Genomic DNA, 72,089 nt, shown 5'->3' with positions numbered 1-72,089 from the left:
ATAGTGTAAGTACTCAGATTCCCTCCACTGACCGTTCCAGGGACAAATCAAGGAAATCCACCAAGAGCATGGGCAAAGGGGCCATTGAACTTTTGTATCTGTATACCTGAGTGCTATTTAAGGAGTTAAGTGCCTGTTACATGCCAGACCAGTGCACCAACATTCAAACACAGCAGTGGCTGATAGGAAACCTCTACGTTTCCTGTGTTTTTTTTTCTTTTCCTTTCTTTTTTTCTTTCTTTCTTTCTTTTTTTTTTTTTTTTTTGATGGTGTCATGTAGCTCAGGCTAGCCTCACACCCACAGTACAGTTTAAGTTGACCTTAAATTTGGGGTCATTCTGCCTTCACCTCCCAAGTGCACTGCCATGCCTGGCTCCTTACTGTGAGTGTGAGAGTCCTTCAGGTGCCTCCACTGTCCTGGTTCTGTATTAGTCACTCCCATAGCAAGAGGTGGCAGTGGGATGAATGTGCACAACCACCAGCTAACCAGAAACGATAGAAACTTGGTAATTCCTCCAGAAGAGTCTGTGGTGCTGGACTCATTCACCTGAGCAATGATATCATTATGGTTTTGTAAATGAAGACACGTTTGTCCCAACGTACATCTTCATGTATGAATTCAAACACACCTCAGAAGCGGTGTTTCTGGAAACTCTGAGGATTTAAAATCCACTTGTACATATTAAATATTTAAAATCTAGGTGCTTTGAGAACTTAACTCACATTGCAACTAACAGTAAATCACAAAAGCGGCAGCAGAGAAGAGGCCTGTTTCATGTCGGGGGAGGAAGATGGCCACATTATAGTTGGTCAGAGTAAGTGCTTGCCAGCTGTACAGTATACTAATTATTTACTTTATTCCTGCTACAGGAAGCCTGGCCCAAGTTCAGCGCAGGCATTTGGGAGACTAATTTCAAAAGGCAGTTGGCAGGCTGGCGCTAGAATATAGTTTATTTGGTGCAGTTCTGGCCTAGCATGCATGAGGCCTTGGGTTTGATGTTTAGCATTTCAGAAGCCCGAGAATAGTAGCACATGCCTGTATCCTAGCATGCAGGAGATGGAGGTGGGAGAATCAGAATTTCACTGTCATCCCTGATTATATATAAAAAAGCTTGTTGAGACCAGCCTGGGCTACATGAAACCCTGTTGACAAAAAAATAAAAATAAAGAAGAATGTTAGTACCTGGTAAACGACAGCCTTGGTTTTCCCTTCGTAATAACAACATACAACACTGCTGATGGTAATAGAGAAGACGGGAGTCACCACTCCAGCGTTGGGGGCCCGGGGCTGAACGGCAGCAAAGGCAAAACGCAGCCAAACTGATGAAATGGCCATTAGAAATGGCTCTTCTGCCAACACCTGCTATGGCTCCAGAAGAGGGTCTGATTTGTAGAACCCATGGAGGGGGTGGACAGAGAGAGAGAGAGAGAGAGAGAGAGAGAGAGAGAGAGAGAGAGAGAGAGAGAGAGAACCACATTCAAAGGGTCTGACAGCTTTTTGGTTTGAAAGTCTGTTTGCAGACAGTCCGAGGGTTAAATTGCTTCTCCAATACAGAAGAATGCCAGGACTCAGTGAGATGGGGTAGCAGGGACTTGAAGTCCCACTGGAAACAAAGTAACGAAAAGTCGAAACTGTGGGGCGTCTTTCCTCTTGTCTGAGAGTGTGCATGTTAGCTGCAGCGGGTGGCACTGAGGGGAGACACGTTGAACAGCACGTTCTCTCACGGAAGGCAGTGAGTGAAGGATCATGTTGTGGATCGTATACTCCAGTTCAAACCCCAACTGAAAGTCATTTCCTCTGTGCTGCCAATTGCTGCTGTTTCTTACAAAACAGAGTCCTTACACATAAAACTTCCAGAAGTTACTGGATGGGGTGAAACAGTGCCCACCAGAATCTAAAAGGTAAGTGAAAAATAAAGGTGTGACATTTTAACCTCTTAAATGGTGACATTTGAATTCTAGATTAGTTTTCTTTCATGAATACTGAAAGCATTAAAATGTGTGTGTGTGTGTGTGTGTGTGTGTGTGTGTGTGTGTGTGTGTGTGTGTGTGTAGGAGAAAAATGGGGCAGGGGAGAACTGGCTGTGACTTTTATAAAGAGATCTGGTTATAAAATGAACCATGGGTTTGTAAGATAGTGTTGATTGTCCAAGCTTTGAAGTTCTGTTTGTTAGGTTAATGTCACCTAATCAAGATGCTATGAGGAAGAACATGGAAGCTAGTTTTTTCTCTTCAAGTATAACATAGGAATTGCACACAAGCAGACTGATGTTTCTCCTGACGCTGGATTAATACTTCCCAAATACAAGGCGTTGACACACAGCATCCTGCACATGGATTTTGTCAGGCACACATTCTCATCCCCGTCTTTCTCTGTGTGCTTACCTATGTGCCTCTGTGTCTCAGTGTTCTTCAAGTTCTTCCTACAGTGGATGCTGCTGTGAGCATGGGAGACAAGGACCTATGAAGCCTTTGTGCTGAGAGGAGCCATTGGCTGTAGAGACACCCGTGGAGAAGCACACATGCAAGCTGAGCTCAGAGGGAATGCTGGGAATTATTTTGAAAATACTTTCCTTGTTAGCCTAGGAGAATATCGTGTTGATTTTTCATGAGATTATCAGCCTATATTGTGTGTGAATGCATGAATGTGCATGTTTATGTGGGAAGATGTGTGTATGTGTGTGGATGTCAGAGGACTGACTCCCTTGGTGTTTTTTTTTCTCATGTACCGCCAGATTTTTCTGAGACAGGGTCTCTCGTAAACCTAGAACTCATCAACCAGGCTGGGCTGGCAAGGATCCACTTGCTGCTGCCTCCCCAGCACGGGTATCATAAGCATATGCCACCATGCCCATCTTTTGTTTGTTTGTTTGTTTGCTTGTTTGTTTGTTTGTTTGTTTTTAAGTGGGTTCTGGAAAACAAACTCAGGTTCTTGTGCTTGCAAATCAAGCCTGTTGCTACCTGGCCATCTCCTCGATGCAATCCCCCACAGCTCTTGCCTCCTCCACCTGCACACAACTTCCTATCAGTAACACCTCGTGGAGTTAGAGTAGCACAGGAGGCCCACCAAGGGGAAGCTGTTACCTAATCACACACACACACACACACACACACACACACACACACACACACACACACAAATGAGATCTGCCTGTCTCTTCCCTTAAGAGTTAAACTAGGTGGGCAGGTCAATTGCCCAGTCAAGGGCGTAGTTCCCCTTAAGCTGGACCAAAGAGATAGGAGGAAAATTTTGTCTTTTAATGAGCTATTGTGCTATTCCTTTCCAGAATTCTCATCTTCCTAGCACAGTGCCTACAAGCCACCATGATGTTGGTCTGCCTCCCTTGATAACAGTCTTAGTTTGAGTTTCTATTGCTGTGAAGAGACACCATGACCGCAGCAACTTTTAAGAAAACACTTAATTGGTGTGTCTCACTTACAGTTCAGAGGTTCAATCCATTATCATCATGGTGGGACATGGAGACATGCAGGCAGACATAGTGCTGGAGCAGAAATTGAGAGTTAATATATCTTGATTTGCAGGCAACAAGAAAGTGGTCTGTCTCACTGGGAGAAGCTTGAGCATAGGAGACCTCAAAGCCCACCCCCACAGCCACACACTTCCTCCAACAAGACCACACCTCCTAATAGTGCCACGCCCTTTGGGGGGCCATTTTCTTTCAATCCACCATAATAACTGTTTCTTCTTCTCCTTCTCCTCCCGCTCCTGCTCCTTCTCCTTCTCCTCCTTCTCCTCCTTCTCCTCCTCCTCCTCCTCCTCCTCCTTCTTTTTCTTTTCTGTCTCTTTCTCTTTGTTGCTGACCAGAGCCTAAACATGCCTTCTCTGATACTTTGGGCTTTAACACTCTTTCACTAAAGCTCTCATCCACACCATGTATCTCCTTGTCTACCGTATGTATGGCTGGCTGCCGTGAAGGCTTATCTCCAAAGGCATAACTTTTTCCCTTTCTCTGTTCTCTGAGCAGCTGCCTGCCTTGAGGTTTTGCTTTCTGAACTTCCATTTGAGTCTAGAGGCTAAAACCCCAAGAGGCCACAATTTCCCTGGTTTCATGTGTTGACTCTGCTAGGACAGTCTCAAATTTCCAGCCACAGCTCTAATGTCATACAGGTGTTATAATGATGGATCTATGCTAATGCATTCTTATGAACCAGCCTCCATGAGTTACATTAGAGATGTCTCCTCCTGTGTGTGTGTGTGTGTGTGTGTGTGTATGTGTGGTGTGCACACCCATTTTGAGTTTTTGACAAATACACACTGTCCTGTATCCAACATTACAATATCCTACAGCTTTGATGCCCTAAGATATCTCTGGCTTCCCACAGCTGCACCTCTTCTCTGAGCTCCTGGACCTGTTCCTGCCTCCATAGTTTTGCCTTTTCCCAAAATACTATACAGTTGGAATACACAGCATGCGGGCCTTTAAGCCATGCTTCCCTCACTAAGTAATGTGCATCCCATGACCCTCTCTGTCTCTCCATGCTTTGATAGCCATGTTCAATATTTTTTTTTACACATCAGATAAGTCTATCATCCAGAACACTGGAGATGCCCCCGATGGACATTTGAAGCATTCTTTCCATCTTGTTTTCATAGATGGTGAGAGTGATGTCAGTGTGCACAGTACTTACACACGTCAGAGGTCTCTCACTCAGTAGTTAATCAAGAATCCTATATCACTAACCATCAGATTGAAAAGTCACTTATGGTGGTGACTCCCCATAGACCATTTACCAAGTGAAGTCCCCATCTAAGGGTAGGAAGATTGTGGCAGACTTTATGCTGTGGATCATGCCATGACACCTATGACAGCCTTCTTGCTAAATATTCTCTCCATAGACTCAGGAAAAGAACATAATTGTGTCCCAAGGCATGCAACATTTCCAGGCGCTTTCTAGAAATGATTAAACTAGCATCTGAAAAGTCTGCAAACTCTATGCTCCCAAAAGACCTGAAAAGACCCATTTTCAAGCACTTCATTAAAACCTATTGACTTCCTTTTGTGGGGTGTTGAGAAACTAGGGGAAGGAAGACGGCACCTGGGATAGTGTGACCAGGGGCATGAGAATGGGTAGACATGGTCACGGTCAGATCTTTGAATACTTCCCTGGCTGAAATTTAAAAAGCATGGGAAGGGGCCCAAAGTAGATCCCCAAAGGTTTACAAAATAGAACCCAAAATACTGTTGAGGGGTGGGGACCAGACCATCGTCCTACCCTTGATGGCATGAGTGGAGTGTGAGAATGAGTCAGGAGGGAGTTCTAGTGCTGAGTGGGCAGAATCTGGTTGCTGGCCACTGAGGACCAAGCAAGCTGTTCTGGGTTTGTGTTCATTTATATGAGAAGACAGAAAGGTTACCAATGAAAACTGCTTCTTTTTACAGCGTCAATAAGACTGACTCCACCTGGGGGCCAGATTAGTAGGTAGAGGGATTGCCTGCACAGGCCGTGTGTCCTGTCTCCACCACCCATACACCAGGCATGGTAGTATTTCTCTGATCTCAACACACAGGACGCAGGAGGCTCATGGAGCCTAGGCTACATGAAACCCTGCCTCATGACAAAAAGACATGAAGCAAACAAAATGAAATCAGCTATTAAAAAAGAATAAAAAGAATGCAACTGCATGATATTAAGACTCTGGCTGGAAGACTGGGTGTAGTGGCATGTACCTTTAATCCCAGCACTCAGGAGGCAGAGGCAGGTGGATCTCTGTGAGTTTGAGGCCAGCCTGGTGTACAAAGTGAGCTCCAGGACAGCCAAAGCTACATAGTAAGACCCTGCCTCAAAACAAAACAAGATCCTAGCCAAATCCTGGGGTGATTGGTGGGAGCAGTTGCCATGAGTTTCTCCTAACAAACCTTAGAACTGTCCACCAGATTTGTAAAGAGATTAGAGAAGCCATGTCAGGATAGAGGGACAGAGGAGGCAGGTTTGGAAGCCCGTGTTCAGATGTCCAGCTGCAGTTACTGTCAGTGGTGCCTTGAACCCAGAAAGCACATTCCCGCAGCCGTGCTGTGTGGGGATTCCACCATCCATCCCCAACTGTGAGAATTTCTAAGCTATTTTTAAAACTCAACTTTGGTTTCTGTTAGGTGGTTTTACTAAGAGAAAAAATAATTCACACTGTGAGCACTTTGTCTATACAACATTTTTCTGGATTTACAGATATCTCTATGTTTGCTCACTATAATTTACTGGTCCTTTGACAAGGGTGTTTTTGTATTCTCTCACTAACATGGCTCCATGTGACTCCTTCTCTGCCGTTGTCTGTCTTCTGTTATATAAGATCTTGCTGCTGTCTCTACCATGATCACACTTCGAGAGTCAAAAAAAAAAAAAAAAGATGTATTTCAGGTGTCGGAGATGAAGGAGGTTGCGTGAGTTTAACCTTCCTTGGTACCCTTGTGAGCTTTCTGTGTTTAATACTTGTTTTATCTGAAGCCTGTGGAGGTTCTAAACTATTAGAAGACACACTTTCTGAGAACTACCTTTCTAGTGGCCTGAAGATATACCATTGATGTTGGGCAACAAAGTTATTCTCTGTAATCCTCTTGATGTCATAAATGAAAAAGGAGACGGAGCTAGCTCCATCTGAACTTTGGGCAAACCATTTGCTCAAAAGGATCATCAAAGGACCTGGCCCTGCCAAAATAATATTAAAAAAAAAATCCAGCAGAAAGGGAAAACATTGAGGAGCACGCACAGAAATGAAATTGGTGCAAATTACCTTCAGTGTGATCGCAGAGAGACAAAACAAACCCCCACCACAGCCCACAGGAAAGCCACACAAGATAGATTGAAGTTATAGCCCTCCCAGAAGCCATCTTTTAACAGCTTTCTTTCTTCAATGCTTTAACCTAAAAAAAGAAGAAAAGAGAGAGAAAGGGAAAAAAGAAAAAGAAGAAAAAAGAAAAGAAGAAAACCTACCCATTGTTAGCCCCCTATTCATCCTTCATTCAAAGTCATTCACTATGCATTAATTACCACCGTCTTCCAGTGCAGGGGCGCCTGAACGAAAGCATCTTGTTTTCAAAGAGGCTCACTCCCGCCTCTGCTATTTATATGCAGAGCCTGATGAAAATTTCATCCTAATACTTTGAGATCTCCCCCTAATTTTTGCATACTGTAATTGTTCATAAGGGGGAAAAGACAAAAGAATGATCCAGGCTTGCAGGAGAGTTGTTTGCTTGGCTTTCATTTTTCTTTCCAGCTGTGACACAGGCAGAGGCTGGAGCAGGTGTCCTGCCTGCCCTCGGGTAATTTTTAACTTTCCTTCCCTGCCTTTCATGTCTGCACACTTGGAGGAACATTTTACCCTTGCTGCCTGGTGCCATCTCTCTCCTTTCTAATTTCAGTCTACTATCTGGATTTTCCCTTAAGTCTCACTAGAAGGAAAGAGGTGATCTGGGAGGTCAAAAGTCTCATCTAGACATTTTAATTGATAGTGATTGGCTGTCTGATGCCACTTCCCTTTCATCATGATTGGTTTCGTCAGCCAGAAATATGTGGGAAGTGCAATGTTGATTAATAGAAAATGAACGAAGAGCTGGTCCATCCGCTTCCCAGCTTTGGTTCTCTAATGCCATTTGAACATCGACCAGGAATGGTGGGGTTGAGTCTACAATTAAACTTTAACAAATAGAACTTGAATAGGAAACATATTTTCATAAATCAGTTCCAGTGCCATTGAAAATTTGTGATTTCCAATTTGTTATTCAATATGCAACAAATATGTATGCTGTTCTAAGGAAGCGAAAAAGAAGGAATAAATGAAATGTATAGTTACAGGAACACAACTGGTTCGGGCAAATTGAAAACCAGCCATATGTCCCAAGGGGGCACAGAGCGTTGCATGCAGACAGAAATTGCTCCAGCCTTTTCTTTTCCACTCCTTTCTTTTTTTGTTGTTGAGGAAACTGAAGCCTAAGTTGATAGTGACTTACCCAGTGTCACCCAATTCCAGTGGAAAATTCTGTTCCAAATAGACCGGCAGTAGCATATCTTCCTGGCACACCTGACACTATACAACTTTTGAAGTCTTGGGTGGGCCATTGAGCTGGATCTCACAGTGTGCCTTGCCCATCCCTGGCACCACCCCAAAGCCCCGGTGTCCTTTGGACTTGGCCAAGCTTCCGTATCACTGCCCGCAATGTCTGAAATAGAGCGGAGTGGAGGCTTCGGAAGGATAGCTGTTGTTACTGTTGATATGGGTGCTGAGCCAGTATGGATTCATAACGACTGCTGTTTGCTTCTTCACATGGGCTGGTTCTGTACTGAAAATCACTTGTAGCACATTTACGGTGTGTGTGTGTGTGTGTGTGTGTGTGTGTGTGTGTGTTTATGCATCATTTGTGCAAGTCGATACCAATTTCAATACCATAACCAGCATCACTTCCACCTGAAGTGAATTTGAAAATATGAATTGTAATAATAGGAGCTCAGAACTGCAAAGGAGCTCACAGATAATCTAAATTCATTAACCCTCTCAATGATAGGACTCTCCCTACACTTTAGATTTCTTACATTAAGCAGTACAAAGTGTCACAGAATAGCCCAAACACAATTTGAGAGGAAGTGAATCCTATGAATAATAACCACTGCTTTTGAATTATTTATTCAGAACAAACTTGATGTAATTATTTCTAATGGGAGCATGCAACCTTGTAGGTTAAATATTCACAGTGACCCCAGCTTTGCATGTGACTCCAGAGAGGCTGTGAGGAAAGTGTTGCCAAGGGTGCAACTCCAGGAAGCTGCAGCAGGATTTAGGCTCAGGCTTGCTCGAGGTGTCTGAAGACTTGGTCCCCCATTGGTGGGACTGTTTGGGAAGGATTAGGAGGTATGTCACTGGGGGTGGGCTTTGAGATTTCTAAAGCCCGTTGTTGTAGGAGTCTTTCTGGAATAAGCGCTCCAACACCAATGAGAGTGGAAGAGAGGAAATGTCACAGACGGACTAAAGCCAGGACAGCTCCTGAAAGTTCCATGTCGGGTCCAGTTCGCATTCTCATTTTATACTCTAAAACCACAAGGTGGGGCAGGCAGGCAAGCCAGATTTTACAGAAATGTATGTGGCAGTCAGCAGGTTGTTCAGGTCAATCAGTGGCAGCAACCCATTGTTTCAGCTGTTTCTCCAGACGGTTCTGTTCCATGTAGCAAGTGAAGTCATGCTTGGCAAATAGACAGTACAAGAAATGCTTTAAGGAAATCACCAAATGAATCAATAAATCAAAACCTAATAATTCGTCTTTTCTATCTTATTCTACCTCACCATGACATTCTCAGTTACCTCTCTCTGCCTCCGACTTGTAGATCAGGATGTGAGCTCTCAGCTACTGCTCCAGTGCCTGCCTGCCTGCCTGATGCCGTGGTCCCCACATGATGGTCACGGACTCTAACCCTCTGAAACTATAAGCCCCAAATCAAGTACTTTCATTATAAGTTGTCTTTGTCATGGTGTTTAATCACAACAATAGAAAGGCAGCTAAGGTAGGCCCCTTGGTGGGAATGCTATCCTTGAGGTCCCAGACTGGTTCCCAGCACTAACATTCCATTGGACCTGCACCAGGAGATGCCAAAGTCCATGGCCAGTGTCTGTGCCGCTGTGGCCAGCCCCCAACCTCCCTGAGCTTTTATTTCCCCTCTTAGGAATGTCATGGTCTATTCCCTTTTGTCCTGCTTATGTGGTGGGAGCAGCCTGGGGAAGGACAACATGATCCTGCCAAAGCACTCTGTAAACTACAGGGCCTGGCCTCCAATTTCATGAGAAGTAATGTGTTCTGTATGAAATTTCAGTGGCTTCTGAGGACTCTTCATTAAGTTTAAAAAATGGACTATATCTTGGAATATAAGCAAGCAAAGAAATAAGAACTGTTTTGTTTTCAAGTAGAAACAGAATAGCACTATCAGCTTTAGCTTCTTAAAAAAGAGACATACAAAGGCACCTTTTGTCTTGTGTGTGTGTGTGTGTGTGTGTGTGTATGTGTGTGTGTGTGTGTGTGTCTTTAAGGCAATCTTTATTTAAAATCAAGAGAAAAAAATCACTGTGACTCGTTTGAGATTTAGTTCCATTTTCCAGGCACTCATGACACCATTCTTATTTTCCAGTTACAAGAAGTAATCAATAACGCATCCTACGATATGAGAAACTCTAGATTAGAGCAAAGACTTGGAGAGACAGTCTGGGGTCCCTTCCCCCACACCCGCCACCAGCTGACCTGGAGAAAACGGACAGAAAATAGGAGTGCCCAAGTTCATCAAGCCCAAGCTTGAAGCAACCAGTGGCAGCCCCTGACTCCAGACTCTGTGCTTCACCACATTCCTACCCTGGAGGGCAGAGTTGAGTGTGCTTTATTAGGCTATTAGCTCCTGGTGAAAATGCTTACCTTCAGCTTCACACAGCCTTTAAGATATTAAGGCTGCCTTGGAAGCCCCTAACCCACCCAGGCCAGAGGAAGGCATGCCTAACTAGAGGGTATTTGAATGTGGGTATGTATGCATATGTGTGCACATGTGTGGTGTGGACCACACATGTGTATATGTACAGTGATATGTATATATGAGTGCATTGTGTGCACATGCATGTGTATCCCCCACAGCTGCACAAGGGACATGCATGTGGTATGGGAAGAAGAGGAGAGGTGTCACAGGAAGGGAGCTGATCTGTGGGTGAGAGCTTCAATACTGCACCTTATTGGTGAAATTACTAAGACCACTCCACGTAGTTAAAAGGAGATTAATTTAATGGCATAACTTACAAATGAAGGAATAGGTAGGTCGAGGGTTCTGGGAAAGATGCAGCAGTAGTCCGGCGATGTTCTCTGGAGAACTCTCTTCCGTCCACCTCTAGCGTCTGGGCTCCCAGCAGCAAGAGAGTGCTGCACGTCCGATCTCAGGTCTTCAGTGCCCTCCCTTGGCTCCGCCTTGTGAATGTGATAGTTACCAAAGCCTCAATGGGGGTTGGAACTTCCAGACCAAAGCTGGAATGGCTACCCACTATAGCACCTCCTCACCAAACACTGAGGACCAAAGCATATTGGTAGAAAGAGTCTAGCTCCCACAATTCCCAGCTCATCTCCTCTTAAAGCATTCAGACGTCCAAGCAGTTTTGTTTTCTTGATAGGGTCCCCAAACACAACCTCAGTACAAAATGATGCCCAAGCATGTGGTGATGTGCCTCTCCCACCACAACAGCTCAAAGCACATGGCTTTGATGGTCCGAGGTATAAGGAAGTCTCAAGGAACATTGCGGAAGATAGGGCAGGAAGATTCTAAGAGCCAGCGGACCGGGAGTTTACTATGAGATTGTGTCTCCTAGGGATATCAGGAGCTACACTTACAAAATTGCACTAACCTGATGGCCTTAACATGACCTGAACAAGGACAACAATCAAAGACACGCTGAAGCAGACAGGGAAAGCCCATGAGGCCTCAACTTGCACAAAGCACTACGGGCAGCTAAAGAATGCTGAGAGTGGGAGAAGTGGTCTTCCCAGGGAAAGCACACCAATTAGCTAGCCAATACCTTGATATTGTGGTCAGCCCTGAATACGTTCATATATAACCTTAGCCTGAGCAGGGCATAATTAGGAATATATATAATATCTATAATATATATGCATGCATGTAGCAACAATTAATGAGCAATGAAGAAGCCATGAGCTCTCTTGGAAGAGAGCAAAGAGGGGTGTATGGGAAGGTTTGGAGGGAGGAATAGGAAAAGGAAAAGATGTAATTATGTTATTATAATCTCAAAAATAAAAGAAATAATAAAAAGAAGGATTGTTGGTTACTTTTCAAAGAATTGTAATCTTAAAAAAGAATTTAAAACCAACCAACTCTTTTCAGGAAAGTATAGGAGTCAGGAACACATACAAAGAGAAAGTATAGTTAGAAGCCCATGGTGTAAATGTCAGGAAACACAAAGCCCGACTGTAAGTATTAGTATATGTTGGTGACTTCACACATGTGTTATACTCATACCTGCCATTGGTCTGCATTTTAACATTGAGATTACATAAGGTGTAAGTTTCCTCCCGGCATCCATTGTTTTTACTTCATGTCTCTTACCTCAGCACCTGTGAACGTTATATCTAGGGAAAGCTTGTTTCCTAGAAAGGGACTGTCTGTCTTCCTAAACACAGCAGGTCTGTACCCCTCCTGGAGCTCCTGTGAGAGACACTTGCCAGGGTCATGATAGCCCCTTTGAGTCCTCTGTCAGATGTTGTTTACTTTCTGGAATGTTTTCTTACTTCTTCATCCTATGAGATTTTTTTTATTCATCAAGGATTATTAAGCTCTTAAGGGAAGTATAACCAGCCATTAATGTCAGTCTTTCATAGCGTTCTGGTTTCTAACATTGTATTTTCAGGTCACTTGGTAATGCTAATCAAGCAATTTTCCTGATATACTTCAGCTTACAAAGCACCGATAAAGCGCAGTTTTGTTAAAATTTGTTAAGCCATAGAACAAAACTGCTATGGTTCAGCCTTAACTATTGATGTTACCCAGGGCATATTTAAAAGTCCTTGTACAAAGGACCAGCTTTCTTCCCTGCGATTCCTGGGCCTGGACACCCAACCCTTCCTCCCTCCCGGCCAGTTTTCATGCGCTCACAGGTCCTTCACTGGAATCACTAGCTGGTATTTTCAGAGTAGAAGAGAAACTCAGCAAATACAAGATATTCTTACAGAAAACACTGATAACTACCTTAATATTAAGAACTCTGTGTGGGGTAAGGAGAGCCTTACCTTTATCAATCACACTCTAAATCACTAACATGGATTATTGGTCTGTGTATTTTAAAGGGTTAATAATGTTTTCTGTGTCATGTGATTAAAATGTAAAATGACAATATTAAGAAGGATTAGAAGATTACTTGTGAACACATATTTGTGATCAAAAGTATTTTCCAGTGTTGGTACTTGAAACAGTGTAAGTCTCTGGATGGCCAGAACATTAAGTAATCTGGCAACAACCTGGCCACTTCCTACCACCTTCCAAAACTCTAAGCAAAACCAGATGGTCAGGGCATCCAGAGCCCCTGAGCTGCTGTGGGTGATGTTATCAAATGCTTTCTACTAATATAAAGACATGTTCAGTAATGTTCACAGAATCATAGCTAATAAATGGTAAAGCCACTTTTTAAACACATCCTTTTCTTCTATAAAAATAAATGAACAAGATTGATAGGATACATGAAACTCTCTGGGGTTTCTGAAGGAGGGTAGATGTTATAGCAAATTCACTGAAAGTCTACTTTTCAATCTGTGATTTTTTTTTTCAGTGAAAAGAGTTAGAAATGTCATTTTGTTTTCATCATTTTAATTCCACCTTTCCCACAGTCTTTGAAAGCAGATGTGATTTTTACTTATATTTATATGCTAATTCCTGACACACAAGAAGAAAAATGTTGAGTCCCCTAATTCTCATAACAACCGTGTCATAAGTTCTGAAATAGCTCTAAATAGAACTCAGAAACACGGCTGCTCTGTGCCTCATGATATTGCTCAAAATTCAAACCTGACAGAATTGACGAATAGATTAACAACAACAACAACAACAAAAGTTTTGTTTTGGGGTTGCTTTTTTCCCCCAAAAGCATTTCCAGTATTCAAAGGACTGAAGGAATAAACGTGAGGACTTTTGGCTGTCACGTGTTTCCACATACGGTGAAGATCAAAATCCTCCACTTCAGGAGGTCCCTCAGTGATGCCAGAGGGTAATGCTCTTAGTCACACCTGTAATCGAGACTCATGAAGATGCCCCACTTCTCTGTCTCCATTCTTTGGACCGGTTTCGCCTTTTGGCTACCCCTTGACCAGCACACCTGTCCATTAAGGAAGGCCACAGTTTGCTCCAGTTCCTGTCACATCCCCCTTTAAGATGAGTGGACAAAGATGGCTGGCAGTGACCTTGCCTCCGTGGCACTTCCTCACTGGCAGCATTTTCCTCGGAATAGGCAGCGGCACAGGCATGGCTTGCTCGCTCCTCTGCCGTTCCGATGTTTGTTTTGCCCAAACTGCTCTGTTTGCACTGACCACAGCTCGAGCTCCCCTCCATCTTTGCCCCTGCCTGATGTATAAACAGCATCTGACAGGCAAATCCTCAGGGCCGCCTGCGTGGCTTGGGAAGTGGAGCTGCTGACTCTAGGACAGAGCAGGGTTTCGCAAAACACATCTTTCAGGTGTGTGGCTGTGCGTTCTTTTCACAAGCCTGTGTCCAAGCTTTCTTTCCTCGTAGAAATGGTTATGTCTCTCAGACACAACATTGTCACTAAGTGTGGCCAGGACGAAGCTGTCTGCTTGGGATATTGGAGAAAGAAGTTTTGCTTTGGAGAGGAGGATGAGTTTTGTGATTCCGTGTTTCTAGGGAGAAGGGTGCAAAGTCAAATATTCACACACTCCATTAATGCAAAATCAGATTGCTTTGGCAAGAAAATGGCATGACACCAAACTTAAGTTTGTGGGGGGTGGGGGGGCTGTTGATTTTGTTGTTGTTTTTCTCCTAAGAGCCAGATAGATAGCTTCGTGTATCCTCAATAAACTAGATAAGAGGAAATAGTGATGGGTTGGGAGATGGCTGAGTGGATAATGTGCTTCCCATGCAAGCAAAAAGAAGGGAGTTTGCGCCACAGAATTCATGGAAAAGAACCAGGTATGGAGCGTGTGCCTGTGACTCCAGAACTGGGGGGCAGGAGGATCCTTGAGCCCCAGGTCAATGAGAGACTCTGTCTCACAAGCAAGGTATAGAGGAGAGACCTCTGTGGGAGGAGGGGACAGCAACACAAAAAGAGAGAGGCTGCCTTAAAAAACAAAAACGAAGTGTGCTATGGCTGAAGAATGACCCGATGTTGACCCCCGACCTCCACATGCATGTCCACATACATGCGCTGCAGACACCTGCGCATCTGCACACAACCACGACTTTTTCTAAGTAAATACTCTACTAGTCTTATAAATTAGCACCTTAGATTCTCAGTTTTTCCTGGACTGGTTTTGTGCTGTTAAAGGCCTGCCATGGACTCCTGTCAGCACACAGATCTCAGACAAAGGCTGAATGAAGTTCTACCCATATCTAATTGCTCAGTCATGCCTAATTCTTGGCTTGTATTCCGGAGTTACCTTTATGTCTGTGTCTCACTAAAACCCTCCACTTACTGTGGCTTCAAGGCTCATCACTTCAAGGCAACGCACTTCCTGAAAGGCTCTGTGCGCTTGTGTAGAAAACTAAACACCCTAGAACCTAATTTCTCCACTTAAAAATGGGTTGGTACTTGAGATTTATCTGTTTCAGAGCAGATAAAACCAGGGAAGCTGTGAAGGTTGGTAAAGTCCAGCTCTTCCTTGGTGTTGTTCTGGAAGGTGTAAGAGAACAATACGACCAGCTGAGACGCACAGTCCCTAACCACAGGGTGGCTTTGGGTAGGATAAGCACCTGCCCTAGTCTTGGATCCTTTGACCCTATGGAAGGAGCGAAGGTTGACTTCTTAGTCCTTTGGAGGTCCTCTTTGATGTTGTCAGACCCTCCTGTCCAAAGGGAAGCACTCTCCATCTTCCTCCATGGATGCCTGGATCCCCCGAAGCTTGCTGATTGGGACCCTTTCCCATGCCCTTTTCAAATGTTGAAGAAATACATCTGATCCACACACAGCGCCCGAGTCCCAGAATCACTCTCAGTAGTGAAAGGAAATTGCTCAGCTAGACTCATGCCTCCTATGCTCAGGCGTAGTTGGTAGTCTTCAGGGGTGACAGACATGCCTGCTCTTCACACTTGGAGCCAGCATTATCACCTAAGGCCACAATCATCACCCCTACACAAAGCCACCTCCCAATGGTCACCATTGCCATCATGATCACCATTTTATAGCAGATTGTTCTTCCATCTTAAAAGAGAGAAAACAGGGGCTGGAGAGGTGGCTCAGTGGTTAAGAGCACTGGCTGCTCTTTCAGAGGTCATGAGTCCAATTCCCAGCAACCTCATGATGGCTCACAGCCATCTATAACAGGATCAAATGTCTTCTTCTGGCAGGCAGAGCACTCATACATAAAATATAAATAAATACAATTTAAAAATCTGAAACTTAAAAGATTTATTTTTAAAAAAAAAGTAAGAAAGCATCCCAAGAGGATCTTCAATGAAGGAGATAGCACAAGGCAGCCACCATGTTACACAATATCTCATCTGATGAGAGAATTCTGGTGAGTGGGTAGTTGCTAGTGTTCCTATTGTAGACCAGAAGAAACCAAGATTCTTCTTCAGTTGAGTGACTAAACCAATTTCTGTGGGAGGGGCTCGATCCTGAATCTAATCTTCCTTACTGTCTACCTACTGTAGAAAGTGTGCATCTCTAACGTTTCATCACTATTATTACTTTAAAAAAAGAAATTCCAAGGGAATAGATGATAAAACAATCTAGATAAGTATTTCAAATGCTGCTTCCTAAATGTCAGTGTGTTTCTGTCAGCTCTCTCCGAAGCCTTCTCAGGCTGGTGGCGGCTGATCAGTCATTTGATTACCTTGCTCTGAGAGAATCATGGGCCATCTATTTTTAAATGAAATAAAACTAATTTCACCTCAAGGGATTCTTTGGAACATTTTATGACATTTGTTGAGATAATTGGGGACATCCTGGAGTGTCACAAAACCAAGGTTGGGAATCAGTGCTCTGAGGTCTGAAGAAGCAAATTAAATTTTTTCTCTGGCTTTCTTCAGATGCTTCATGTGTGGAGAGTCAACTTTCTATGGCTTTCATTATGTGTTTTCACTTCCTTCTTGTCCTCCTTTCTCTCCTTTATTTATTGTGTATAGACACCTACACAGCTCACCAATGTGCCCCTAACCTAATTAGCTCTCTTCTGATGAAACAATACCCCTCATTCCAAGAACGGGCAGGATTTTAGAGCTAGGAAGGGGCTGTGACCTTCTGAACTGCTTTGCTGTCAGGCTGTGCACAGGTGACTCATGAAACACTTACCCAGGTGCAGGAAAAGACAGCTCGGCAAGACAGTGCCCCTGTCTTAATAATAGGAAAAGGCATTTTCAAAGAGTTGTGCTAGGCTGCTTTTGAAGGGATGTGACCTGACCTGATCAGATTCTGGGATAAGCAGAGCTTCAACCAGAGGGCCTTCATGCTCTCTTCAGGATGTGTTTATAGGCAAAGCCCAGATGGTTCCCAGGGAAGATGAAATGTGTCTCACTCAGCAGAGCCCATTTAGAGGTTGAATCTCAGGAAATGTAATGACTTCTATGTGACTGCCTTCCACCTGTTTACCAATCAGTTACAGCTTCCTTGTTTACTCAAGTCTTCTCAGAGGCTTCCTCTGTTGCCAATCATGTTTATTTAGCATGCACACATTCATTCATTCATTCACTCAATGCACTGATAGGAATCCTACTCTCATCAACCAGATACTCATAACACTTTCTCGATGTGTCTTCTCTCTGCCTCTTCAGGCAAGTCCTGGAACTACTCTGATCACCAGTTTTCTTAACTGTTATGATAGGTACCAAACAAGATCTAAACAAGCCCTGAATTCATTATTTGGGGGTTGAGATCAATATATATTTATCCAAGTGAAGAAACAAGCATAGCATCCTTCAGTTCTTCATGGGCAATTTGCTGAAATAGCTTTGTGCTCCCTAGTTGAAAATGCAGATCTCATAAAGGCCTGGCAATAAACTTTTGATAGCAAAGGGTCCTAAGCATCCCAGAAATCCATGAGACAAACATGATTTTAGCACTGTTTCATCTGTTTGTTGTTTAATAAAGATTCCTGGTACTGAGCTCCCTGTTTATAAATAATGTATTTACAACTTGGTTTCCATATTTTTATCATCCCAGAAATAGAAACAGACTGATAGTCAGACTATAGAAAACTATTTCATTGAGCAGAAATGTCTCAAGTATTTCTACTGAAGTCTTTCTCACTAAAAAAAAAAAAAAAAGAAAGAAAGAAAGAAAAAGAAAAGTATTTCAGAGTTGCCTACATGCCCCAAGTGTCCATTCTCCTGCTTCTGTGTTTAGTAATAGAGACTGTGTTTAGACACACATTGACTACCCATCTGGGGTCTGTGTTTCTCAAGTATTCTTGCAGCTAGGCATGCCTGTGAAGCTATATTGTCCATTTGGGGACTACATTTCCTGGACTCTCTTGCAGCTAGGCATACCTATGAAGCTTCGCTAGAACCAGAGAGATGGATTATCCCCTTGATGATAAGTCATTTGCCACACTTTCCCTCTTCATTCTACCTGATAAGTGGGAAGTTGTAACACCTGTAACACATGATGTTGAGGGTTACCCAGCCAGACTCAGGAAAGAAAGAGAAATAGTCTTATTTTACTTATGCCATTATTTCTCGCAGAGCCTGTGTTTGCTGTGGGTTATGCTCATTGTTAATAAAACACTGATTGGCTGATAGCCAGGCAAAAAGTATAGGGAGATTAGACTGAGGATGCTGGGGAAAAGAAGGGCGGAGTCAGGGAGATGCCTGCCAGCTGCCCAGGAAGCAAGATGTGCTAGAGGGCAGGTAAAGCCACAAGCCATGTGGCAAAACATATATAGATTAATAAAAATGAGTTCATTTAAATGTAAGAGCTAGTTAATTAGAAGCCTGAGCTATCAGCTGAGCATTTACAGTTAATATAGGCCTCTGTATGGTAATGTGGAAGTGGCTCCTGGGACCGGAAAACTCTGTCTATATTTGTTATTACCACTTATCCTATAATCTTAGCTTCTAACCCAAAAGACAATACTTTCAGGAGATTAAAATATTAAATATTTTAAAATACCACTTAAGGGGGAATGTGAAGGGATTAAGTAGTTTCTACCACATTTCTAATATATTCCAGAGAATAGAGTGTTAAGATAATTAGTTTAAAAAAACTAAAGCCAACCATTCTCTGATTGTTTTGGAGGCCTGCTCTACAAGATCAGGGAATTTATGCCTAGATCTAGCTAAGAAGTCTTGGACCCCAGAGAGAGCTTACTCCTGTTGCATAACTAAATTGATATAGCTGTGAAGCTGCCTTCTAAATATTTGTTTATATCCACAAAGGGTTTGTGTTTGGATGATACTCACACAGTTCAAGGTCTTCCTTACCTCCTGGGTGTGCTCTGCTTTTGTATACTGTGGGACTCTTGTTTGGAAATGGGAGACTTTCAACATGTGTCATAGAATGTCAGAATCCCTTCGTATACTTGCAAAGTTCCTGCATTGGTTAAAGGAGCTGATGGTCTCCAGGTTCAGAACCTGCCCTGTGCCATTGCTGGAGGGGCTGGACTACAATGCTTTCTTTAGGGCCTGTGCTTCCCAGGTGGTCCAGGTTGACCAATTGAGTCCCTGTCATCATCCAACTCAAAAAAAACCCAAAAACAAAACAAAAAAAAAACCCAGGAGGCTCTGTGAGGCCGACTGCATCATGTGAGTTTCTGAATTTTTAAAATACCTACATTATGTTTATGACTCTGATGATGACAGCATATTTACTACAATGGAATGAATGTCAGCAGGTTATTTATGAAATGTGACCTTATGGGCCAGAGCAGATGCAGGGTTCATGGCTCTATGTTAGCGAATCTTAAAGGCCCAACTCCCAGGCCCCTGTTTGAAAGGCAGAGTCACTGGAGCCCGAGATCACATGGAACGGTTGAATGAACAAGCAAGTCCAGTTCTGTGGGGCTTGAAAACCCTGACCATCTCCAATATTCCTCACTCCTCCTGAGATCAAGGGGTATTAGAATTAGGAAGCTCTCTTATTATAAAACTGCAACCCATAGTCCAGAGTTCACCTAAGCCACAATTTCCCTTTGTCCTGTTGAAAATTCAAGGCCCTGACAGACAACATCAGTTCTGAGCAAAAAGTAAAAGATGTTTTGTGAATGAAATTTCCCTCTCTTCTCATTTTTCCCTTCCCCCTTCTTTTCCTCCCCTCCCCTCTCCTCCTTTTCTCTCCTCATCTTCTCTCTCTTTCTCTCTCTCTCTCTCTCTTTCTCTCTCTCTTTCACTTTGAGACACCATCTGGCCTCCCTAACATGAAGATTACATTTGTGGTTCACCTAGACACAAGTGTACAAAAACACTTAATGGAATTTAGTACCAAGTCAGATGATTTTTTTTCAAAATGTTTTCTTTTTTAATGTTATAGCTTACTCTATAAAAGGTGTATTTCCTTTAATTAAAGACAGAAATAGGGTATGTCTGCTACATAATTTCCTTATCTGCTAAGTGCTTCAAAGATATGAGTGTACTCCAAATAATACCTGCCTAAAGGAACAGCCTGGGGGGGGGGGGCTAGAGAAGGGTTTTGTGTCTAGCAGAAAGGGAGGATGTGAGTCCCTTCCCCATGTCCCATGTCAGGAAGCATCAGTACTCAGGTTTGAGTCTTGCTCAAGTCCTTTGTCATGGCCATCATACAGTCTGTGTGTGAACACTCCTCCACAAGTTTGGACATTTGGTCCCATCTGGTAGCACTCTTCTGGGAGGTCTTGGAACCTTTAGCACATGGGCCTAGCTGATAGACTTAGGGCCATAGGGATGGGAGTTATGGATTACAGTGTAGCCGTCGGACCATGGTTCTAGCCTCTGCTTCCAGGTCTCCACTTCTGGGCCCACTGAGATTCAGCCACACATTTCCACTGTCATGAACTCCTCCATGTCTTCATCCAGATGATGGACTCCACTCTCTGAAACCAGAAACCAAAGTAAATTCTTCCTCCTGTAAGTAGCTGCTTTTGTGTGCCTGGTCACAGTAAGGAGAAAGTTCACCAATCTGGCTATTTGGAAGACAGTGTGTCATTTGGGGCAATGTCTTCCCTGAGGTCTCCTTATCTCCTATGCCTCTAAAATAAATATTATACCGTCACTCATTCCATCTTTATGTTTTCCCAATGAACCAATAGACAAGCCTGAATGTGAACTTTGCCACACCATGTTGACCTGATCAGAGATATAAGACTACTTCACAAGAGCAAAGGGATGGGCTGGCCCAGGGAAAGCCTGCTAAAGGGCAAACCAGGCAGCTGATGACCACAGTGACTAATCTGTGCATGAAAGAGAAGAGTGATATCTTGTCATTTGGGATTAAAAAGAAAACTACCCTACACCTTTTGGGAGAAATTTTCTTTTGCTTTGAAGAAATTTTTTCAAAGCAAGTATTTGTGAATTTGATAGTTTTTAAAGGTAGTTAGAGTCCATAACAGTGTTATAGGAAAAAGAACTGAAACCTGACCATCATATGTAAAGAGAAGAGTGCAGTAAACACTTCACAGACACATCCAGATCTAGACTGTCATAATTTGTCTCTAGTTATCTTCATAGAATGTCAGTTACCAGCATTTGGGCGGGAACATAGTTCAGTTGGGAGAGTGCTTGCCTAGCAGAGCGGAAGCCCTGGGTTTCATCCGGAAGCCCTGGGTTTCATCCGGAAGCCCTGGGTTTCATCCGGAAGCCCTGGGTTTTATCCGAAAGCCCTGGGTTTCATCCCTAGCACCACATAGAGTGGGTCTGGTTTCCCACCCAGATCCACCCTTCGTCTTAGGGGATCTGACTCTCTGCCATTTTTCCCTGTGCTGCTGCTCAGTTACTCATTCTTATTTAGTCCTTATTTAGTGGTGTCCCACTCCAACAATCCTATCACTGTAAGCTACACAGCAAGTACAGAGCCAGCCTGGGCTACATGAGACTCTGTCCAAAAAAAAAGGAAAGAAAATCAAAATAAGTAGTTTGTGTAAGTTATTGATATTTACACTGACTAATCATTCTGTTTCAGAGGGTTAGTGTTCTGACTTACCCAGCTCTTTCCTGAACAGAATTCCAGGGTTCACTCTGCAATGGCCATCCTTCCTGCCCTGCAGGGGGCTACTCCTGGGATTCCTCCCGTCAGAGAGAGAGAGAGAGAGAGAGAGAGAGAGAGAGAGAGAGAGAGAGAGATCATTTCCTTGACATGATACCAAGGTGAGGTGTGGGCAGCCGGCAGACATGCATTTCTTCCTCTGTCCTGAGCAGCCTCCTGCTAGTGATGTCCCACTGAATAACACTGCAAGCTTCTTCGGGAGGCAGAGGCAGGCGGATCTCTGTGAGTTCGAGGCCAGCCTGGGCTACAGAGTGAGATCCAGGAAAGTCACAAAGCTACACAGAGAAACCCTGTCTCAGAAAACAAACAAACAAAAAGACTGTGAGCTTCTCTTTGCCTTTAATAGAAAGAACGCGTAGTTGTAGCTCTACACCCAGCAGGGCCTGCCTAGCTGGAGAGATGACTTGGCTGTTCAGAACACATACTGCTCTTTCAAAGACCTGATTTTGGCTTCCAGTACCCTCACTTGGCTGGCTACAACCTCCTGTAATTCCAGGTTTCTGGGATCTATCACCCTCTTCCAGTCTCCACCAGCAGCTGCACACATGTGTGCATGCACACCCATAAACATAAGTAAAAATAAAATAAACCTCGTTTAAATCACAACTCCCAGTTGTTAGGTACTTTTCTGTTGCTGTAATAAAACACCACAGCCAAGGCAACTTACAGAAGAAGGAGGTTATTTGGGCTCATAGTTCATCCATCATGGCGGAGAAGAGGCAGCAGGCTGAGGACTCCCATCTTGACTTGCAAGCAGGAAGCCGAGAGAGCACACTGGCGATGGCATGGGCTTTTGAGACCTCACAGCCCACCCTCCAGTAACACACTTCCTTTAGCAAGGCCACACCTCCTAAACCTGCCCAACCAGCACACCCAGCTGGGGACCAAAGACTGCGAGGGACATGTCATAGTCAAAGCATTACACCAGTCTCTTAGCACTTTCAGTCACGTGGCACACATAAGGACAATTAAGTGACTGACTTGTCCCTTAGTGCCTCGAATAAGTGTTAGGTCTGTGATCAACTATAGTGTTTAGATGCCGAGCTCATCCCTCTCTTGCTAACCAGCGTTAAAGGAAGTTGGGAGCTATTGGAATTGCCTCTGGGATTTTAGGACTAAATAAGAATGATACTGCACAGCTGAATAGGAAAAGACAACAAATGAGCTGGGCCATCTGAGATGTAAGGGTGAATCTGGGTGGTAAACCTGGTCCATTACTCTGCTTCCATTACTCGAGCTCTCTGAGACAACCTGCATTTGAATGAGCTGCCACAGTGGGAAGTGTGGTGGCCAGGACTAGACGGCTTGTCCCCTTTACTGCACATTTACTCAGAACTGTCCTGAGGCTTTCTGCTCATGATACAATTCATTTTCAAAACAACTCACATAGTTCTCATTGCTAGGTATAGGAGAACCCCAGCAAATTGAGAGGCTGGGGGATTGCAAGTTCAAGGACAGCCTGGGCAACATAGTGAGAATCTATCTATCTCATAGTCCATGAATGTCTGCGGATGTTGCTCAGTGGGAGAGCATTTGCCCAGCGCGTGCAGAACCCTGGCCTCCATCCCGGGGACCACAACAAAGAAAAAAAGGAAAATAGAACTAATTCTCATTATTATCCCGTGAAGCACAGGGTAGATCTTTAAACCAAAGTCAGTCTTACTCAAGGTAAGGTGGGTAATTAACTGCTTACTCTACATTTGTCTGATTTCAAAGCCCATGTATTCAAATAAAATGTAGTATTGCTGCCTTGGCATCCCCACCTTAAACCCTTTCTTTTGAGAGGTAGAAAAAGGTCATTTTCAGGTAAATGAGAACCAGTGCTGAAGGAGCTGGTACTCACTTCCTAATCAGATCCATGGAAAACCAGTAGCTCCAGCCTTGCAGGTCCATGATGACCAGGCCACTCACTGGAAAATGTGCAGGTTTCAGCTTGGACCACAAAGAGGAAGGACCAGTCAGGAAGAAAACAAAGGTGCTTAAATGGTTGTTTGTTTGTTTTCTTGATTTATTTAGGTAGTTATCCACGTTCAGACAAAGTATGAGCATCCCAATGATCGAAGGAGCCCTGCACTAAGGACATGCCCCTGTAGAGTGTGGTACAAGGAGAGTGAAATGTATTCCCTTTTCTTTTTTGGGTGCAGCAGGAGAGTCACCAAACATTAAATCACTCGGAAATGAGATGGGGACCATTTCTCATCTACGGCTACAGTGAGGAAGTTCTGGAAGTAGAACAAAACCCTTTACAATTATTCACTAAGCTCAGTGATTATTTGGTATTCCCTTTACATACATGTTTGAAAAGAATAAAAGCTAAAGCCCTTGAGCTCTCCACTGTTAAATGTCATATTAACTAAGTTTGTGATAACTACATGTTAGGTATAGCATCAGAAGCAGGCTATCTTGGCGTCCTAAACTTAGAACCTTACAAAGAGTACCAGAACATTTATCAGCTACCAGCAAGGGCACACTTGTCATTTGTTGCTCAAGGCATCTGGATCAACTACATGGTTCTGAAAGCCAAGACACACTCCACACAAAAAGCAGTTTACTAGGGTTCATGTAAGTATTTCTTTACTTAGGTGCGTTTAGGGGTTTCATTTGAAGAAATATAAATCAGTTACCTTATTTGAAACGATCCATGTTTCCCCTAATGGTGTTTACTAAGTCTGAAAGGCATTTATTTAAAATAAGTAGAGTAGCTTGTACATTGATTGAACTGTCTATCTCTCAGGTAGATTGTGGAACTGCAATTTAGCACACAGAGTTGAAGAGAGCATCAATTAAAGATATAGATAGGCTGAGTCAGGAGCTCATCAGACAAGATGGGATTAAAGACAGGTTAAAAAAATTCAAACCCCCAACATATGCAAAACCTAGACACCATAATATAATGAAAGCACAAAAGCAAGCTGAGGTAGGAATGAAGCTCTTACCTGGCAGGATCCTCTGAGAACAGAGGCAAAGCCCGGCCAAGTGCGTGGCTTCCCAGTGTGTCGTCCTCAGCGAGGCCCTGTGTGGCCTGTAAAGCCACAAACCCTGCAACAGCTTGCAAGCACTCCTCAGGCACTCAGCCTCTGGATTCTCCAGTCCTCAGTGGTCCAAATCACATGACCACTGACCTCCAAGTGATGAAAGGGTGAGCCCTGGAGATATGGAGAGCAGGCTTACAGTGTTGCCCAAGGCCTGGAAGATCAGAAACACAGCACTCACAAGTACTGTGGATGCCAAAAACACAATTATTTTTTAAATGCTTTTTTGATTATTTTTAAGTGTTTTATTCTAAAAGGGACAGATTCAACTTCCCAACTCATATTTTAATAACCCAACAATGGAAGAGAAGCATTTGACAGAGTGATGAACTCCAACTGCTTCAGAACTGCGCAAATGGAGCTTGAACAGCTCCTCACACAGTGAACTTGCTGGAAGGAGAAAGTGAAGGACCAGGCCAGCCTATCAGCAGGGAGGTCCCCAGCCTCCATCTACGCGGAAGTCACTCACCCACCCCTACGATCCAGGCCGACAGGAGCAACTGACATGCTAGACAGAAATTAGGGCCCAAATCAATTCCCTGCTGAAATCCAATTTAGGCAGTGCTCAGTTTGCACAGTTTGGGTTGATCAAATTCAGAGAAGGGGTTCGATTCATATTTCAGTAATGAAGAGCAGCACTGGGAACTGATATATTGAAAGCCGTATTTTCCGTTCTTCTCTACATAAAATATTCATGGATCCCATGTTCTACAGTGTACTCTGACAGCATAACAGCGGCCAAAAAACCTGGTACCTGAGGCCACTTTTACATCAATAAATTATCGAAGGCTACATCTGTAGCGAGATAGCTTTATTGGGCCATGCAAATAATACCAAGTGTATAACACAATTCTCCCAGCTTTTGTTCCCTTGAGAAAGGACTACGGTTACATGAAGTGTTACAAAGCATCCTGGGAAGCTTTGACCAATCAGCAAGATGCAAGGAGGAAAGACTTTCCGCTCTGGTGGAGGTAGTAAAAAACATCAGACAGCGTGAGCTAAGTGATTGCGGTGACTTCTCTGAAACCCAGCTTTTCCATAACTTAAGCACACGCTATTCCATTCCCCTCCATAACCAAGCAGGCCACGTCTGTACATGGCCTGCCACAGAGAGACAGTCAACTCATACAGCCTAGGAAGTACCTCCAAGAGCATCCAGGTTTGGAATCGGTCATAAACAGAGTCCTAGACATCTCCTCACTTCCTTTGAAAGATGTGGCTTAGACAGCAGGATGCCATCTAGCCCGCAGAGAGCCATGGGTTCGGTTCTCAGTGCTACATAAAACCAGGCGTACTGCCATGCATCTGTAATCCGAGCACTCAGGAGGGAGAGGCGAGAGGTTCAGAAGTTCAAGATCATACTTGGCTGCGTAGTGAGTCTAGGACTAGCCTGTGCTACATAAGACTTCCTTAACAGCAACAACAAAGGGGGGATGACAAAATGTGGGGACTCTGTCTTCTACAGTTCCTAAGAAGTTGACATCACCGGTAAGATTTCCGTTCCTTTGCCTTTCTTTCTCTCCCTGAATCTCTAAACTCCACATCTCTCTTTCTGCTGGCCCACGAGACCATTCTGAATATGCGGGGCATACCCTAACTCAGTCACGGAGTTCTACTCCGTGCTAAAGACCCCGTGTTCTAAAAGCTGCTCACTAAGAACTCCTTTTCGTTTCTGAGCTGTAAAGCTATGCTAGCGACCAGGGAGGGAGCCTCACGCCAAAGGTCACAGAAACCTTCGCTATGCATTCTGGGAGTCTCACCTGGCTTTTGAGCTCCAGGTCTGCTGGCAGATATTGTGTTAAATACAAGAAAAAGGACGGGGTGTAAAAAGCACAGTCCTGATTTCTCCACACAGGACAGAACCTCTGGTGAGCTCACAGTGCATACACAAGAGGCGCCTTCCAAATGAAGACCAATAAAAACAATCCTAATTCACTGATTTTTTTAAATCAACCTTTAAAAAAAGCAGTAGTGAAATTTATCAGTCTGCTGATTGCCACGTAGAATTCCAGCCTGTGTGAGCACTGTGTCTAGTCCTCACAAGTGAACCATTTTCTACTCGGTTTACAGATGGTGAACCGGCTACCGAGCAACTAAGACTGACCTGTGTCGACGTGTCTGCATGTGTCCACGTGTCTGCGTGAGTGAGTGCAGGCCAGTGAGGCTTCAGTGACCCCGCTCCACTACAGCACACCTCCTCACTACAGCACACCTCCTCACTACAGCACACCTCCTCACTACAGCACACCTCCTCACTACAGCATGCGTCCTTGGGTTCCTGCGTCCATATGGAAACACAATCCTTCAAGGGATCCTGCCTTCCTCCAGCTCCCACCGATGCCCTTGTTAAACACGGTGTCCCAGCTCCACCCAGGACTGTGCGCAGCAAATACACTCACCCGTGGAAAACCTCCTTCTGCTTTCAGGACACAGAACCTTCCAAGTCACATGGGTGGGGGTGGGGAGTGGCCATCTACTTTTCTGACCTGCCACCTTCACTGAGGACGCTTTGCAGGGACACAGGGCTGCAGGAAGCAGTGCCGACTGCCCCAGGGTGACCTAGCGTCTGAGATGGTGGCAGACCCACTGGTTCTGCCTGGCTGTCGTGATGTCCTTCTGAGCCAGGGTCTGCTATGACCCTGGAAATGCCTGCAGCTTGAGGACCCAGGGAAGGGACAGAAGACCCCATTTTTCAAGAGCTGAGTGTCTGTTCGTTCACAGGATGGCATCTTGGAATGCTCGGGTGTGTGCCATGAGGGGCTCCGTCCTCCAGTGAGACACCAGGTCCCCTCCCATCACTTCTGAGGACAGCACCATTGTCTGCCTCGTGCCTCCCACTCCTTTGCAGCCTGGGTCAGATGTCTGAACAGCAGGAATTGGAAAACACCTCCCGAGGCAGTGCGGCTGCTTGCTAACAAAGCCTGCCTCGGTAGCACATCTCCTTGTTCGCCGCCAACTTGTCCAGCATTTGACTTATGTGAAAATGGCCGTTCATTGGCCAGGTTCATTAGTGAGAAATGTTTCAACAGTTCAGTTTAACAACCTGGAATGTCCTTTGGAGAAGGCCAAATTAATGTGATTTCTACCTTAAGAAGCTTAGAAACATAACCGCCACTAACTCAGTAATTACATTGTACTGCCAGCAACAATTCAATATTTTTCTTCTCGCCTGAGGGTTACAACACATTTGCACTGTGGGGAAGCTTTTTCTCTTTACATCTCAAAACTGTACCACAAACTCTTCCTTTATTCATAACAGCGAGATCTCCAGCTGAGATAGGCACTTTTGTATTGCTCTAGATGACAGCTTTCTGTGTTCTTTCCAGGCACAGGGGGTTTAATAAACATATCTGGCAGGCCTTCCATAGCCGGAGGGCCTGGGATGACACTGTGTGCAAACAGTATGCTTGCGCTGGAGGGAAACAAGTTTATTCAATTATTCAATTAATAGATTACAGTCAAGATACTTGTTATCCTACAATGAGAAATGGGTCAAGAACTCCAAGAATTAGGGTAGGCTGCAGGATTAGCATCAGCAGGCAATGTGGCCAATGCAGATGCTAGTGTCTGGCCAAATGCATGAGGACATACCCACCATCCATGTAAAGACATGGACTCCGTGAGAAGGAGGCATTCAGGATCCGGGAAGCACACGAGGCATTGAACACTCAGGAAATGTCTTAGCAGGTAGTGGTTTGAGTTTGGAGCGTGGAGTAGGGGAGAAGCTTGGGGAGAGACTGATGCTAAGTGGAGCAGCATTCTGAGAGTCCCAGAAAGAAGCATTCACGGGAAGTCCTCCGTGAAAACTGAGCATTTTCGTAAGGTTTCATGAGTAGCCGCCTGACTGCTCCAGGGAAGAAGTTTCCTTAGTGCGGAACATTTTATAATGTTCTTTGTCCCAGAACATCTCACTTAAGTAACTCTTGGTGTTTGCAGAGATGTGTTGAAATACGCTTAAATGTAAGATGGGGCCACTTGTCTTGTTGTGGGGTGCTGACATACTTTTCAGATTTCAGTGAGTAGATCTTCATAGACAATTACTTCTAAGAGAGTGGAAGGAGAGGCTGGGAAGTTATTGTGAGAAAACCAAGAAGGATTCTGCTAGTTTGAAGGCTTCTGGTCTGGTGCTGTGTGCAGTAGGAGTCCTCGGAGGTTTATGAAGACTCGGCCCCCTTCCCCTCATTTAGAAGCTTGAAGGTAAAGAGTTGAGATATCTTTCAAGGGCATCAGAAGCACCATCCGTAGGAAATGTGACTAGCTGTTGGGCGGACATAAAAGTAGCTGTTTGCAGTGCAAGTCTGCAGGGAATAGTTCTTTTTATGCTTCAGTATGGAGCTGTTATTTTGAAATTATTCTGAATTTTAAGAATATATATATACATATACATATATATATTTCACTTGGGACCCTCTGGTGGCCCGCCCACCTTAGATTTAAGAAAAACAGTGAGAGCTTATTACTATTATTATTCATGTGGTACCAATAAAACCATCTTCACTTTACTGACTGGGAAATCCTTCCAATGAACATGTTGAAAAGTTTTCCAAAAGAGACTAAAAGATAAGACAGGAAATATATTTCCAGATAAAGGAAACTTTTGGTCCTTTCAAGAGATATTGGGGAGAGCCCTTGGCATCTTTAATTCTTGCCTCTGTGAGATTTGGCCAAAAGGAAGAGTAGACAATTCTCCCATCAAGCAGGTGGGCATAGGGAGTCAAGCAGATGGTGTCTTTTAGATACTAAGGGAGCTAGCCAAGGCAAGAGGCTGGAGTTGAAAATTGAACACCCCACTCTCAAGGGCAGGATGTTCTCCAGTTCATGGTGTCTCCCAACAGACGAATGTCTGTCACTGGTGACCTGACTCTCCATGATGAGCTCACTGATGCTCAACCAGTGCCCACCTCAGCCCCTGTCCAGTCCTGAGACAGTCTAGCACAGGGCAAGTTGTGGTCTGCCCAGAGACCAGCTCTCAATGAGAGGGTGTGGCCCTTTGGATAAGGCTGCAGGTACTTTTTCCAAGGGTTACACAATGTCAGCTAAGTTCACGTCTACAGGATGAAGGTCATGACTGAATGTGTACACATATGAAGGGCTGAACCTTGAGAGACAATTTACTAAATAAAGTGCTAGAGGTGCCAAGAATGCAGACCCAGAACAAGGGCGAATGAGAGGGGCGTCTGGAGCATTCCCGGGACCAGAGCCTGTTACCTTGGCTGTTGCTTCAGGCCAAGGTTACCAGGTGGCCCATTGATTTCGAAGGGATAGAAAGAGGAGCACAGGGCCTAGGTGACCAGCTGGTGGGATCTGAAATTAGTCTTGTTACCATGGATCTACCGTCTGCTTTGCCTCCTGAGAGTCCAGGCAAACATCTGGTCTCTGGGCTAAAGCCTTTTCTGGTCTTTATCCCCTTGGCCAAAGCTGCAGCTTCTGTTTCCTCAAAACCAAGGCTTGATCCTGGATCCTGGAGTCTTAGCTGGAGCCTGAGTGATTACCTTCTTCCTAAGGGCTCTGATATTCAAATCTCTGCTTGGCATCTGTTTGCACTGGGCTGATTTCCTAGAAGTGTGATGTCACGCAACTGACTTTCAGTGACAACTAACCATAAGAGGCTGGGTTCTGACTTCCAGCCTCTTGACCGTCCTGTACTGTCTCTTGATCAGATGGTAGCCCCACGCATGGTATCTGTGGGCCACAGAGGCCCCGGCTGGAGGCAGTCCTATAGTAATTTAGCTTTCTTCATCCCCTCTCACTACTGCTGGTCTCTCCACCCACCACCTCTTGTCTTTTGTAGATAACAGCTGAAGTGACAGCCTTCCCAGAACTTGAAATTGCCCAAGCTAGGACGGCCTTTCCTAGATTCCTTCAGTTACTCCTGTACGGTCAACACAGTCAGCGTAGTTCCCACCCTCAGAGAGCCTTCAAGAGTCATTTCACCAACGGAGTGCTAACAGATCACAGACCACAAAAGATGAGTGCTTTAAGAACATAATGAGGCCGGGCAGTGGTGGCGCACGCCTTTAATCCCAGCACTCGGGAGGCAGAGGCAGGCGGATCTCTGTGAGTTCGAGGCCAGCCTGGACTACCAAGTGAGTTCCAGGAAAGGTGCAAAGCTACACAGAGAAACCCTGTCTCGAAAAACCAAAAAAAAAAAAAAAAAGAACATAATGAGACTGTATAATTGATGGTATTAGTGACACCAGAGGGAAAAATTGATATGCCTGAAGGAAGAGGACCCTGGAGAGCCCCTCATTTCTACCAAGGACAATGGAAAAGAGGTGCCTTTCCCTGGCTCACAGACCATTAAGACTTTGGAAGGCTAAGTGACTGTCCAGGTCACCTGACACATGAGATTGTAGTCTAGATCTACCTGCTTCCAAGGCTCAGCGCTGTTCTATGCAAAACGGCCTCTGTGTACCCGTCAGCATTGCAGAGACTTCGTTCAGGCAGCCGTGGGTCTGAGAGTGTCTAAGAAGATCCTCTTCTCATGGCGCTGTGAAATTACTAAAGCAGTCAGGCAAAGAGTAAACGTTAGCATGATGGAGTCTTCATGAGCTCTCGGGGGGAAAAGGGACTTGAGATGAACTTTGCAACCTGGCAGATATTAGGTAAGAGTCCTGTGTGTGGAACTGCTCTGGAGAAGGCCTGTGACACCATTCTAGATAGCTCGGGTGGGACAGGCAAGCAGAGGAACATCCAAAGCCAAGGCAGAGACTCGGGTGTCATAGGGAACAGGAAGGCAGCTTGGTGCAGCCTCTCTTGTTTATGTCTTCTTCTCACCTCAGGGAGGGAAGGTTGTAACCAGCTCATACTCCATCTCACAAACCTCCTCCGTCATATGAAATCTGATGAATTCCTCACAAGTAAGGTGTGGGCTACTCTGGATACTGAGGCTGTGAGAAGGAGAACACTACAGATCTAGTGTTTTGCACCGGCATTGCTCAAGCTGGTGGCCATCTTCCAAACCAGCTTTCCTCCACAGCTATGGTTCCTCAATGACAAAACCTGGCCTGAAATCCTCATGTGTGTCTCTGCCTTATTCTGATTCCAGAGTGAAATGGGACGTTAGCAGCAAAATCAGTGCCACGGTTGGAGAAAGCTGAAGGAAGCGCGGGTACCAAGAGACGAGTTGTTGAGTCTCACCCTAACTGGTAATACTTGAGTCAGCCAAGCACAACCTCATCTCTCACAGGGTGATTGATAGCTGTGGTTCATCACTAAAGAAATAATCTCAGCACCTGTGAAATCGGTGGGCTTCATCTCTGGCTTTTAGAGACAGAAAGAAGGAAACCAATGAGCTCATTTCTGAAGCTCTTCCTAGGTATAGCTCTCTATTGTGTGTTGGGGTTGTTATGACAAAATACCACCAGCTGGGTGTCTTAAACAATGGGAAGGTTCTGGAGGCTGGAAGTTCAAGATGGAGCTGTTGGCAGGTTCCCATCCACCTTGGCCTTCAGACGAGTGCCTCCTATTTGGCTCGCAAGCGGTCTTTTGTCTGAGAGCCTTCGTCCCTGGAGAATCTTTGTCTTTTCGTAAGGACACCAGACCTGTTGGATTGGGGTTCCCTGTATTATTCCATTTTAACCTTCATCATCTTTTTAGAGCTCCTGTCTCCAGATGGAGTCACAGTGAAGGCTAGAAGTTTAACACACTCATCTTGGAGACCAGCTCAGTCCGTAAGAAGCCTGAGCACCATGTTAATGGAAATATTATGTCCAATGTCTCAACACTATTTTAAAACCATGAGTGTTAAATGCAAGAGTTTTTCTCTAGGTCACCTTGCTGCAAAGTGGGGGAAAGGGAGGAGGTGTGCCAGGAGCAAAGGTCTACGTGACGGGGCATGTGGACTGACTTCTCATGTGACCTTGAGGGAATAACTTTACTTATTTATATACCAACATCCTTGTCTCTTGAAAGAGGGAACTCAAGAATAATAACCCAGGGGCTGTTTCTAACTGTAGCACCTACGATCTACTTCACTTAAAATTTAGTCAATCCGAGGCTATTCGTCCAGAGAAGAAGGCTACAAACCCTGACTACATGATGAAATTATTGTGGATGTAGAATAAATATTTGCATTTTGTCCGATAACAAGAACTCTTCCATATAAGATGGAGCCAATTCTGAGACTATCAAAGTCATGGAAGCTGTGAGCAGGTACCTGGATTTCTGTGGTTGAAATGAAAGCGATAAACGCCAACTTTCTGCTTCGTTTGATGAGATGTGTGCACGACCTATGCAACAGCCCTTCATGTCCTACTGTGAAAGCAAATTTAAGAGATTTAGGAAATCTATGTGCGCTTTGTATGCTTCTCTTTGGAAGACATGTGTCTTATGCTTAGCAGACACTATCTATCATTAACAGACTGCTCATTTGGAAAGACTTCCCTTCTGCGTGTGGTAGCCACAGGTGTCACCGGTAATTGGTGATGAAAGTGCTTTAGCGAAAGTTTCAGTTAAAATATAATGAAAGAAAATGGTAGAGATACCCCATGGGTACGAGGCTAGCTATGCCAATGTACAGGTGGGGCAAGTCATAATCCTTGTAAGACAAGGAAAGAGAAAAAGTGCAAATCGAGAGACAAATGTGTTTCAGATCAAATTACAGCCTACTCTTCTTAAAGTACATTAAACTTAAGACTTGTGTTGAAATATTCTCACTATGTGCAACTTAGCAAATTAACTTGTTTAACGTTATACTTGCCCTCCAATGAGTATCCAGGCAACCCAGCATTATGTGCATGTAGATGTAAATGTTATTGGTAGTTACTGTAATAAACAGCTTAATGTATACATTCCTGGCAAATCCTTAACATCTGTTTCTGAAACCACATATGAAACTAGATACTCTAATTTAGCTCCAAAAGGTAACATGCACCCTAGGAGAATCTCCATCCATATTCCAACCCATGCATTTGCTCACCTAAGCTATAAACCCTATGTCCCATGCCAGGCACCTTGTGCATGTATGAATGAATACTAAGTAAGGAAATAAATGAATCAAAGATAACAGTTGACAAGAGGACTGAAATACGTATTAGTCAGGGTTCTCTAGAGGGACATAACTGATGGAATGAGTGTGTGTGTGTGTGTGTGTGTGTGTGTGTGTGTGTAAAGGGGATTTATTAGAGTGGTTCACAGGCTGAGGTCCTGCTAGTCCAACAATGACTGTCTCACAATGGAAAGTCTGAGAATCTAGTCGTTGTTCAGTCCATAAATGTCTCAGCTGATCTTAAGTGTGTATTGGAATCCCAAAGATGTAGACCCTAATACCCATGAATTGGGAGTGAGGGCTAGCAGGCAAAGAGCAAAAGCTTCCTTCGTCCGAATCTTTTATTTAAGCTGCCAGCGGAAGGTGCGGCCCAGGTTAAAGGTGGGTCTTCCCACGTCAAATGATTCAATTAAGAAAAATCTCTCATGGATGTACCCAGCCATGTGGATTTTAGTTAATTCAAGATGTAGCCAAGTTGACAACCAAGAATAGCCTCACAGGCAGTGAAGAAAAGAAAAGGATGATGTGACAGACCAGCTGCTCTCAAAGTGTAGCCCTTGAACTATCATGTGAGAGACTGTTAGAAATACACCTTCCCGGGTTCCACCTCGAATCTACTGACTCACACTCGAAAACAGCCACTTTTAGCAAGTTCTAAAACTGACACACAGTTTTAGACCTGAGACACAGAAAAACTTGCAAAGTCCTGTGGTAGGTCTGTTTATGTTGAGATGAGAGAAAGCCTGGGAATTGGGGAAAGGCTCTGCTGGAGATGGATTTGAGGCAGTTTCCATGCAGAAGGAATGATACAGAAAAGCCTGGTGAGTGTGAGATGCCAGGGAACAATGATCAGGAGAGAGAAGCGTAGCATGAGATGAGGCTGGCAAGGCAGGCAGTCTGTGTCTTCACGAAGAAGCAGGGACCACAGGAGTCAGCTCGGACTCACAGAGGCCAAATCTGCACCTGTGTTTCCTCCCGACTCAAGGCAAAGATCGGGATTCCCTCCATACATGGCCCTTCATAGCTCTTCATTTATTTACCTGCTTGTGAGTGTAGTCACACAACATCTGTATGGCTGGATGAGTTCCTCCTATTGCCCCTCGCTGATAAAAGCAGGACTATGAACTGTGGCTGTCTTGGCCTGAATGTTGGCAAGACCTGTGGCTTGCTTCTGGTTATAAGAACAAGGCAGAGGTGACAGGTTGGGTGTGATTACACATACACAATTCATTTGGCTTGGTGTTTTTGAAGAGGCAAACTGCCAGGGTGGGAGATTGTAGAGAGATGGAAAAGAACTGTATGTAGCCTTTGACTAAAGCTGGGGGGCTGGAGCCTGCAGCCTGTAAGGAACTGAATGTTGCTAGCAACTGAACAGGCCTGGGGATGGATACTTCCCAACTTATGTTTCCAGTGACACCGCAGCTCTCATCCAACTTGAAACCTTTGGTCTGGAGAACCACAGGCGCAGCCTACCTGCCCCTCCCTAGCAAGTGCTGGAAAGCAGCAAATACGGCATGCTAAGTGCCAAATTTGCGTCCCTGTTAGGATCCCAAGGATACAAGCCAATAGAATTCAGCAGTGGGAGTACATGCATGTAATCTTGACTGCTTAGCAGGCTGAGGCAGGAAGCATGTGAGCTGGAGCACAGTCTGACCTCACAGAAAGGTTTGGTCAGAAAAACAATGCTAACAACACCAGACCAATTCTAGAAACTGATACTTGTGCTTGTAGACGGTCTCACACTCGGCCACCTGCAAAAGTACAAACCTCAGTGGTACAGAGGCTTGAGAGCCAGTGGGGCCCGTGGTATCGGTCATAACCGTCTGAAGACTGTAGAACTGGGTGTGTCGAGGGTGGAGCACTGCTGGGGGGAATCCCAGAGTGCAGACACCTAAGAACCAAGAGTGCCAAAGGCTTTTTGTTAATTAATTGTTTTTATTTATTTTACATCCTGACCAAAGTTTCCCCTCCCTCCTCTTCTCCCATCCCCCCCTTCCCTCTGCCCTCCCACCCACTCCTCTTCTGTTTCTGTTCAGAAAGGGAGTGTCAAAGTCTTAAAGAAGAGTATGGTGTGTATCCCAGCTCAAAAAGTCAACAAGTTTGCCTTCCTGTGCCTTTTTGTCCTATTGGGCTCTCCGTGGACTACCTGCCCATCCTGGTGAAGATGGGTCTTCTTCCTTCATGCTAATGAATCTAGGGCTGGTCTCCTCTGAAACACCTGCACAGACACAGGAGATCTATGTTTTACCAGATGTCAGGAATGCCTTTGCTCAGCCAGATGGGTGCACAAATCAGCCATGACCACTGTTACAGGAGGAAACGGGTGCGGGAGAGGAATGAACTAATATCCCGACTCGTCTTGTAAAAGTAAAATAGCCTATGTTATGAAAACATAGTAATGAATTTTAATAATCATGTAGTTTGGGGCATGGGGCAACTTTGTCAGAGCGACACAGGGAGGTCGCCACAAGATGAGAACCCATCACTTTCCCACCGAGTCCCTGAGATTCTCAAAGCCTTGGGTGTCAAGGTACTCCCCTGCCTTCTGGCTTCCTTTCCCATTGCTACTATGATAAATCACCACAAACTTACTATCTTACAGCTTCGGAGGTCAGAGGTCCATACGGGTCTCTCTAGAACAGCATCAGGACTGTGGTGTCCCTGGGGGCTATGGTGGAGAAGCTTTCTTCCTTCCCCAACTCTAGAGGCTCCCTCCAATGCATGGCTCCTGCCTCTTTGCATTTTCAAACCCACACACTTACTGTTCTGTCTTCTCTGTGACCTACATATGCTTTTAATATCACTGGACCCACGCAGATCATCATTATAAACAACCTTTTTCCAGCTTGCCACATAGTCAAACTCAGAGTTTCACAGAGCTGGGGATGAGGACATCTTTTGGAGCTCTTATTCTGTCACAGGTACTGATCCAGTTCTGTTGTGTGAGTGGGTTTGGCATGTTCACACGCTCTCAAATAAGCAATGACTTTTAGTATCCATAGTTTTCTTCACAATAGACTCACACATGCTCCCATTTGAAGTACTGCTCTCTGGAACTGAGGAGATGGCTGAGTCAGTAGAGTACTCTCTGTGCAAGCACGAGGACCCGAGTTCAAAACCTGGGAACTCACACATAAAGCCAACATGCTTGTGTGTGTCTGCAATCCCAGCACTGGAGAGAAGGCACACAGATTCCCTGGAGCTCACTTGGCCAACCAGCACTGGCGAGCTCCGGATTCAGTGAGAGATCCGTCTCAAGAAGCAAGGAAGAGAGTCATTGGGAAAGACACCTGCTGCAGATCCTTGGCTCCACATTCACACGCACATGCACATGCAAATGCAAACGCATGCATGTACCTGGCACCACATGCACACAAACAACTAATACATGTACCTAAAAGAAGCACACACATGCACACATGCACACATGCATACATGTACCTAGCAGAATCACATATATGCACATACTCACATGTGTACCTAGAACCTCATACATGCCCATGCACATGTATGTACTTAAAAGAACACATACACAAAATCAAATGAAGCAAAGTTCTACTCTGTTCCTTTGTAGATGTCAACACTGTTCACTAGACTGATGAGTTACCCTTTCAGCTTTCCTGAAAGCTAGGCGTGTTTGCTTTTCAGTGCACGGGATTCTCCTCTTATTCTCTGTGGTCCTAAGAGCAGGGAGACTGGTCGGTCCTTCAATGGTGTCACTAAGGGACCTGGGTGCTCTGGAATGAGGCTCTTCTGAACATGGATGTCTTCTGCCTAGCAGCTGTGACCCTCCCTGTTCACCTCTTTATCTGTGTGTTCTTCACATTATTTGTTCTGCCCTTTAGTTGGAAAATAATTATCGTTATTAAGTGAACTCACAGCAAACAGAATGGACTTCTGGGAAAAGAACAAGAGCAAGAGACTGCGCTCCTGTCAGTCAGTCAGGTCCTCTTGGCCTCCGCTTCCGAGACGAGGAGCACGTATGTCATGTGTCCACCTTCACCACCACAGGTCCCTTTCCGGTCTCCATGAGCTGCTCTCCTCTGGGCATGCTTTAGCATGCGTAGCTCCTCTTTTTATGGATGCTTAGTGTTTGTCAAGCTGTCAGTGGGAAACTGGGATAGAGAAGGCCCAGTCCACAGCCCTCACAAGCAAGGAGTGGTCCAAGCCGTGTTCCGTCTGGCTGTGCAGCCTATGGAATCTAGTCCCCACCCCTCAGGGCTCATGGTGGCATCCATCATTATGCCTTCCTGCCTCCATGGCACCCATGAGTCCTTTGAAGAGGAGCTTACCAGAGGGCCCTCGGCAGTCACCAAAGCAGCCTCAGATGTAGCCACTTTATTCACATGGAGATTATTCATGAATACATGATCAGAATGTCATTTTTTCAGAGTTCCCAGTCTCCTTTGAGGTATGTTCCTTTTAAAGTCCCGGTCCACGCAGAGTGATGCCATTTCTCAGTAATCATTTCTTTGATTTGGGGGCGGGGGTGGGGAGAGCATTCTGAAAACCCAGGAAGTGTCTTGAGCTTCGTTCAGCCTTTCCCCCCACAGCTGCCTTTCTCTCTGAAATTCTTGTCATTTCTCATGCCCTGCATCACCTCTACACACATCACACCTTGCTAAGGGTAACCAACTCCACGTTAGAGTTTCCTGTACACTGTTAAAAACCCAGTCTGCAGGGAAGCGCAGCAGGGCAGAGGCACAAGAAAAGTCCCACCAATCACTCTGTGCTATGTGTTCCATTTGGACGACCTTTTTGGACTGGGTTTTCCTCACCCATCTATCTAATGAGGGAAAGAGCTACCGTGCTAACATTCCTAGGGTTTGGGGAGAAATCATGTGCAAATACTTTTACCAAGTGGAGATAAATATGCTGAAAGTCTAGCCTGGCATGGTTGCACCAGTCTGTAAACCGAGTATTCAACTGAGGCAGGAGGATCCCAAGTTTAAGACAAGCCTGGGCTACACAATGAGAGCCTGTCTTAAAAATATGTCAATTAAATTTAATTAAAAACAAGTAAATAGAAGGTTTTAAGTGACTGTGTCAAGACTTAGTGTATATGAGAAAGAAGTGTGAAATAAGAGAGCAATTTTCTGTGAGCAAAGATAGCCTAACCAGATCTGAGAGGCAGGCAGGCCCGACTCCCTCAGGAATAGACGGCGGCTCTGCATTGGTGTTCACTGTGTGATCTCCGGGAGGCCTGAAAGTACAGGTTGACTTGGAGAAAGGGACTCAAGTAGTGGGAAAGTGCAGGAGCAGGCCGGCTCCAGTGTGGAACGGAAAGTTACTAGGTGATGTGCCGGTCCCACACACCTTCACTGTCACTGTTTTCTGAGTCTTTGGGGCTCCAAGGGGGTGGGGGGTGGGGTTGGAGGGGGAGTGGGGGGGAGGGGATGGAAAGCTGTGAACAGTGTGACCTCTGCCCTCAGAGAGCAGTCATTCATTCCGGTAAGTACGGATTTTCAGATTCCAAACACTTGTTCAGAACGTAGCTTCAGGCTCCTTTTTGGAAGTCGACCAGGTAGTGGGGGGGAGGGGGGGCAGCTCATTGAGTATGAAGTGGTGAAACTAAGGTGTACTTTTCATTCAACTCTGTCATGTGTAGAAACACATGAACAACCTATTATGTAAGGATGTCTATATCAGACAGGGCATGGTAGGCTTTGCCAGCAAAACAATTCCAGACTTTCAGATTTAGAGCTGTTTCTCCTATCTATTTATTGATTGATTGATTTCAAAGCAGGGTTTCACTGTGTAGTCCTGGCTGTCCTCAGACTCACTCTGTAGACCAGGCTGGTCTTGAACTTCAAGATCTGCCTGCCTCTGCCTCCTGAATGCTGGGATCAAAGACCACCCTCCGCCACCCCCACCACCCCCCTACCCCACCCCCCCGGCTCTGTTTCTCCTTTTTTATGCCACCTATCCCCTTGAAAAGTGGAATAGCATCACACCGGGTCTCAGTGACCCATCCTCTTGTCTGAGGCATGACATGTGGTCAAGACCCATATTTAAATCCTCACTGTACTTGAGTAAGAGCAGTGGGGGAGCAATCTCCCTTAAAACTGTCTCCTTCAGCTCTTGGGGTCCACTCTTCAAAGGCCTCCGTCTCAACCTTGCTCTTCTGGCACTTCTCCCTCAGTCCTGCCGTGGTTTTACAGGTGCTCTGTTGACCTAGTGACTTCTAGTACATTTCCCTCTGCCCAAATCATGCCCCCTCACCCAGCTGTCACAGCCAGATGGGCACCTACTTCTACCTAGTTCTTAGCTAAGCTTGGAGATAAAAAGAATACAAAAGGAAGTCTTTCTTAATGAGAGGTTCTAGTCTCAGGAAACCAAAGGATAGTATTTTCTTTTCTCTGAAGTTCTAATACTAGCCATTTGCACAGTATTAATTTACTTGACACATCTCTGCTGGACCCTATCCTAATCTGCTTTTTATTACTGTGATAAACACTAAGCTCCCATGGATTACTGTTTTTTTATGCCTTTCAGGACCACCAGCTCAGGGCTGGTACCACCCACTGTAAGCTCCTCCCTCCCACATCATCATCAACCAAGAACATGCCCCACAGTCTTGCCCCCAGGCCATCCTGTTGGGGGTATCTTCTCAACTGAGGTTCCTTCTTCCCAAATGGCTCTGCTTTAAATCAAAGCAGAAATTTAAAAAAAAAAAAAAAAGCAACAACCGAAGCAGCAGAGGCCCCATCTGCATAGCATGATGAGAAAACTGACCTGTGTCCTCCTGTCACAGGACAGGTGTAGAATGACCAACCATTGCGACAGGTGTCGGAAAGGAAGAGAACGGAGCTGTGGGTGTGTACCCTAAGAGTCCTGTGAGAGTCTTCCCAGAAAAGTGAAATTTGATTTAAAAAATATAAAGGGTGAGTTGACGTGACCTGGGGACAAGAAATAGGTTATAGAATTGACACATGCTGACAAAGGAGAAAGAGAATTGTCGAACTCAGTCATATGATGAGGTTTCTTCACATCACCATAAGATTGGTAACAAGGCTTAACAATGACCCACACCTTTAATAAAATGATTCTAGACTACCACTGGAAATATACACATGCATAAATATGTGTGTTATATGTGTGCACATCTATGTGCTTTTGGAAGTCAGAGGTCAACTTCAAGTGTCTTCCTCCATCATTCTCCACCTTTTTTTATTGAGGCAGGTTCTCTCATTGAAACTGAAGCAATCCAGCTAGACTGGCTAGCCAAAGCCACAGGATGCTCCTGTCTCTACCACCCCAGCACTGGGACTGGAGGCATTTCTCGAACACCCTACTTTTTATATGAGTGCTAAGGATTGAACTTGGGTATTCATACCATGAGCCACTTAGGCAGAGGGAACCTCAACTGAGAATGTGCCTACCTCTGGTTAGCCATGGGCATCTTCTTGACTGATGATGATTTGGGAGGGTCCAGCCCTCTATGGGTGGTGCCAGCCCTGAGCTGGTGGTCCTGGGTAGTATAAGAAAGCAGGCTGAGCAAACCTCAGGAACTTACCATAAGGTAAGCACTTTATGGACTGAGCTGTCTCCATAGCTCTTGTATGATATATCCATCTATTGGAAAATAGAATTGTGTGTCATGTGCTCTGAACTATACACAGCTCTCTTCACTATCACCACAGTGAGCTTTGTCTCCCATGGGTCTCTAGTGAGCAAAAGATGGAGTTAAGGGAGAAAATAAATGTAAGGAATTCAAAGCAAATTGTTCTGTCATGTATTGAGTAAAGGATAATATCAAATATTGTGAAATGAAATTTAGTAGTTTTCTTTACCATTATAGAAATAATCATAAAGTTGACTGGTTGATATTTTGAAATTTTTCAGTAGAAGACTTACAAACAATGCCACTTCGACACCAATGAAACATCACCTCGTCTTGGAAAAGCATCTGTATGATGTCAACACCCTGCAGGCTCAAGTGTTCTTCTGGTACATACGTGTGATGAGCTTCATACATATTCAGCCTCCTAACTTGACAGTCACTTCTAAGAGCAGACAAAAGGCCGTTGGTTCTGCTCCGCGTGGCGGTTTGTGAAGGGGGAATATCATACGCTTCCCTTGATGATTATATAGCTCTATCCATCTGTCTGCCACTGGAAGGGGGGGGGAGACGAGCTACAGCTCCCACCGTCACCATAAACAAAAGTAGATGGTGCTGTCACCAGTCAGACACGCCAGCTAATTGGAGCTGTCGACAGACATAATATTCTGTGTCCACAGCTCTAGAAACAGTTTGAAGCAGCAATGATACGGTGGTTGATGGTGAGCATGGCACAAGTGTCTCTACTCACAAGCTAGAAATGACATAATGAGAAAAGAATCCCTCAAATACGCCTCCTACCCCTGATGCTCTCCGAGAGCTTTCTCTGTAGTGCTTCCTAGGCTGACAGCTTAATATGACACTCATAATGTCGAACTTTAAAATTAATCTTGCTTAAAAAGATATGTTTCAATGAGCTACCAAGACTTACTCTTTGGGGGAATTAATAAGAAAAATGCCCCTTATTCGTAGAGCTTCACCAAATAGATACCAAAAGAAGAGGAGGGTATTTCATGAATTTGGTACTTAAGTACCTATAGATTTATGGCGATATTCAGAAAAATAGTTCTACAATTAAATGTTTGCACATGCTTGTGGATATGGCTTATTGCTGAATATCCCTTCTTGTTGGACAGAGCAGGCTCAAAATAGAAGGCATTTGACAAGCCTTTGTGACATCAATGCATGTCATACACTAACAGGAATGCTCCCACCATGGTTACAGCAATAAGACTCAGGAAGGTTCTTGCTGCTTCCTAATAGTCTGCTCAGCTTCTAAATTATCTAATGACTTCATCACCAAGGTTTGGAGTTTTCCTCAGCCACTGCCTTGTTTCAACATGTTGGTGAGCCTCTCTTTGCTTCCAAACTCCATAAGGCAGAGATAGTACTGGTGTCTCTATATGTGATTAAGAGGTCGTTACACACACAGTGCATAGATCAGTGCTGGCCCGTCACAGTGAGAAGCCACTACATAGTTCTCTTATTGTTGTTATCATTGTTAGGATGATTTATAGTCCATTTCCAATGAGAGTCTTTAATAATTAATCAAAGTAAAAACTATAAATACCAAAGCTTAAAGGTTTGCAAGGCCAACAAGAGAGGCAGACTTGAGCACTTGAGAAAGTTCCTGACATGTATGCCTATTTCCTGTAAAGATTAAGGACAATAGCAGCCTCAGTAGATATTGTAAGGATGTGAGGTGATACACTCAAGGCATCCAGTCCATGGGCTGTAAGAAGTGTTAATGCTGTACATTAGAGTGCTTGTCCTTTTGTACCACTAACCTCACTTCTGTCCTCACTAATTCTGGGAAGTAAAACACAACCCTGACTTCACAATGGAAGGATGGGGCCATTGGTGGTAAAAAGAGGCCAGTGGGCATGGAGCAAAGTTGTACAGAGCTGGGCAGTGGTGGCACATGCCTTTAATCCCAGCACCCAGCACCTGGGGGGCAAGAGGCAGGTGGATCTCTGAGTTCAGGGCCAGACTGATCTACAGAGTGAGTTCCAGAATAGCCAGGGCTACACAGAGAAACTCTGTCTTAAAAGAAAGAAAAAAAGAAAGAAAGAAAGAAAGAAAGAAAGAAAGAAAGAAAGAAAGGAGGGAGGGAGGGAGGGAGGGAGGGAGGGAGGGAGGGAGGGAGGGGAAAGAAAACTTGAACATCCCCCTACACACATCAGAGACTAGACGCTAGGATGACATTCAACTCTCCTGAATGTCCTTTTGTCAGATGACCAAACGACTCAAAGCCTCTGCAATGGTCAACATCTACTGTCAACCTGACTGCTCTAGAATTCCCAGGAGATGTGTCTCTGCGCGTGTCTGTGTGTCTGTTTAACTAAGGAAGAGAGACTTACTCTGAATGTGGGTGGCCCCATCACATAAGCTGGAGTGCAGGACTCAATAAAAAGAAGTAATCAGGCCAAGCATCAGAATCCATCCCTCTTGGTTTCCTGACTACAGACACAATGTGGCCAGCCATCTCCTGCATCCCACAGCCATCCCTTCTCTTCCATCCTGGACTGTGTCCTCTCAAATCATGAACCAAAACAAGAGCTTTATTCCTTTAGTTGGTTTTTGCTTGGTATTTGGTCACAACAACAAGAAAAGGACTATGCATAGCCTCGTCAGTTTCCACTCAGTTCCACAGTCTCAGCTGTTTCTGTCTCTTCCGACTGAAATCATTCTAGCCACCTTCCACTCATCCATCACTCCTTTTTACACATTCACTGGCCCATTATACAGACAAATAATCCAAGGAAGCTACACTCAGCATGGCAACAACATCAGCGTAAATGTGCCTGTGCTGCAAATGTAATCACCTCACTCTCTGAAGACATGGGGCAAACAAAAAGAACAAAAAAAGCCTTTGTCTGGAAGGCGGGTGTCTTGGTTACTCTTCTCAAGATGAAAGGAAGACATTAAGGGAGAAAGAGTTCATTCTGGCTCCCAGTTTAGGCTCCAGTCCATCACGGAGGGGAGTCACGGTGTCAGGAGCTTCAGGCAGCCGCTCACATCGCCTCCACAGGTAAGAAGCAGACCATGATGAATGCTGGTGTGTGGCTTGCTCTCTCACCTTTATGCAGTCCAGAACCCCAATCCAGGGAATGTTTCTACCCACAGTGGGTGGTGTCCTCGCACCTTGATTAACGTAGATGATCAAGATGATCACAGGTGTGCTCAGAGTCCAGTTCTATGTGCACTGTATACATGTAGACAAACACTCCTAAGATTCTATCTTGCACCAAGTTGACAACTGAGATTAATCATCAGAGCAGGTAAATTACTTTTGTAGGAAATACTTCAGCACTCCAGGCTCAGTCTGAAAGGCATTTCTGTCCCAGACTCTAGGTGCTGTCAACACACAGGAAATAGTTGGAAAACAACATGACAGCGCTTGACTCGGTCACTCTCTCAATCTTAGCTTCCACTGACTTAAGAAGATAGCTTTGTCAGCTGTGACCACAAGACCTGCCTTCTGGAATGACCAGGCTCCCTTCTAGCATGGTGAACAGAGCATTGTGGCTTTGATTTGACTTCATCATCAGCCCCATGGCTATGACCAGTGAATGGCCACCAGATACATCTGCTGCTCAGTTCCATCAGTGGAGCCATGTAGGTTCTCTCTAACCCTCCAACTCTGCTCCTGCCATGGCTTTGACTTGATACCCCATTTGGTCATGCTTTCAAATGCCATCATCAAGTGACATAGATGGAACTTCCAAGACCTTCAATCAGTGGCTCCCTCTACCAGAGACTGCTAGTTCCCATGATGCCTGCACAGTGTGCAAGCAGATCTCCATTTTCCATTGGTTGTTTTTTTTTTAATCAATTAGTCATAAGCCTTCTTTCCCTACTTTATTGCTAGCCCATTCTCTCGCTTCCTGTGTTTTTCTTTTCTACTTCATGGTTACTTGAATGAACCAAAGAATTCATGAGTTCCTCTCATCCCTCCTCACTTTACATTCATGAATTGCATGTGCTTGAATACTCAAAACCCGGAGCACACAGCACACCACGAGAAGGAAAATGCTGCAGCAGACACAGTAGTGACACAATCAATGAGCTGTTTAATGATCTTTTTAAACATACTTGTTTCATTTCTTTTTAACATATGTTCATGGCACATGTTAACAGGGTTCGGTGTAAAATCTCAGCCATACATGTAGCACGCCCTCATTAAATCCATGTCTTCCACCACCCACCATGGCCCTTTCCAAGCTCTGGGAAATCACCACTCTACATTCAAGGTGATGTTTTTATAGGGTTTCCATAAGGGAGAGAACACGTGGTACATGTGTTTCTATATTTAGTCCATTTCATTAGCAAAACAGTCTCCAACCCCATCTACTTTCATCTTTCAAATATCTTGATGCTGGAGAGATGGTTCAAGGTTAAAAACATTTGTTACTCTTGCAGATGACCAAGATCCAGGTCTCAGCACCCACATGGTGGCGTTACAACCACCTATAACTCCAGCTACAGGGGATCTGATACCTTCTTCTGGCCTCCATGGGACCAGGAATGCAGGCAGTGTACATATGTACATGTGGACAAACACTTGTACACATAAAATAAAACTTTTACAAGCTACATATTCAGGCCTAAACTAGCCATCTCTTGTAACTGAGCAAGACTTCCAGTGGAGGGTCTGAAGCACCAACCCAGCCACAAAGCCTACAATTTGTCCTGCCTATAAGATGTGCTGTGGCAAAGATGGCACAGAGCTTGTGGGAGTGACCAACTGATGATTGGCACAGCTGGAGACCCATACCCTGAGAGGGAGATCCCTGCTGAGGTCAGGACCCAGAAGCAGGATACCCCAGAGACCTAGGATAGGACCAAACGTGAATAGGGAAAAAATTCAATGAAATGATTCTTAATGATATTCTGCTAGACTCATAGATTGGTGCCTAGCCCAGCTCTCATCAGAGAGGCTCTCCCCAGCAACTGATGGAAACAGATGTAGAGACTCACAACCAAACATTAGGCAGAGTTCAAGGAAGCCTTTGTAAGAGGGGGAAGAAGGATTGTAGAACCCTTGGGGTCCAGAGCACCACAAGAAAACCCACAGAATCAAATAAACTAGGTTCATATGGGCTCACAGAGACTGAACTGAGAACCAGGAAGCCTAGGATTTCCTAGGGACTGACCTAGGCCCTCTGCATATATGTTACAGTTGTGTAACTTGGTCTTTGTGTGAGACTCCTAACAGTGAGAGCAGGGATGTCTCTGATTTTGTTGCCTTCTTTTGGGACCCATTCCTTCTACTGCATTGCCTCATCCAGCCGTAATACAAGAGGGGTGCCTAGTCTCACTGCAACTTGATATGCTATGGCTGGATGACATCCATGGGCATCCACTTGCGAATGAAGAAAAACAGTAGAGGAGAAGTAGATGGCATGGGGGCGGGTAATAAAAAGAGGGGAGGGAGGAGAAACTTTGGTTGGGATGTAAAAACAAAATAAATAAATTAAATAAATAATAAATAAATAAAGATACATATACAGAATACATAAGAAACTCCAGAAAATCCCCAAATAGTTGAAAGAAAAAATGTTTTGAAAAGATACCTCTCTCCAAGAAGAAATAAAAATGATCAAAAAAAAGTCATGAAAAAAGTACTCCTTAGCCACTGGGGAAATGCAAATCGAAACTACAATGAGATATTATCTATCTGAATCAGAATGGAAATTATAAAAATAATGAAAGCAATGATTGGCAAGGATATGTAGAAAAAGGATTGTCCACAAATACTGCTAAACTGTAACTGAAATACAGGCTGGAGAGCAGCACGCAGGTTCCATAGGAAACTAACTCAGATTATCCTGTGAGTGAGCTCTCGTACTCCCAGGGAGACAACCAAAGCACACAGAGTCAACATGCCAAAGAGAAACTGACACACTCACACTTACTAAAACACACACACACACACACACACACACACACACACACACACACACATCAGTGGGTGAGTGGGGAAAACATGGCATATGGACACCACGGGCGTGAGCACCTTTTAGACATCAGCCTAACTTCCCCTGTGCTCTGCACAGCCTGAGGATAGGGTTGGCAGCAGTAGATTTGCTTTGTTTCATATTCTTTGTGTTGGTTTGTTTTTGTTTCTTTTGGAAGTTATAATCTAATTACAACATTTCTCCATTCCCTTTCCTCCCTCCAAACCTTCCCTGTTCTTCTTCTAATGTATGGCCTTTTGTTTTAATTGTTATGACATGCATATATGTATTTGTACATACATATGTATTTCTAAATATAATCTGTTGAGTCCATATGATGTTTCTTGTGTGTATGTTTTCAGGGCTGACCATTTGCACTGTACAACCAATCGGTGTGCTCTTCCCTGAGGAAACACCTCTCTGGTTCTCAGCTTCTCTCAGTTGCCTGGAGTTCTTTCTACATGGTTTGTTTGGCATGGGCATTGGTGTCTTCCTTGTTCAGCTCACGTTTGGGCAATCATGCTGGTGAGAGTTTAGGGGTGTATCTTCTGATGTCACTAGAAGAGACACTCTCACAGCAAAGTCCCTGTTCCTCCAGCTTTTACAGTCTTTCCGCCCCCTCTTCTACAATGCCCCCTGAGCCTTAGGTGTGGGAGTGTTTTGTAGATGCATCCACTGGGACTGGGCTCCACAGCTCTGCAGTTTATTGGTTGTGGTTTTCCATACTGGTCTGTGTTGCAGAAAGTCTTTAATGGGGTAAAGACTACACTTATCTGTGGGTATGAGGACAAATGTTTGTAGACTGTTGTCAGGGAGTATGCTGGTTTAGTAAAGCAACAGTTTTAGGTTCTTTGTCAATAACTTTGACTTTGCCAGCACTGGGTAGTTAGCTGGGTTTCTAGTACCAGGCACGGTTTCTGCCTTGTGGAGCAGGTTTTAAGTCCAGTTAGAGAGCTGTTCTTACTGCCTTACCGTGTACCGCTGGTTCCCCCGGAGGAGGATTATCTTGCCATGCGGGCCACTGAGGTGGTTCATTGACATCATAGCCAGGTAGGCCTTCTGGTTGCCTCACTCCTTCAGAAGCTTGCATGGTGCCTTCTGGTACCATGAAAGCTAGTTCCCAGGGAGGGAACACTCCTGTCAGTTCTAGCTCAGAGGTCTCTGGACCCTGCTTCTGAAGGGTGTGGTGTCTTCAGCAATGGGACTTACATTCACCTTTGAGAAGTAATCAAGGATTACCATAGGGTATATGTTTTGGGAGTCTCTTAGACAGTCCTGGCCAACAACTCAAAGGCCATTTTTATAATAACCATGGAATTTTAACTTGAAGTCTATCATAAAAGAAACTTTCCTGTATAACTAAGACTCTTTCTCATAAGTAGTATCTCCACTAATTACCCATAAACATAGCTACCTTTGCTTGAGTGTACCTCAGGAAATCTTCACCTAGGTTTTCATGTATCTCCAAGATGAGAGGCAAGCCAAGAGTAAAGACATTTTAGAGAGTGAGGCAGAGGTGCATTGTACAGCTCTATGGTATTACTGTGCAGCAGAACGTAGAGGGAACGGTGCCTCCTGGAGCTGTACAGTGTACAACCTCAACTACGAAGGTGAAACTCTGGTGTCCAATGAGAGCTTCCCAGTTTGGAGAGGATGCCTTCCCTGTGCTCTCCAGGGAGTGCTGAGCCTTGCCTTCTAGGTCTGTAATAAAGACACTAACCCCAATCCTGAGTGCCATGCAAACACTGTGCCAGCTGAGTCAAAGCTCCAGCCTAGGATTTAGGATTTCAACATAGGAGGTTAGGGGGAGACACATTCAATTTACAGCTCACTTGCCTGGTCTGTCCCAGCTGACGCCTGTTGTTCTGGAAGTCACTAATAAGGCAGTCTTTCACTCACAGAAGTACCCCAGACTTGTAGAGTTGCCTCCACCCCCTTCATCAATCAATACACGGAAGTGGGGCTTCCTTGTATTCTCTTTGGTGTCTAAGACCTTTCATTTGTTTGTTTGTTTGGGTGTTTGTTTGTTTGTTTGTTTGTTTTTGAGACAGGGTAGCCTGGATAATTTTGCCTTGAGAAGTCATGAGTTAAGTGAAAATCTTGGCCTCAGGCAAGGGCTACCTTCCTACAACTTAGTGGTCAGACAGGCCCCAGAGACACCTTAAACAACACAGGCTATTCTCATTGCTTAGTTGCCCACTCTAACTAGATAAGACTATATTACCGAAGACACCGCTCACTTTGGATGCAGGACAGAGAGAAGGTAATCTGGATAGCTTCCCTAGTACCAGAAGGTATTATGCATACATCAGTGGAATCACTCAGTTTTGGACCTTGGAGGTTACAATACCAACCTGTCTGGCAAGAGGTGTCCACTAGTGCAGTAATGGCCTGATAGTTATGGGAGTAACCAACTGCTTTCTGACTGGATGAGTCTTGCTCCACAGGAGGGATGTTCTGCCTGATACTGCAAACTTGAGCAAAAGTCCATGACTGAGGAGGTGATAAGTCCTAGGAGGCATCAATTCACCTTCCAAATATTTATGTTTATGTTCATAGATTGGTGTTGCTGTCAACTTTGGTCAAGGAAGCTTCTTTTTGCATAAGGGTTAAGTGCTAAGTATAAGTAACCCCGAGTGCTCAGCTGTGGATGGGTCATCTGTATCAACCTCCCCCGACCCTTACCCAAGACTCTGGGAACATGGAGGAAGAGTGCAAACTGGTAGACGAGGAGATATGTGAAAGGCTGACTTCTGGACTCACCATGCACGTTGCACACATCAGCTCACATCAGTTGTGGTTAACTGAACGAGATCAAGTCAGTGAGTATCCCAGCAACACTGGAGGAAGGAGCTGTCAGCAGCTGACAGTTGCTGAAGGAGGGAAAAGTCATTCTCCTTCGGAACGCGGCCGTCGGGAGGTTGCTCAGGTCCCATCAGATAGCTCAGACATGCGTACATTTGAGCAGGATGAACTGGACTCGGGTGGTTACTGAAGACAAAAAATAAAAGGACATGAAGTTGAGAGGGAGCCTGGGTGGAGGCCACTAAGGAAAGTTGGAGAAAGGTAATGATGGATAGATGTCCTCAAAGTACACTGTGTAAATTGTATAAATTATAACATTTTCAAAAAGACTAAAATAGTGTATGTATTTAAAGTAGAAAGGTGTTGAGGGAAAAAACAAGGTGTATCTGAGAGCACGGGCGTGGACTTCTCAAGGGAAGTCATGTATTGTTTAAAAGGTTTGTAAACATAAGAGTTAGGTAAAAGGAGATGCTTGGGATAAGAATAAGACATCCCTGAGTGTGGGTGCATACGCCTCAAGGAAGAGCCACAGTGATGTGCTTTGGCACTAGCCACGTAGACTGTTTTTTGGTGGCTCTTGTTGCATCTCCAAAGGTCACTAAGACACTGTTGTTTCCTTTGCTCTCTGTAGTAAGTGGAATTCAGAGTGGCTTTTCTGGGGACTTGAGTGGGAGTACAATGATAAGGGGAAACAGAGCCACGGGTTGCATGGGGGACCTTTCCCTTTTTACCGTAAGTGGGGTTTCTGGTAAAATTTGTACAAAATTGTCAGGTTATAGCTAAGAAAGGAGACAGGCCTTAGGTAAATGTTCAACCTCCTGGAATTCTCACTCCTCAGCTATTATGAGGCTTTAACCAGACAGGGTAAGGGACTTCTTTCCCTTCCTTAGTTTGTGGAATTTTCCCTGTCTTCGTATCCTGTCTCAAAAGGAGGTGAGATGTGCTCCAGAATGTGGTTGAGGGGAAGATCTGCTTTTGAAGGAGCTGTGGTCACCAATTCAACAACAGCAACAGAACAGCTTCTCAGGCACCGGCCGTTCATTCTCCTCTCCAGGAACCGTGTGCTGAGGACCAACTGTGGGGCACACTGTTCCAGGGAGTTCAGAGAGACACTGAAATCACTGTCTTCTTAAGTACGTTCTAGTTGGAGAGATGGATTCCAACCAAGGTCAACAATAAATATTTAAGGTGCTGACAGTCAGTGCTAAAGAGAAAAGGTGAACAGAGAGAAGCGGACAAGAAGAAGCGAGGGAATTTGAGTTGGGGTTCCCAGGACGTAGAAAGAGTGACTTAGGGGTCCAGAGAAGAGCACTTTCAAAGCTGGGCCACATCAAGAGCCAAGGTTCTGGGATAGGTCTTTGACCAGCTCAGACAGTCATAGAATTGTCAGGGGTGGTACAGCAGAGGAAGACCAGGGAAACGGCTTGTAAAGTGCTTGCTGCATGAGGACATGAGTTCAATCCCCAGCATCCGTATAAAGGCTGAGTGTGGTGGTGCGTGCCTATAACCGCGGTGCTGGAAAGGCAGAGAAAGGAGGACCACTAGGAGCTTCTGGCCGGCCAGCCTAGCTAGTCAGTGAGCTTGGCCATCAGTGAGAGACTCTTTCTCACAAGTAAAACGTGAAGAGTCTTTGCAGTAGAGATCAGAGAGCTGATGGAAATGTTCACAGTATGGTAGTGAGAGGAGGCAGAATTTGGGAGCTTTTAGTGCTCAGGCTGAGAGTGTGCTGACAGAGCCAGTGTGGGGTGAGAGAAAAAGAGGAGGCATGAGGGTAAGATGATCGCTGTTGAGAGGAAGCCTAGAGGAGGAGGAAGAGTAGAGGGGCGGAGCAGGAGAAGACTGGCAAGAAAAGCCCATGAACATCAGGCAGCTGAGCATGTGCTCATGGGAAAATTCAGGGAGTGGCCATCATGAGGCCATCACAAAATGGAGCTCAGATGTAAAGAGAGAAGCCAATCTGACAGGGAAGAGAGAAGGGGCTTGCAAAGCATAAAGGTCCTGCCATGGGTATTTGAGGACAGTCTTCAGTAGCATGAGCCAGGCTGGGCTGCATGGTGAGCCCTGCCTCTCACTTACCACAAGCCTCCCTGAGGCTCAGCACACCACCAGGGAACCATAAACACTCTGAGCTGGCTACAATGCCTGTCATGCAGACACACAGTTTAACTTCTTGCCACCTGAAACCCCTCTGTTTCAAGTCTTGGAATTCAAAACAATTGCTGGCAAAATCAGTCAAGTGCAATGACATTTGTATAAACCCCGGAGCCCAGAGCATTAATGTGTAAAATAGTTAGATCTAATCAGTCTCTGGGGGCTTAACAGCTGCTGCAGCCTGACCGTTGGCTATTTGTTATCAGCTCTTCACCTGGGCTGGCTAAGTAACTAACGATCGGGTTTCTAGAAGCTTGCTAATTTTAACTATGTATATGGTCACATGCATCCTGAAATAGTGCAGTATAGAAACATTCATAGAAGTGGCACAGTATAGAAATAATATAATGTGAGTAGCATGGTATGGAAATATTCAAGGAACTAACATAACTGAGAAACAGTGAGTATAGTACAGAAAGACTCATGGGAATAGCACAGACTAATAGTATAGAAATAATAAACTATTGAATAATACAATATGGGAATATACAGAGTGTAGAAATATTCATAGAAACAGCACTGGGGATATGGCCCACTTACTAAAGTATTTGACACACAAGCATGGGGACCTAAGTTTAGCTCCCCAGTATCCATGTTTAAGGGGAAAAAAGCTAGGCATTGTGCAACATGCTTAATTGCCAACACCAGTGGAAGAGACAGAGAACTCTGGAGCCCACTGGCCAGCTGGCCTGACAGTCAGTGAGCCCCAAGTCTAGTGAATAACTGGCCCCAAGTAAGGTGGAAAGTGACATTGACCTCTGGCCTCCACACACATGAGCACACACAAACATACACACATGCACACACCACACACAAGTATTATTCGTAGAAATACAGTATAGAATTTTCATAGAAATAGTATAGTATAGACATATACATACATACATCTTTATGTGGATATGTCTTAACTGATGGTTGTAAAATATTCCAAACTAGACATAGCAGACTAGGTCATGAGAAGAAGAGATTCAAAGCAAGTATCATCTGGAGAGCAAAGAATGGAGTCTGAATGCAGAAACGGCCAGTTCACAGCTAAGAGACCTGAGCACTCTGTGTACGAAGTGTGTGTAAAGGGTGCGTCTAGACAACACACAGTCTCTGGGAAGACATAAGGGGGAAACAGAGGCAGCAGCCACAGAGAAAATAAAGGTGAGAAGCCTTTTAGTCTGTTTCAGGGTATTTTTTCTGATCAGTTTTTAATTTATTGCCACTTCTCTACATATGATGTTACAAATTGATATACTGGATTTATAATGTAACTCATGACCCATGGAGGGAAAACGTAGAAACACCTGAACTTCCTAAATTTTCTATTACACTGAAGAAAAATGCACTTAGAAACCACATGGAGTCTAAATGTTGATAGAGTGATTCAGACACAGTGAAAAGACTGAGACTTCTCTCTGAGGACAGGCGTCTCTCAGCCACAACACTAACCGTGCACTCACACCCATGGGGTGACTCTGCAGCACAGTAATCATTCATGATGCTGAGATCCAAGTAAACCCCCTTCTCCCTGGAGCTATGCCCCAGTTCCCAGAAGGCCCCAGGAGGGATCCGCATAAACACTGTGACCGTTATTTGTCATCACTATGAGCCAGGCGGCAGCAGCTGGCCTGTTTGCATGGTATGCAAATGGCGCTTCATCGGGGAAGAAAGGCCCACAGCTCTGCTGCTTGCAGAGCAAACATGAACTGCTATGGGAAGGAAGCCAGCAGAGAAACAGACAGAAGGGAGTGGGCAGTGGAGCAGGTCAAGAAACATCTTCCACAGAAGCAACACGCAATGGCAGAAAATGGTGATAAGGCTCGGCCCAGCTTTCTCAGGCTGGACAAATAATACAGGGGTGGGAATCGGGTGGGAGCCTGGTGGGAACCCGTGGAGCCCGGTGGGAGCCGGGTGAGAGCCGAGTGGGAGCCTATCCATCTCCTTTCTCTCCACTCAACTTCTTCCAGAAGGATCTGTGAAACATTTCAGATGTGCAGTCACCCAGGGCTACAGAGGGTCGAGTTTTACTGAGAGCAAAGGACCTGGGGTGAAAAAAAGAATGATGAGAGAAAAAGAAAAAACAGAAGACAGGAAGGAAAGGAGGGAAGATCTGAAGTGAGTCAGACCTGGAGTGGCCTGGGTTCCATCCTCAGCATCTTGGTTTCCTTGTCTGTAGTGGCCACGGTGGGTTCCGGGCTAGAGTAAATGCGTCCTCCTGGATGCTTTCCAGGACCTGGCGGGAAAAGTCGTTGTGAGAGCTAAGAGTCCAGCTCCTCTGGTTCTCCAAACCCCAGCGCAGCAGCCCACAGTAGGAAGACCCACAAAGAAGCCACCTGCCTGTCACAGGCTCTGCGATTCGGCGAGGAATATCTCTGACGATGCAATTCCTCTTTCAACACATAATGAGCAGTGATTAAAATCTCTTTAAAATACCGGAGCTTAGCGAAGCCTGATGGAAGGTTCTGGGCCTCAGTGCACGTGCTGCTCCCATGCCCGCATGCACGTAGTATGGGAAACGGTGCCCTGGCTGAGCATCTGAGAGCCTGGTGACTCCTCCTGAGTCTCTCTCTCTCCACTCAGGAGCAAATCTCTGAATTACAGCCTTCACTCCGTATCTGTCTCTGATTTTCTTTTTAATAGTCCTAAATAATGTGCTGTTTAGTTAGGCTTGTCAGTTTTTATAATTTAATTTAAAAGAGTCAGGCTGAAGAAGCTGTTAAATGACCCTTTTCTTTAAAAACTGCTTGTGAATCCCCCTCCTTTTCAGCTACATGCTTGTTTGAATTTCTACTGTGTCTTAGTTTGTAAATTTATATTTTTATTTGTTGTTCCCTTTCCTATATTCACCTAATTTTGTTTATGCATTTTCCTTAAGTGGACACTTTTTTCTTAGTTTTCTTTTTTCCCCCTTTCTCCAATGTTTTTCTCCTTTTTCTCTTCCTCTCCTTTTAACAATATTTTGGCTTTCTTATTGTTTTTTAAAAATACTCATGTTTTTATTTTTTAATTCCCCTTCTTAAAATTGACGAATTTTGGTTTTGAACTTTTTTGTCAGTAAGAAAGTTTCCCTGCTTTACCCTTTGTTCCTTTTTCTAACCTTTGTTCTTTGTTCCTTCCCACATAACACTTCCCTAATCTTTTTTTCCTTTTCCTTCAAGTTATTAAACGTAGTGTCTGCTTCTATTTCCCACGTCACCCCACCTCTTTCCCATGTTTCACTCATTTACTATTTCTATTCTTACCCAATTTTGTTTTTTATTTCAAAGCACATTCTACAGTAGTTTTAGCATCTTCAATTTAATAAACACTGACGATGTGTTGGTGGCTATAACTGGTTTCAAGTGTACTTCTTGCACTGTTTGGTGGGTTTCCTCCTGTCTGAGTGGCACCAGGGATTGAGCCTTTAAAGCAGACTACTCAATAAGAAGCCCCCACGCCACCACCACAAGCTGGAAAAGGTATCTGTGGTGGTATTGTGTTCCTCAAAATGTTGTGCACCCTTAATAAACTTATCTGGGGTCAGAGACAGAACAGCCACTAGATACAGAGGCTAGAAAGTGGTGGCACTCACGCCTTTAATCCTGTCATTTGGGAGGCAGAGATCCATCCAGATCTCTGTGAGTTTAAAGCCACACTGGAAGCAGCCAGGCATGGTGACTCACGCCTTTAATCCTAAGAAGTGAGCCTTTAATCCCAGGAAGTGAGATCAGAAAGGAGAAAGGTATATAAGGCACAAAAACCAGGAACTAGGCTGGTTAAGTTTTTAGGCTTTTGAGCAACAGTTTAGCTGAGATTCATTCCGCATGAGGACTCAGAGGCTTCCAGTCTGAGGAAACAGGATCAGCTGAAGAATTGGCGAGGTGAGGTGGCTGTGGCTTGTTCTGCTTCTCTGATCTTCCAGCTTTAACCCAATACCTGGCTCCAGGTTTTGTCTTGTTAATAAGACTCTTTAAGAGTCATGCTACAGATATCTAAGTGAAATGTGCAAATCACAACACAGAAATGTGAGAAGCATGAAAAAAATAAGCCAATGGCAGGGCTCCTCAACAATTGAATTCAAAGACATTGAAACAGATAAGATGCCAGATGAAGATTTTTAAAGTTTCAGGCAAAAATGATCAGTGAATGAACCTTGCTTGCCAATGCCATCTCCACACTGTCTGAGAAGCTCCTGGGCCAGCCCAGCCTGAGGCAGGCTAGAGACTCATGTTAGACTCACAACCAAGGAAAGATGTCTCCATGTCCAGGTCACATCACAAAAACAGAACTGAAAGACCAAGATGGCATGCACCCCTACACAAGTGGCTGGTCCCAAGGAAATGTTCTCCAATGAGAATAGCCTGGATAGACCCAGGACACAGAACTTAAATGATCACCATAAACATGATCTAACCATTCATGAAGTTTAAAGAGTACATGAATCATATCAATGAAATTAATGAGGATAGAAATAAACTCTAGTGCAGTTCGGGAAAACACAAATACATGACTAAATGAAATGACAAAGATAATTCAAGATTTGAAAACCGAATTTAATAAGGAGATAAAAATACTGAAGAAAGCTCAAGCTGAAACAGAGATGGAATTGAAAAATTCAACCTAACTGGGAAACTCTCCAGAACAGAGAAAAGCCAAACTGATAAAATGGATCAGTAAAAAGTAGAATACCAGGACTTGAAGGTAAAGTAAAGGAATTAGACTACTCAAACAAAAACCATTTAAAAATGTGAAGGAACACATAGAAACCTCAAGAAACTATGAAATACCAAACCTTTGAACTACAGACATAGAAGGAGAAAAATCCCAGGTCAATGGCTGAGACCAGATCTTTAACAAGATCATAAAAAAAGTCCCCAAATTAAGGAAAGACATATCCATATAGATACAAGAAGCAACAGAACACCAAATAGACAAGACCAGGAAGGGAATTCCTCACAGCACATTATAGTTAAAGCATTAAACATACGGAACAAATAGAAGATACTCAAAGAAGCAAGAGAAAAACCTAAAGCCACATGTAAAGGAAAACCCTTCCAAATAACAGCTGATTTCTCAATGAAAACTTGAAAAGCCAGAAGAGCCTGAAGCAATGCACTTCAAGTTCTAAAAGACCACAGATGCCACCCCAGACTACTTTACCCAGCAAAACTACCTGCCATGATTGAAGGAGAAAGGAAAGCATTCCATGATAAAAACAGGCTAAAAGAATTCATGGTCACCAAATCAGCCCTACAGAGAGTACCAGAAATGATGCTTTGGACTGAAGAAACACAGCCAAGAGACTGAAGGAAGAAAATGAAAGAAGCTATAACTATAGAAACACAAAATAGGACAAGAACACAGGCAGCAGCAAAGTGACAGCAAGCAACATGCATCTTTCAAACAATAACTTCAAATATCGATAGTGTCAACTCCCAGTCAAAAGACCCTGGTGAGTTTAATGAATTGAGAAACAAAATTCATCTTGGGTTGGACAGATGACTCAGCTATTAAACGCTATGATCAAACCAAAGATAAACAAAATAGTTTTTTTTGTTTGTTGGTTTTTTTTTAGTTGTAGCTGAAAGTTTTCCTGTGTCCCACCTGGGCCACAGCCGCTCAGACCCAAGTAAACACACAGAGGCGCATACTAATTAAAACTGCTTGGCCATTAGCTCAGGCTAACTACTGACTAGCTCTTACACTTAAACTCAGCCCATTTCTGTTAATCTATATGTCACTTTACCTGTGTGCTATTAGATGCTGGTCCTTGGACAGTGGGCCAACTCAGCCTTCCTCTTCCCAGAATTCTCCTTGTCTGCTTATCCCACCTATACTTCCTGCCTGGCTACTGGCCAACCAGGGTTTTATTAAACCAGTGTACAAAAGCATTATCCCACAGCATTTAGTATACATGGAAACTCTTCTTAGCTTCAAGAATAGGTGTAACCTAAGAGTGAAGGGAAGGAAAAAGTACCCCAAGCAAATGGGACTATTGAACAAGCAGGCATCACTGCCCTAGTAGTTGACAAAATTGACTTCAAATTAAAATTAATCAGAAGAGATAAAGAAGGAACTGCATCCTGGTCAATGGAAGAATTAACCTTGACAACATTACAATACTAAGTGCATATCAAACATTGGCATACCCAATTTGATAAAAAGCATGCTACTAGATGTCAAGACAAAGATCAACTCCAAATCAAAGAGAGTGGGCATTTTCAACACCTCAGTTTCTCCCATAGATGGTTTATCTGAACAAAAGCAAACAGAACAACATCAGAATTAAATGGCATCATACATCAAATGCACCTAACATATCTACCAAATATTTCACCCAGCACTAAAGGATATACATTCTTCTCAGCACTTTGTGGAAGCCTCTCTAAAATAGACCACACACTGGAACATAAAACAAATCTTAACAAATTCAGGAAGATTGAAATAACTCTTAATTGACCATAGTGCAATAAAACCTAAAATCAGCAGCAAAGAATCTCTAGTAAGAACATAAATTCATGGAGATTGAACAACATATTACTGAATGATGAACAAGTTAACGAAGAAATCAAGAAATTTTTAAATTCCTAAAATTAAATGAAAATGAAAACACAACAAAGTAAAACTTCTGAGACACATTAAAAGCCATCCTAAGAGAGAAATGTATAGCTCAAGCAACTACATTATAAAAATCAGAAAGCACAAATGAATGACTTAATGAAGCAACTCAAGAATTTGGGAAAATAAGAACAAACCAAACCCAAAAGCAGTAGACAGGAAGGAATAACAAAAAACAGAGCAGAGATAAATGAAATAGAAACAAAGAAAATAGTACAAAGAATCAATAAATCTAAGAGTGGGTTCTTTGAAAAGACAAACAAGATTGACAGACCCATGGCCCAGTTAACCTTTTCAAAGAAAGAGGAGACCCAAATTAATAAAAATATAGATGAACAGAGAACATTGCAATAGACAACAAAGAAATTCAGAATATTATAAGGGAAAACATATACTTCATTAATTTAGAAAATCTGAAAAAACCTCCAAAGTTTTAGATTCATTCAAACTACGGAAGTTAAACCAAGAAGAAATTAGCAACTTAAATGAGTCCATAACTAATAAAGAGTTCAAAATGGTGATTAAAAAGCCTTCTGACTGAGAAGAAACTAGGTCAAGGTGGATAGCAGAATTCTACCAGACTTCCAAAGAAGAACTATAACCAATACTTTCTAAATTATTCAAAAAAATAAAAAAATACAAAGAGCTCTCCCAAAGTTCTTATATGAACCCAGTATTACTCCAACTGACATTAAAGCCAGCTACAGATACAGTAATAACAGTAACTACCACAGGCCAATATCCCCGATGAACACAGATGCAAAAGTTCTCATCAAGAGACTTGTAAATACAATACAACCATATATCAAAAAGACAGCCACCACAATCAAGTTGGTTTTATCCCAGAGATGAAGGGATGATTCAACATATGTTAGTAAATCATATCTATGGATTTAAAGGCAAAATTCACATGATCATCTCAGTAAATGCAGAATCCATCATGCTTTTATGATAAAAGTCCTAAAAAGAATAGGACTGTAGAGAACATACCTCAACACAATAAGGGTTATATACGCCAAACCCAAGGGCAACATGGAGAAAATGGAGAAAAACTCAAAGAAATTCCATTAAAATCAGTAATGAGACAGGGTAGCCCACTATCCCTACACGGTTTCAGTATATCTCATGAAGCACTTGGCTAGAGCAATAAGATAGAGAGAAAACGAGCTTACAGGGACACAGTAAGAAGTCAAATTAGCCTTTTTTACAGATGATATAACACTATACATAAGAAATCTCAAAAATTCCACCAGAAAATCTCTAGAAATAATACTTTCAGCAAAATAACAAAATCAATTCGCAATATCAGTATTCTTTTACATACTAATAACAAGCATGCTAAAACAATAGAAACCATCAAAATACTCCCACTCATAGTAGCCTCCCAAAAAAATCTGGGTGAAAACCTAACCAAGTAGACAAAAGATCACTATGGTGAAAACTTTAAGCCTCTGAAGAGAGAGATTGGGAAGGTGGGCAGACCTCCCAGGCTCATGAATTAGTCAAAGTAACAATGTGAAGATGACTGAGGTGGTTTGAATAGGAATGGCCCCCATAGGCTCATAGATTTGAATGTCTGGTCTTTAGGGAATGGCGCTGCTTGACAGGGGTTAGGACATGTGGCCTTGTTAGAGTAGGTGTGGTCTTCTTGGAGGAAGTGTATCACTGGGAGTGGGCTTTGAAGTTTCAAATGTTCAAGCCACTCCCAGTTTCTCTCTCTCTCTCTCTCTCTCTCTCTCTCTCTCTCTCTCTCTCTCTCTCTCTCTCTCTCTCTCTCTCTCCCTCTTTCTCTCTCTCTCTCCCCTTCCTGATGTCTACAGATCTGGATGTAGAACTCTCAGCCACCTCTCCAGCACCATGTCTGCCTGTGAGCTACCCTGCTTCCTGACATGATGATAATGGACTAAACCCTTAAGCCAGCCCCAATTAAATGGTTTCCTTTATAAGAGTTACTATGGTCATGGTATCTATTCACAGCAAGTGAACACTGACTAAGACAATGACCACCATCTAAAGCAGTTTACAGATTCAATATATTCCAATCTCAATCCCACAACAATCTTTGTAAGAATAGAAAAAAATACTGAAATTCATGTGGAATCATCAAAAAAAAAAACCCAAAAAAACAAAAACAAAAACACAGATATCCAAAGCAATCCTGAGCAAAAGGAACAGTCCTGGAAGAACTACCATACCAAACTTCAAGCTGTCTTACAAAGCTATAGTAATAAGAACTGCATGGTACTATCACAAAAATAGACATGTAGATCGATGGGACAAATGAGAAGAACCAAACAGCCATCTCATACTTGACAAAGATTCCAAAAATCATATGCTGGAAGAAAGACAGCATCATTGACAAATGGTGCTGGGAAACGTGGCTGTCCACATGTGGAAAAAGGAAGTGAGGATTGAATCTATCACCTTGCTCAAAAATCAAGTGCAGATGGACCAAAGGCCTCAGTGGAAAGCCTGAAATGCTGAACTGAGAAGAAGAAGAAAAGATAGGTGGGATGCTACATGATATGGGTATAAAGGGCTTTCTCAGTAGGACTCCATTTGCTCAGGAATTAAGCACAATTAGTAAGTGGGATTTCATAAAATTAAAAGGCTTCTGCATAGCTTTGGAAACAATCAGTGATGTGAAGGGGAACCCACAAAGCATACATCTGACAGAGGATTAGTATCTAGAATAGAGAGAGAATTCAACAAAGAGTCAAGAAAATACATGGCTCAATCTAAAAATGGTTATGGATCCAAACACAATTCTCCAAAGAAGAAATAAAATGACTGAGAAATATCTTTAAAGGTGATCAACATCTTTAGCAACTGAGGAAATGTAAATTTAAAAAGAAACTTGAATTCTATCTTCCTCCAGTCAGAAGTGCTAAGATGCAGTAAACAACTGAGGACAAACGCTGACTGGAATAGGGTAAAGGAGAACCCTCGTTCACTATTGGTGCAGTATAGACACTCTGGAAATCATTGTGGAGAATTCTCAAAAAGCTAAAAGTAAACCCACCATATGACTCACATATACCATTTCTTAGCATATGCCCAAGGGCCTGCCATCCTAGTCCAGACAGAGGAGATGGAAAAATAGATATAATCAAAGAGGCTTCTTTGCCAAGTGATAGTACCAGGCATGCACCTTAAATCTAATCAGAAAGCAGTTGATTACCCCATAACAATCATGTCACTGTTGTATCTATTGGCATATCTTGCCATGCTGATCATTATTATAGTTCATGAGGTTCACAGCTAGATTAGACTATTGATGACTTTTTTCCCCCAACAGACTCCAGAGCACCTTCCACTACCATGACATCTAGGCAGCAGGGAGCAGACTTCCTGGTCAGTACCAACTTGATTTCTCCGTGTCACGTGACAAATGTCTATGATGTCTTCAGCAATAAGGTCTTAGTACCAAGTTCTTGCGACCAATCGAGCAATGGCATTAACCTCTATTGTTTTGTGGGTGTCCTCCAGTACACCCCTGACCAACAACTGCAGAGGGGTACCCACACCTGGGTCTGGTACTTTTATATAATATAAAAATAGATCATGTAATTCCGTGTGTGTGCTCACGTGCATGCATGTGTAAAGCTTATAAAATGGTGTTTTATAATCTCCAACATTAGTTATCCTCTCCCCAACTTAAGCCTCTCTCACAGTTTTATCAATCTTCACTTGCATACTTTGAGGATATATATTAAATACACCCAAGTTCAGAACTAGTCTACTTCCTGAATCTTCAGAGAGTTTGACATAAATACCATCCACAGCTTGAGGTCCCCTTTTCGGTGGTCTTCAAGTCCACTTCTCTCAACACCACTTTCCAAGCTCCTATTGGCCAAAGATTGTGGGGACTTTCGTTTCAATCATTTCATTTTAACTTGTCAATATCTCTGTGCTGGACAGGTAGGTCCTCCTAAGTTGGGCATTTTAAAAAATCCAATCTTTAGAATAACATACTTAGTTCCCACTACTGATATACTTGGATTGATTTCTGCCATGTTATCTGTTTTTTGTCTTGCTTTATTAAACATCTTATTTTTAATGTGTTTATTTTCTGTGTATGCATATTTTGCCTACATGCATGTATGTATATGTACCATGTGTGTGTCTGGTACACAAGAAAGCCAGGAGAGTGGGTCAGATCTCCTGGAACTGGAATTACAGATGATTGTAAACCACTGTATGGATGCTGGGAACCAACCCTGGTCCTCTGCAAGAGCAGCCAGTGCTCTTAACTGGTGAGTCATCTCTCCAGCCCCACGTCTTTTTATTTTTAACTTTTTCAAGTTTAGCTATTTTTCTCTTTCCACTACTACTTTGGATTTTACACACTTTATTTCTGTTTCTTTCAGAAATCATCCTCGCAAAGTGAACCTGCATTGTTACTTTTCTGAAGCCTGTGGCTGGCAACTCCATCCTCTGGCAAATCATCCATCTGAAATGATAACAATGGAAACCTTATAGTCCTGTCTTCAGTAAACACTCCCAACTGCCATGTTTTTATTGACCTATATTTTACTTCTACTCTGTGAGCTCATGATTTTTATAATTTATCATGCAGTTAATCTTTGCTTATACTCACTTATTGTTTGCCACTTATTAAAAATTCTTTTTATTAGGCCAGCAAGATGGCCTGGTGGGGAAAAGTGTTCAAGGTTTAAGCCAATGGCCTGAGTATGATTCCTGGAACCTGTGTAAATGTGGAAGAAGTGAATTGAGTTCACAAAGCTGTTCTCTGTCTTCATACACATGCCAACAGCATACACATACGACAAACATATTTAAAAAAATTTTTTTCTATTACAGCTCAAATTTCTCACATGAGATTGCTTTCTTCCTGCCTGAGGTATAATGACAAACTTAATCAATAGTATTTATCAATACTGGGCTGTTTATTTCTGTTTCTAAAAGGCAGATTTTAGATAGAATTCTAGGCTTTTCAGTGCTTTGGAATAATATCATTCCACACTTCTGTAGCTGCTTCTGAGAAGGTGGCTCCCAGACCAATTGTGATGCTTACATAAGTGACCCTTGTGTCTTGAACTCTTAAGACCTCTATTGTACTGAAGTTTCTCTAAGATGGATGAATGACTGTTTCATTGTTATTCTCAAGATTCTTTGAAATTTCCATGTCTAAGAATGTGTTGCCCATAATTTTTGAAAAATGTCCAGCCATCACTTCCTTTCTTTAATTTTTAACTTTTGTACTTAATTAAAAGATAATTACATCACCACTCCTCCTCCTTCTAGTACCTTCCATGTTAGCCCCCTCTCTAGGTTCACTTTCAAATTCACAGTCTCTTATTCTTTAATTACTATTGTTGTATTCCTATATATGTATATATAGATATATGAATAAACAAATAAATACCGCTAAGTCTATTTATTGTTGCTTGTATGTGTAGAAATGACCACTTGGGATTGGATAACCATTTAGAGTGCTCATTTCTGGGGAAGACTAACTCTCCCTTCCTCTGCAGTTTTTCACTGCCTACAGCTTGTCATCTACAGATAGGGCACCATGTGATTTCCCCATCACTGTGGTATCAACTGGTGTCATCATTGGTTACGTGTTCTTTAAGCAGCCATGTTGTTGAGACCTTCATTGGTGTGTCTTCCCTGTTCTGTCTAGAGGACTCAGTCGTACAGCAGGTAGACTTCCTGCTATGTCCCTTACAAGCTTTCCATCCTCTCTTCCATGCTGTTCCCTGAGCCTTGGTGTAAGGGTTGTTAAAGGTTCTATGAAGGAAGAAATGGGGAAGTAGGGCAGGGACTTAAAGTGGGAAGAGGGAAGGATGTCAATACAAAAGGGGAAGGAAGATGAACTGAATAATACTAAGGATTCTTGAAAAGGCCGTAAAGAACCACATTGTTAAATATCTGCCTAAAACTGCATATAATACATTTAAATGTATGTATATATAGTTTAGATGAAATTATACCACTTGGAATGGTAATGCTCCCCTGAAGATCTGTGGACTATCTTAAGAGTACCCAAGTCACAGGCATGGGAACCCCACCCCCCTTTTGAGTTATTGGTCAGGGGATTCCAGGAGATTCCCAAAACAATATAGGCTATTGCTCTTACCATTGTTGCTTCTCAGAAATTGAATGTAAATCATTTATGCTGATGACACCACACATTTTGGACACAGTGCTCCAAGGCATGGAGCTGAATCTGACCTAACAGCTTCCTCAATGAAAACTAGCTAAATACCAGAAAATTCTATGTAAGATGCCATGGTAGGAAAACAACTACTAGTCCTACCTAGCTAGAATGTCTATGAACCATGACAATGATCAGCACAGCAGGTGCAATAAATCTCCAAAGGTGCAGTAGTGGCACTTTTATCTTGGTAGTAACAAACAGCTCTCTAACTGGACTTAAGGACCGATCAATAGGAAGGAAATTATACCTAGGACTAAAGACTTGGTCAACTACCCATGGCTAGTAGGTCATTAGATTTTAGAGGAGAACATATTAGTTTCACTTTCCTAAACCAGTATTATTTCTAACTACATTCTAAATACTTGACCTTATACCCACAGATATGTATAGTTCTTATCCTTCATCAAAGAAGCTTCTTTTTTCAGAAAAGAGACCATTATAGAAAATTACAGTTCATTAAAACAACAGAAACTCTGGTGGTTTGAATGAAAATGGACCTTAGAGGCTCACATTATTCAATGCTTGGTCTCCAGTTGGTGGAACTATTTGGGAAGGATTAGGAGGTGTAGCCTTGTTGGAGGAGGTGTGTCACTGGGGATGGGCTTTGAGGTTTTAAAAGGCTCATGCTATTCCCAGTATGTTCTCACTCTTGCTTGTGGATCAAGACATACCTCTCAGCTGCTGTTCCAACCACCTACTGCCATGATACCAGGGAGTGGGCATTGCAGTGTGGTTTTTCTGAAGAATGTGGAATACTTTGGGACTTTGGACTAGAAAAGTGATTGAAGGTTGTAAGCAAAGGATAACAGGCCATCTTGGTAGGAACTTGAAAGACAATAGTGCTCAGAGTAGTGTGGACCATGGAGAACCAGCTCAAAGAGGTTTTGGAGGGGAAAAATATTGGCAACTGGGCTAGAGACCATTCTTGTGATATTTTGATAAGGAATGTGGCTGCTTTATGCCCCTGTCCTAAGAACCTACCTAAAGTTAAATTCAAAAGTGATGGATTAATTTCTTTGGTGGAGTAGATTTTTTAATTCTTCTCTCATACATTATATCCTGACCCTGGTCCCTCCCTCAACTCCCCTTTTCTCCCATATCAACCGGTGAGTACATTTTAGGACACCCTAATATTGATGTTGTTTCATGGTTATCAGTAATCACTCTTATGCAGATCTACATTGAAAAAGAGCAAGTGGGGCAAAAAAAATACAAAACATATAGTTGGATCCACCTACCCACCTAACCTTGTGTCAAGCTCAATTTGTGTTGACCATATAATTTGGGATGTGTGGACCTCTGCTGGAGTATAGTCAACTTAGCAGGGCCTTAAAAACCTCCTCTCCCTCTCCAGCACCTATCAGTTACCAGTATCTGCTCAGCTAAGAGTGGACTGGCTGCCCACCTCTCCCTTGCACGATGGGATTTGGTGTGGCTTGAGCTTGTACAGGTCTTGTACCTGCTGTCAGAACCTCTGTGAGTTTATATTTGCAGCTGCCCTAATGTATCTCAAAGATACTGGATCTTTGTAGTTATCCACCATTGGGGTTTTATTTTTCACTATCTGTACACTTTGCTATTGCTCAAATTCAAATAAGCTTTGAATCTCTGAAATAAAGGGTTATAAAAAGATTTTTATCACTATCAGTATAGTCTCTAATCTTTTGAATAAACTTAGACCTCATTGGAATGAGTATGAAGCTAATAGACATCTGACATTCATGCTAATCTTCTAGATTCTTCTAGACGAAGGATCTCTGAAGTGAGGCACGCACACCTTGTTACCTGCAAAAGGTGCCCTGTGTGGAAGAGACAAGAATTTTTATTGATGAGTATTTTATCTTGAAGTTAGAAAGCATTGATATCTGAAAGCTTCAATATTGGAATTGATGTTGGTATCATTATGTGTCGCAGAAAAAAAGGACAGCCCTAGGCATGGGTTACCATAGGATAGACCATGTTACCTTCCCTTCCTTCCATTCTCCTTTAGCACATGGTGCCTTGCTATGCTGTGTGATTTTAGGTCAGCATGTGTCCACATTACATTTTTCAGTTAAGAAGCCCTCCCCAAATAAACACGTGGCTTCCAAATGTTTTATGTATAAATATTAGGGAACATATGGTATATTAATATGAACAAGAAAATGACTGGGAAAACACTTCTAATAAAAGTTTCTGTTAGCCACTTTAGAAATAAAAAATTAATAACCTTATCTTATCTGATAAGACACTGTTGTGTCCTTGAAAAAATGTTATCAAGAAGTCTCTTTGTAGCCATGAACAATCGGAGACTGCTAAAGAAGGAGAATTACTCTTCCCCGGGAATGAGCCTCAGTAGGCTGTCCAATTACCAAGTGGTCAGCCCTAAAAACATACTCATACAAGCAATACAAAATGGACTCAGCAAGTTGTGCATATATATATATATATAACAATAATAAAGAAAAAGAGGCCATGAACTTGAGAGACTCAGGGGAGGAAATATGCAAGGGGTGGGAGGGAGGAAAAGGAGAGAGAAAAGGATATAACTATATTTTAGTTTTTAAAAATTGAAATAAAAAGAAGGCTCTTTGAACAGGTATTAGCTGATGATATGTAATGCATGGTAAATACATGTAAAGTATTAGTGATGTTTGTTTAGAAAGATTTTAATATTACTGTCTGGGAATCCTCTCAACAGAGTCCCCTGAGTGCTATTTCTTTCTGGTAATTGCAATTGTGTTGAGATTGTATCGATGTAGACGACTCCTTGTCCTTCAGGGGGACAAATAAACCCTTCCTCTGCACTTTCAATCATTTGACCAGCTCTACTTTATTTCTAAACTTCCCATGACCTCACCCTACACACACTTTCTTCCATAGAACTGGGCACAATGACGTGGAGAAACCTGTTTCAAAGTGGTTCACAGACCCTGAACTCAGCCTCAGCACCATGCTATCAGAGGTGAAGTCCACACGTCCCGTGTGTGGCTTGACTCCTCCTGTGAATGGTTTTAGGTTGAAAATTCTTAAGTCAAACACATTCTGCATATATACAGATCTCTAAGGGTCTGTGAACAATTGCATTTATAGGTGCAATGAATTCAGGGTTGCCTAACCTAGTCTCCCAGAGCTGATTTTTAGCTTATAAGAGATTGGTACTTTCTGCCTTCCCAATCTCTGGGAGGGACACAGAGAAATCAGAGTAAGACCGCCCCTGACATCTGCCCACCCCGTTTGGTGCCCATTTTTCTATTTTGCCATTGCTGTTTGCTTTTGTGATTATTAGAACAACCTAAATGACTGTTGAATTTCTAGAGAGCAAAGATTATTTATTTTAGACATAACAAACCGATCTTATCTCCTGAATTTTCTGACCATTGTTACCCATTTTATTCCATTTGTATTGTTATACCCATGTCCTGAAACCTGTGTTTGTTGACTGACTGGTTGATACAATATTAACTAATATACTGTTTGCAGTAAATACAGACAGAGAGAGAGATCTGAAAGCAGATAAGTTAGTGCTTAAAGCCTGACCCTTGTATGTTCAGCGTGCATGTGAGCAGATCCTGGTGGGTGGGGAGACTCAGGAAGAGTATTCTGTAGGTCTCACCTTTATCTATGACTAGGAGGCCAAAGAACCACGTATAAAACACACACACTTGAATTAAAAAGACTCTACAAAGACCCATAGGAAATGGTCAATAGTGGCAAAATATTTGGGGCCAAGCCAAAGAACAACTCCAAAATTTTCTAAAAGAAATGGACTTCAGGGGGCTGGAGAGATGGTTCAGTGGTTAAGAGCACTGGCTGCTCTTCCAGAGGACCTGGGTTCAATTCCCAGCACCCACGTGGCAGCTTATAATTGTCTATAATTCCAGTTCCAGGGAATCTGACACCATCACACCAATGCACATAAAATAAAGTTAAATGAATTATTTTTAAAAAGTAAAGACATGGGCATTAGAGATTAACCATAATAATTACGCATGTCATCTTTTAATCACCCCACATTTCCCCACTCAGTGCTTTTCTAGTACTTTTTACTACTATGTGGAAATTGTCTTACGTGTTTATCATCATAAAATCAAAAATCATTCTTTACTGGCCTCCCATGATTACCATCATACTACCCATGAGGTCCCTGTTACTGATCAGGCTAGAGAGCTATGATCCAAGAGAAGCATACAGCTCATAGCACATGATGTATCGCAGTCTTTAATGGATACTTCTTACGGAGTGCTCGTCATATTCATAAAGCTGCTCCAAAAATAACGTTGATGGAAATTCTGTTAACGATAAAAGGCAGTGACAACAAGTGCTACGTGAGAAAACCAGCACAAAAGAAGGCGCTCAGAGGACACAGAAAGAAAGCATCGTTCCATAGATGGCTCCTTTGTCACTGTGCCTGCTGCTCACTGGTGCATGGTCCCCACTGTCAACACACAAGGGAAATGACAGCTTGTGATTTACAATCAACTGATGAACTCAAAATACATACTCCAGTATGTATTTCCAGGTCGGTGTCTCCTCCAACTTCTCCTCTCCTTTCATGCCTTTTCTTGCTCCTCTCCTTTGTTTATTCTTTTGAATGGCTGTTTCTCGTATTCTACCCAACAAACACAGAACTTCTCAACTTGGTTTTCTCACCCCATTAAAATGAAATTAGAGGATCATTCAACAATGTGTTCGTCACTTTACTATTCACATATTTTAAAGTATTTTAAGCCTCTTGGATTGGTGACCTGTAAGACCCTGGTATGTGATAATCACCAGAGCTGTCCCCCAAGCTACTTGCCCCATATCTTAGGTGGGCATTGTGGGCCATAACGCTTCTGTAGGCACAAATTGCAGAACAATTACTGACAAGAGAAGGGTCATAATAATAGGTTACAAAAGTCTGGCTAGCTTTGGGACCATTTAGAAGCACCCATTTTGCTCTATTGTTGTAAAGCTAAGAAGGAAGTAGTTTCAGGTAGTTAGAGACAAGCAAACAAAAGCCAGGCCAGCAGAGCTATAGCCCTTCTACCTCCACTTCCTGCCTACTCCATTACTCCTACTATTATTGGAGAAATAACATGATTGGAGTGACCTAAAGGTTAGGGAGTGGGCAAGTCTTACCTGGAAGGAAGGAGACAGACACTGTTGGTTAAACCTTTATGACAGTGAAAGAAGCAGCATTTAACAGAACTCTACCCTGATCGTCGTGGTGGGAAAGGACACTGAGTCATTGAAGTTTTTTCTTCTTCCTAAGTGGGTGTCTTTTATTAAGGAAGAAAGATAGAATGGAGTTTTGCAGAATGGGGGGGTGTGGACAGGAGGTGGTGGGAAGAGAGACAGAATATCTACTATGACCCGTCTGCAGCCACAGTGGTTCCCAACATTATAGAAGAAATCAATAAGATACTGAATTGTTTTCAATCAATCAATATTTCTTGAGCATTTATTCTGTGCCACAAATTACTCCACAAAGCTGAAATATCTTTCCTCTTAGCACATCCTGAGCTCTATGGGTCTTTAAAGGGCTTGGTAAATGGCGTCTGGTTTCCGAAAAAATGAAAGATTTGATAGAAGTCACTATTCTTTAAAATAATGCTAGTGAAATTACAGAAAAAAACTTCTTAAAAAGTCACACAAGTACAAAAACATCAGAATGTTAAGTTGTGACATCACCCGCATCAAAAATGAGCTTTTTAGTACTTGCTGTACATTTATGATATTAAATCATCTCTGCCATAAACTATGTCTTTTACTTAATGAGTGTATAAAGTAACGTGACCATGACCAAGAATGAAGTAGAAGTGGAGAGTAATCTATCATGAATTTCAAGTTCAAAGACAGGATTTCCTGGTTTTAGATATACACGTCTATATATGCACATTACTTTCGTCTATATCCATGCAAATTCAACACCTCGTGCGGAGTCCATGCTTGGTGTAAGGTCAATGTCTGCTGAGAAGTCACTGAATAGTTCAAGGGCAGTGTGGAAGGAATGAACAAGAACATCTTGTTCTCCAGAAAATAAATTATTCATAAAGAGCAAGTAGAAACTACAATGCTATTCAAACAAAAATACCATCATGCTTTCTTCAATGATAAATACTAATTCATGTATTTCTCAAACCATGGTTGTTTTAAGATGTTTAATCTGAAGCCCTAGTTAATGATTGCTCTTAAAAATGAGTTGCCAAATGTACTAGCAACCACAAAGTAGATCAAATTAGTCCAGAGTTTTCCCTCAGCTTCCGTAGTCACACGAACGTCTTGAGATTAGGATAAGCAGCTAAACTTTGAGGTGTTTACTAAAGTCATGATGGTTCTATGTCATCTATCATCCCTGTCTTAGTTGGGGTTTCTATTGCTAAGATAAACATCATAATCAAAATCAGCTGTTGGGGGGCAGTATTTCAACTTGTAGTTCTACAAAACCACCTATCATTGAAAGAAGTAAGAGCAAAAACACAAGGCAGTAAACCAGAGGCAGGAATTATTTCAAAGCCATGGAGGAACACTGCTTGCTGGCTTGCTCTCCTAGGCTTGCTCTCCCTAACCTATTTACTTTATTTTCTTAATCATCCCAGGACCACCTGCGCAGAGGTGGCACCAACCACAGGACCCTCCCACATCAATCATCAGTAAAGAAAATTGCCTATAAACTTACCTACAGGCCAATCCTACGGAGATATTCTCTTTTTTTTTTTTTTTTTTTTTTTGGTTTTTCAAGACAGGGTTTCTCTGTGTAGCTTTGCTCCTTTCCTGGAACTCGCTTTGGAGACCAGGCTGGCCTCGAACTCACAGAAATCCGCCTGGCTCTGCCTCCCAAGTGCTGGGATTAAAGGCGTGCGCCACCACCGCCCGGCGGAGATATTCTCTTGATTAAGATTCCTTCTTCCCAGATGACCCTAGCTTGTGTCAAGTTGACATAAAATCTAGCCAGCAAAATTTGACTCATGAACACATCACTTA

General features: G+C 43.4%; 4 long non-coding RNA genes across 5 annotated transcripts; 1 reads left to right on the top strand and 3 right to left on the bottom strand.

The window, feature by feature from the left end:
- Positions 1-21,995: 21,995 nt before the first annotated feature.
- Positions 21,996-28,558, bottom strand: LOC131912400 (uncharacterized). Its single transcript, XR_009379621.1, has 3 exons — positions 27,152-28,558; positions 27,008-27,115; positions 21,996-25,017 (listed from the first exon to the last, which is right to left on the bottom strand). It is a non-coding gene; the product is annotated as an uncharacterized LOC131912400 (long non-coding RNA).
- A 4,503-nt stretch (positions 28,559-33,061) lies between these two features.
- LOC131912399 (uncharacterized) lies at positions 33,062-36,143 on the bottom strand. Its single transcript, XR_009379620.1, has 3 exons — positions 36,039-36,143; positions 35,660-35,783; positions 33,062-33,159 (listed from the first exon to the last, which is right to left on the bottom strand). It is a non-coding gene; the product is annotated as an uncharacterized LOC131912399 (long non-coding RNA).
- Positions 36,144-36,257: 114 nt separating this feature from the next.
- LOC131912398 (uncharacterized) lies at positions 36,258-42,585 on the bottom strand. The gene is made up of 3 exons (XR_009379619.1): positions 42,385-42,585; positions 40,628-40,791; positions 36,258-36,948 (listed from the first exon to the last, which is right to left on the bottom strand). It is a non-coding gene; the product is annotated as an uncharacterized LOC131912398 (long non-coding RNA).
- A 75-nt stretch (positions 42,586-42,660) lies between these two features.
- On the top strand, positions 42,661-63,367 carry LOC131913020 (uncharacterized). Of its 2 annotated transcripts, XR_009379794.1 has the most exons (5): positions 42,661-42,799; positions 49,973-50,235; positions 51,149-51,351; positions 53,306-53,518; positions 62,253-63,367. It is a non-coding gene; the product is annotated as an uncharacterized LOC131913020 (long non-coding RNA). The 2 variants fall into 2 exon arrangements; XR_009379793.1 differs by lacking the exon at positions 51,149-51,351 and having other exon boundaries at positions 62,253-63,366.
- Positions 63,368-72,089: the final 8,722 nt, after the last annotated feature.

The sequence above is a fragment of the Peromyscus eremicus genome, chromosome 6 (assembly GCF_949786415.1).
Source record: "Peromyscus eremicus chromosome 6, PerEre_H2_v1, whole genome shotgun sequence".
Lineage (NCBI taxonomy): Eukaryota > Metazoa > Chordata > Mammalia > Rodentia > Cricetidae > Peromyscus > Peromyscus eremicus.
This window is presented reverse-complemented; position numbering and strand designations above follow the sequence as displayed.